A 68,210-nucleotide genomic window follows, 5' to 3' on the forward strand; every position below is an offset into this window, starting at 1 on the left:
GCCGAGATGGTCGGCCGAGATGGTCGGCCGAGGTGCCGAGCAGGCGGCCGAGATGGTCGGCCGAGGTGCCGAGCCGGACGGCCGAGATGGTCGGCCGAGGTGCCGAGCAGGCGGCCGAGGTGGTCGGCCGAGGTGCCGAGCCGGACGGCCGAGATGGTCGGCCGAGGTGCCGAACAGGCGGCCGAGACCGAGCCGGACGGCCGAGATGGTCGGCCGAGGTGCCGAGCCGGACGGCCGAGACGGTCGGCCGAGGTGCCGAGCAGGCGGCCGAGATGGTCGGCCGAGGTGCCGAGACACAGGCGGCCGAGACAGCCGGCCGAGGTACCGAGCCAGGCCAAGACGCCGAGCCTTTTTCCCGAACCTGTTCCGAGCCAGGTGAGCCGTTTGTGCAGTGTGGGTGTTCCGGGAGTTTGAGTGTTGTGGTTGTGTCGTGTGCGCGTCTTGGGTACGTGGTATGCGTGTCGGGTGCGTGCGTGGTGTGTTTCGGACGTGTTTTTTTTGTGTGTTTGTTATAACATGTTGTTAAGTGTGTATACGTGTAACGTGCTAGATGTTGAAGTCGTCCAAGTAGGAATCATGCATTGTCGTTAAACATCGTCTACCCTGACTCTAATTATGATATTTATTTATCTTTCAAAAGGGTGATCTTTTACGAGGAAAGTGTGGTTGAAGGGAACTATTTTAAAGGCTAAGCAATCGAGGTGGGCTTTTCTACCCTACTTTTATGTGGGCATTTTTTTTTAATACGGACTTTGTTCCGGAAATGTTTATGGAGGTGAACTGTTTGTCTTGCCAATTGTTTTGATTTGAAACCTATCTGAAGTGGTTTACCACATATGTTTAATCGAATTCGGGTCTGTTGGGCTGCGAACCCTCAGGCTAGTGTACACGAGACCGGGAGCCATCTGAGAGCAAGTTGGCCGGTCTAGTTGACCTGGGGTGTGGCCACGCCCCTTGTCAGTGTTGGATCAGATAGTGTATGATGGTGGGAATAAGGGTGGCAATATCTGAAAATGACTGCGCAGTCGAATTTATGAAATATATTTTGTGTACTTGGGTTATTTTTCTTACACTTAAAACCCCAAGGTTACACTGATGTGGCATGACAAACTATGATTTTGGCGTGTGTCCACTGAGTGCAATAAGTACTCAGCCCTGCATGTTGTTTTCTTAATGTGCAGGTTGAGCGGCGATGGGGATGACGGATGTTGAGCAGTGAAAGCCAAATGAGTGTTTTACTTGGTCTTTTGGATGGTGTCGTGTCGTCATACCCGGCATCATCTGTCTTTTGGTCTTTTCCGCTGCTTTGTAATCCGATACATTGTTTTTATTTAACTCTGTTTACATTAACTTTAGTAATGTCTTCTTAGTACAATGTTTGAAGTGAACTCCCTCTTATTAAATGTTTTTGGGTCTAATATTCCTGTTCTCCCCTTTCTTCCCCGCTTCTTTATTCCTCCCCTAGTCGCGGTCCACCGTACTTCCTATCCTTAGGAAATGCGGGCGTGACAATAATTGATCAAATCAATGCGTATTATGTTGATATTAAATGTAAATAATCAAGATACTTTGTGTTTATATATGTTATTGAGTGCTGAATAACAGTATGATGAAATTGAAATCACATGAATCAAGTGTTTTTCACAAGTGGAAGAATTTCCATATAAAGACGCGGCTTTTTCGAAATGTCTACATTTGCAATAATAATGGCTTTATTTTTTTCTTTAATGATGCTTCTTTCACAAGTGATTATGATTTAATGATGTTGCAGGGAGACATCCTTTTCTCCACACCTTAATTAAATCATTTACTCTATTTCTTATTACACTTATTGAATTCATAATTAAGAAGAGTTCAAACCTTCTGGCATAGTACTTTATAAGCTCGTAGTATTGGAAGTGTAAGGAACTATCACATTAAAACTAAAATTGAAAACTTCAGTTCCTTATTTTTCCTTTTTGCTAAAAAAGTTTGGTTTTTAAACAGTCCATATTTAATTTCTGAAATAGTTTAGACCAAATTTAATATATTTTGTTGGTTAATCACGACAATTGATGGGTCCGGGCACTTAAAAAGACTTGTTTTGGCATCATCTAATGGGATTAATTTGATGATTTTCCCTAATGTTTATAGTATAATACAGTCTTTAGCATATAACGGGTTGTGATCAATGCATAACTAAATTCTAGTGTAATACATAATCAGATAATCAATCACAAAAGTTTTTTTAGATCGTTTTAGTTCATATGATGAGTAAAACACTGATGCCCGAGTACTATATGGGAGTACTATAGGTTTGAGTTTTACCTATTTGTAAGTAATCTACTCACATAAGTCAATTAACAAATTATGAAATTACTACTAAACATTATTTGGGGAGATACCAAACCATTGATTGCTTAGGTTCGTCGATTGCTATTTAATACTCATAATTAATAGTATAATATTATTGAAATGGATGGAAAGAAAATAAGCATGATGACATGAGGATTTATGGGGTTTTCTCCTTTATTGCGTTGTGATGTCTTCGGTGGTGGTGGTCGGCTTCAAGGCACTCAATTCCAACTGACCTATAATAAGTGCAATTCACGTGACACGTCTCAAATATTTTAAATATGTACATAAAATATAGGGCTAGTACAAATCAATTTGATACTACTTGATTTAATAGATTGTCATAACGTTAATCATGGTTAACGTTATTTGGCGTTGCACGAGTCGATTTCTCTGCCTGAACTTTTATATTATGAAAAAATAAAGAGTTGGCATCAACGCATATTGTTTCCCATGTAAGGAGTTAATAAGTTTTTATTTTGTAGTATTAGATAATTACGTTGTACCTATGTTGTATATAATTTTTTTGGTGAACAAGTTATGAGTCATAGATCACAATTCATAAAATATCAACTTTGGGGGTCCCCTACCAAAACTAAGAAAATGGAAAGAGAATTAAATGTAATTCAAAGTATATGTTCAATTATTCAGTGTATTTATGTAGAACTTTTTTAGGTAATTGTACTCCAACTTTAAGAAATTTGATAATTTGATGAATAAGCCAGTCATGCCAATGCCAGACTTTGATTACTCTTAAAATTCAATTTAAATCGACCACCACTTTCAAAGATAGTTGATCCATAGTATAGAAATATATATATTTATATTCTACTCCATGATAAAACATGATTCACACGTTTATTTATTTTGAGGTATTCTAAAATTCACTAATATCCTATTTTTCTGAAACCAAAAATTTTACTGATGAGAAGTAATGAAATGTGCGAAGCAATCCGAAATTGAAAAAAAAAATTAAAGACCACATTTTGACATGTTACATGATGAACCTCATTAATATTTCGCCAACTTAGCACAGTGAGATTTGAGATTGAGTAGGTTAGGTGTGTGTTTCGTGTATAATAATTCATGGTGTGCTAGAGTTATCATTTTAATTTTATCATTCCGATTCAATCCACTACAACCTTTGCATCCATTCTCATAGTAATATAGTATGCAAGTGCAACCAACCTCTTAATACACATACACATATTCATTGAATTTCAGGATCTAAATAGCTAGGATTTAAACAAACACGTTGTATTATAAGTATAACTATAGGAAATAAGGCAAGATGCAAAATAAGGTAAACATAGTCCATTTTACTTTTAGGTTCTGTTTGGTTGGAAACTACTAGATTTTAGGCATGAAATATTGCTACATCATATCAAGATGTTAATGGAGGCACACCCATCAAACAAAATTCAAGAAAAGTTAAAAAGTTGGTTGAGAGATTAATAATATGTCGGCAATTCTCTATTTCAAAGAAAAGCAATAAAATTTCAGTATTTTAAGAAGTGGCGATTCTATGTTTCATTCTATAGAACATTACGAACTTACAAAATAATAGCAGTATTCATTATCGTTTAGTAGGAGTTGACATGATTGAGTTTTACAAATATTATCTTAGTGAATAAATACTATACGTATAATTAATTTTAGGGCCGACCTTTTCCTTGTGAACACTCATTTTCAATTGGCAAAGCCCAAAATACCTCAAAAAATAAGCAAAGCCCAAAATCCACAGTCCTGCAGTCCATAATACAAAAATCCATTACAATCCACCACGCGTTCCATCAATGCGCTTGAGCTTCATCTCCTCCACAAATGCCTAAATTTCACTGCAGCATCACTTTCGAAATATCCCAATTACCCATCGTGTCTTCATTAAACGAACCAGCTGTTCTCCCTTTGCGTGGATAATAGTAACTCGAATTGATTCGAGCAAAGCAAATTTGTGAAAAAGAGGGAATTTCACAAATAATGATGCACAGTCTCAACTTTAAGGCGGCTATGGATCTCAACTCACTCTCGTTTCCGAGTAGGCTCAGTAGTTATAGCATTGTCAAAAATTGCAATTTGCGGCTGATTCGTACCGTGGCTTGCTGTACCTCCGGTCAGAGTTCAGGTTCAGGCTCGGCTCAGGACTCCAATCAGAGCTCGATTTTCTCTCGAACCGAAACGTACGCCTTGCTGAAGCAGCAGTTGGAAGTAGCTGCCAAATCTGAGGTCGAACCAATATTTCATATTCGCGCATTTCTCTGTTTATTTCTGTTATTTTCAATCCAATGCTTAAGTAGCACACTCGTGGTAAATTTATTGATATTATAATGTTTTGAATTGATGAAATCATTTCTCCGTTGGCTTTGTCCAATGGCGGATTTGGTGTGTGAGGTTGCTGCCCCTCAGAAAGTGTAACATCAGTTATACATATTTGCATGTACTATATGTATGCTTTTTTATGTGTATATATTTGTCTTTGATACTGAAAACTAGTAGATACTTTGGACACTAAATTGAAGTTTAAATGTATAATTGCCGTGAATGCGTGAGTGTCTTCACTCTATGTTTAATTTGTAAACTTGATTTATTATCATGTTTTGTTGCCTGAAAAAATTATGCATCTCCCTTTGCCTATGTCTATTAATTGTTAATATTGGCTATGTCTATTCATCATTCCATTGTGAATATGTTTGAGCCATGGATGGATGCTAATAGGTTTAGGTAAACTATTTGCTCTAGAACGAGGCATATATTATTAATATGGTATGCTGAAGGGGATATAAGCGATTAATGTGGACAACATGAAGTATGAAGTGACCAATATGTACACAAAGTAGGCAATACTGCCTGCTTGTTGATCTATTCGAAAGCTTTTTCTCTGTTGACATCAACGGAATACTTTAGTCGTGGCTAGAATAATGGTGGAGTATGACAATTCCTTAAGTTAGTGACTAAAGATGAGCACAATTATTTCACCAATCTGTGCATCTGTTGATAGCGTCTTTCAGTCTTGTTGGATTGTGTAGTCCTTTAAATACCCATTCCTATGTTTTGCAAATCCAAGTTATTACCCAAAGTAAACCCCCCTTAATAGTGTCTTGGAGTCTTGTTGGATTGTGTAGTCCTTTAAATACCCATTCGTAAGTATTGTAAATCCAAGTTATTACCCAAAGTAAACCCCCCTTAATAGTTTTATTAAGTTTCAATTGGATAGTTTCCCAAGTAATGAATGCTCTGGTGTAATATCTGATAGGGGCTGGTCTTGTACTGTTAGTGTTTTATCTTTTCTTTTTAATATAGGATTACAAAGAAGCTGCTAGAATTCGTGATTCCTTGAAATTATTTGAGGATGAAGAGCCAGTTTTGCGTCTCCGGAGATTGTTAAAAGAGGCCACTGCAGAGGAAAGATTCGAGGTACACACCCACTCTTGCAGCTACAACATTTTCGTTCTGTGTTACAATTAGACACACATTAGCTTCTTTTTATTTATCTCCAGGATGCAGCTAATTATCGTGATGAGCTTAAGGAAATTGAACCTCATTTTCTCTTGAAGTGCTCAAGTGATGCAACAACCCTGGTATGACAGTATCGCTCATCTATTTTATTTTGTCAGTTTGTATCTGGAGTGATATATTAATAAAATAGGCTTCTAGCTTTCATGCTGGCATGTAATTTCTTTGATCTGCAACCTAAGCTGAATTCTTTTCTCAACTGGGGATCTATCACTGTAGTCACTAGTGCTTTTCTAACTACTGATCAGATCTAATATACTCTGTCATATCATCATATGAGCTCATTGCTTTGCTTCTCTTGAAGCTGCACTTTTTTGCATCATTAAATAATTCAAGTCATATAATCACACTTTTTAAGCTAGTGTATAGCTCGATCTATTTTTTGGTCCCCTAATATTCAATTGATAAAGCCACGTTTGAGTGCGCCATGTGCATTTGAAAAAAATCACATGAGGTATTAGATTCTTAGGGAGTATAACGTATAACTTGATTCATCAGATAAACCTGATCATCTTATGGGGGATTTTGGTCATAGAATTTTACTTTTTCTTTAGTTGAATGGATGAATTTTGTGGAGCTAGATGTATTTTGGTGATCGTATTGTGTTCTGGTTCTGGTTCTGGTTCTTATTCACCCAGTGTTGTGCTATCCCAGGCATGGGTACTCATAGCATGTATACAGCTACTTAATCACATTCTTTTCCAGGGCATCAGAGTTCAAGTTAGGAGTGTTTATATTGAAGGTCGAAGCCAGCCTTCCAAAGATCTTTATTTTTTCGCTTATAGGATTAGAATAACAAATAATTCAGATCACGCTGTACAACTTCTTAGAAGGCATTGGATTATAACTGATGCCAACGGAAAAACTGAGAGTGTCCAGTAAGTTTTGATAACTTTCATGTCTTGAACCCTCACTTTGTTGGTGATTATTAATTTACTACGTGTAACTGAGCGCTCTGCTATTGCACTGCAGTGGTGTCGGAGTGATAGGTGAACAACCCGTTATACTTCCCAACACTAGTTTCGAGTATTCATCTGCTTGTCCATTGAGTACGCCCAGTGGAAGAATGGTGAGACTCTCTCACTGTCTACTATTTTTATGGTTTGAAAATAAATGTATGACATTAAACTTGCTAAATCTGATGGGTCAATATTATGTCTGTGATGATTATAGGAGGGTGACTATGAGATGAAGCATATCGATAAACTAAATGCTCGAACATTCAACGTGGTAATTGCCCCCTTTTCTCTTTCAATATTTGGAGATGGTGTTGATAATATTTGAGAGACTACCTAAGTCACACGAGACCAGTATTTATTACTGAATTTTGATATTGTTTGATTTTGTATGTGGTAGCTATCAGTGGAAATCAAATGTAGTGTATAGAGGCATGCCTATTTTATTAGTAGTTTGTAAAATAAATTATGAGCCTCTATCTCTACATAGATAAGTGTTACTAAATTCAGAAAACATAGCTTCCTATTGGGTAGCATTCGTGAAATTCTCTTCCTGAACTTGGCATTGTGCTGTTCTGCATTGTATTTAATGTATATGTTTTGCCTGTGAATTTCGACTGTCATGTTTGTTGTTGCTCGACACCGATCATGATCCATAACTATCAGGTGGTTTTACACGAGTTTTTGAGCTTTAGTTTTGTTAGCTCATATAATCTCGAAGCGCAGTTCATTGATTCCAACATTTTCCCATCTCTGCCCAAAATCAACGTAACCTTGTAACTGCAATGAAAATAAAAATACTGAGAAACCGAGGCTTGCCAGCATGAAGCTTCTGTCTAAAATATAGTCTTATTTGTAACTTGTTCACAGTCCAGGAAATTGTTAATGTGGACTTATGTCTTTAGCTCGAAGCACGTTGATTTTCTAGCATCCGTGTAGAATGGACAAGAATATCAGGGACGTAATGCTTGCTTCTCAATCTCGCCTCTCGCAGTTCTTGTAGACATGCCGCGCCTAAAGGATTGCAGTCTACTAATTCAATCTTTGTGAAAACTCCTGATTCAAATTCCCAGTGAATTTCTTGCAGATTGTAGCAATGTTTCAAGCTTAGGCAGCAAAGCCATGGGAAGCTTCCCTTTCCCACCACCCATTCTTCCAAATTAGTGTCTTCAATTGCAAGAAATTGAAGCTTTAAGAATCCATTCTCTTGTATTTCCCATCTCAGGCCTTGAAAAGCATAGCTTCGCAACTTGAGCACCTGAAGATTTGGCAACGAAGCGATTGCTTCCATGCATTCCCATTCATATCCGAATCCACTTAGACTCAGCTTGACAAGGCTCAATGGGAGCTTCAAGAAATCAGGAAGAGGTGATCGAACACAACCAAACGCCAACTCAGGATTCATGACAACACATTTAATTGTCTGCAGTTTATGCAGATGGGAAACATGGTTAAAGCAGCTTGCAGTATTTGGTGCCAATATTTGGACTCCTAATTTCTTCGTATTAGGAATTGCTTCAAGAATTCCCTCAGCAAGACTATCAAAACTAACTTTTAAAACTGGTGTCAAGGTGGTACAAGAATGCACCATTAGGATGTGGTAGGTCACACCCCATGATCTCAAGATGCTTCAATCCTTTCATATCCCATATCTCCATAGGCAAATATGAAGGATCTTCACACCATTTGATGCCCAAGTGTCGACGAATAATCAAGAAGTGAAGATTCAACAGTTTAGATATAGAACCAGAGAGCTCGCCATCACAAGTGAGGGCAAGGTACCTCAAGTGAACCAGTTCCAATACATCATTTGGGAACTCGTACATCCGGATTGAAAGAGCATCAAGCACCCTCAACAACTTCAAATACGAGCATATTGGCACTTGATATTGATGATACACACCAAAACACAGCAGAGAACGCACAGTGGAACCACAATTTTCAACCATTAATTGTGCACATCTTTAATACCAAGTAGCACGCTATTGTGAATGCCCAATCTACGCTGCCTCTCAATCCCATCTGCTCGGGCATCAGCAAGGTATCTTAAGACATGGAAAAACTTGTTCTCCATAGCTTCTCTGTAGCACAGATACCACACACAAGAATGAAGCTTACAATTCTTGACTCCTTTAGTTTGCTCCAAAACAGAAATGGAGCTTTGTTGGGTGAACATAACAAGATTATTTGAAACAAGCTCATTCAGACACGCCTTGCTGTGATGCTCCAAATCTTGGATGTTATAAGATTCGAGAAATCCCTCTGCAATCCACATCTTGATAAGCTTGGATTGGGGAATCTCATAATTTTGACGAAAAACTCCCATATAAAGAAAGCACGCCTTTAAATGCCATTGCAAGTTGTCATAGCTTGGAAAAACTACCTCACATGTTTCCTTGTATGCATCAATGTATACTTTGTGATTCTTCCTTGACATTACCTCACTCCAACACTGGACTGTTTTTACTCCATACTTTGATAGGAAGCCAGCAACCTTGACGATCATAAGAGGAAGACCCTCACAATTCTCGGCCACTTTCCTCCCAACTTTCTCAAGTTGATACGAGCATGATTCTTCCCCAAACACCTTCTCACGAAGAAGATCCCAACTTTCTTCTATATTCAGCAAACGCATATGCAAGTCTGCTACGCCTCGTCCCCCAACATGTTGTAGCCTACTCGTGAGCAAGATTCGACTTCCTTCTTTGTCGTAATGACACAACTTTGCAATCTCTACTAAGAGATTAGTTTCCCATACATCATCCCACACAATGAGAAACCTCTTTCCCTTCAAACTCTCTCTGAAGGAGTTAGCTAAAATTTCTTCACCCTTATCACACATTTCAAATCTATCAGAATCCAATTGTGCTAGAATGTGCCCTAGGATTTTTTCCAATCGACATTTTCTCCCTACTTTCACCCACGCGCGGCATTCAAAGTAATCTAAAATCAAAGGATCTTCGAAAAGTTTCCGAGCAAGAGTAGTCTTACCGATGCCAGCCATTCCAACGAGCGCCACAGCTTTGAATCTGAGCAACTGTTCGATTACAGTGAGTTGATCTCTGAGTTCATTGTACACGTCCGATAATCCGAAGATCGCCGACTTCTCTCCACCAAAATCAGTTGTGGATGAATCATCGTTATCTTCTTCTTCATCATCAGGCAATAATGTTTTTCCAGCTCTATGATGCATTCTTCCTCCATCTTCTTCAAAGCGGCGATGAAGAAATCAATCTCTGGTTTCAGATTGTGCAGATCTAGGGAGAGTTTAACTTCGTCTCCAAAGATTTGTAGCTGCGAAGCTACAAATCTGAGATGTATGATTCGAATACGTCTTCGAATCTCGATACTGACATCTCGGATTCGTTCATCGATGGCATCCATTGTTATTGAAATTTACTAAAACATGAACAACTGGATATACTGAAAGGCGTGAACAACACTTTCAGATCAAATCAATTTGGTGGTTCTACCAATATTTGATCGGATACAATTCAAATTTTTTAGAAGTTTCGTATGTTGATTCTGCGATAACACTTTGAACCGAAAAGATCAATAAGGAGAGGCTTGAAACGAAACATCGCGTCTCTTCACGAAGCATTGCGCCTCTTCCATTTCTTAATTGATTTTAATCAGCCAGGGGCTCTGCCCCTTAGACCCCGCAACTCGGGGGCGCTGCCCCCGAACACCCGTCTAATCATAATGAATTCAAACAAATGTGCACTCCGCACTTCCAAACTTATATGATGTCTCATTATGATAATATTGATCAATCAAGTTAATCGAATTACACTAAAATAACCAGCATCCATCAACGTGGTGTTGCTGGCTCTCGGTCTTTTGAGATTTTGCTGCAGCGAATGCACTTTCTTGTATAAAGGAGTAATGATTTCTGGAGAAGAATATGCAAGGCGTTCCATGGTGTGCCTAAGAGAAATCACAGTAGCATAAGCCATCTCTTCCTATACTTCTTTGAATTCTTCAAAATGCACAGCTTATGGAGTCCAGACTTGCTCACCTGCTATTCAATGATACAACATAGGTCAATCTCAGACTTTTTTATATAATTTATGCATGTGTAAATAATTTTGAGCATTCCTAAAAGGGGAGATGAGTATATTATTTGGATCCAAGGCATGAGAGTGTTTGGCAGGAATTCATAAGAATTTTTAAAGATATGATTTTGAAGTGGGGATAAAAAATCAATTTTGATATTCATGAATCATGTGCCACTCCACTACATTGGCAAAACCATTCCATTTCAATAATTGCCAGCCATCTTTGAAAAGCAAGGAAAGTGTGGAGTTTCAGTTCAGGTTAGATCTGTCATCTGAGATTGAGAGACAGCGAAATGGGGCTTTGGATGCATTCATATCACTCAAGCTCACCATCGACGACCTCATAAACAATCCTTTTTCTAGTAAGTCGCTTGCTCCACAAACTCATCAAATTTTGGAATTTGCATACCACCAACTCCACTCCTCTCAACAAATCGCCAGAAAATTGCTCTTGCGCACCACCACCAGTTTGGATCTCCAAATCAAAGTCGCAGTATCCAAATTACTACACACAATTCAATCATTGAAGACCAAGCACACGCCATCTGGAAGCAGCGTGCGCTACATCGAATTCTCCGCAGAGGAGGTGAAACATCTCACCCAAGATATTCACTCATTTGCAAAGTTGTTTAACACATTGCACGCCGCTGCCAACGTCAAAGAAGATGAAGATGAAGAAGATGTTTCATCGAATATCGTTTCTTCTGAGCGCAAATCGACGATGATTGGTTTCTTCGACCATTACAAACAACTCAAATACCATCTCACTCGTCGAGTATCTCACATTTCACCCATCGTTTTGGTCCTCGTTGGGATGGCAGGCATCGGCAAGACAACACTTGCTTCACAAATTTTCGAAGATTCAGATATCGTGAAACACTACGATCTTCACGTGTGGCTGAAAATTGGGGGAAAATGTCAATTAAAAGAGATCCCGCGGCGCATTCTAGCTAAGCCGAATCCCGATCTAAGCGATCGATTCCTCGCGGAAGGTGAAGATCACGAAATTGCTCGGTGCCTGCGTGAGAATTTGAAGGGAAAGAGATATCTCTTTGTTGTGGATGATGTATGGAACAAATACACAGCATGTCACTTCAACTGGTCGAGCAAATACAAAATATTTAAATCGGAGCCTTTTCCATACGAGGGGAAATGGAAGTCGAGTGTTGCTCATAACCAGGGTGCAGCAAGCAGATGAACATGATGGTAAATTTCCTGATTATGTCTCGAAATTGTGCTTCTTAGATAAGGAGGAAAGCTGGGAGCTTCTGCGTGAGAACGTGTTTGGTGAAGAGCTGTGCAATTATCAATTTGAGAAAGCTGGAAGGAAGATTGCGGAGAATTGTGAAGGTCTTCCTCTTATGATTGTTGAGGTTGCAGAGCTCTTGTTTTCGAAGGAGAGGACGTTGCACTATTGGAACGAAGTTGCAGCAAAGAAAAATCACCAGCTTTTCATGGATGCTTATGATGGAATATCAAAGGTACTGTATTCAAGCTATGACAATTTTACTGAGTTGCTAAAACTATGTTTTCTGTATATGGGAGCTTTTCCTCAAAATTACGAGATTCCTCGAACTAAGCTGATCAATATGTGGAGTGTAAATGGATTTCTTGAACAAAATGCACATGAATCCCAATCTTTTAGTGCAACAGAATGTTTAAATGAGCTTGTTGCAAATACTTTGGTTATGATATATCAAAGCAGTCTATCTCCCAATTCAATTGGTGAAGAGCAAATAAAAACTTGTGGCCTTCATTCTTCGTTGTGGCACTTGAGTACCAGAGAAGGTAGTGAGACGAAATTGTGTCGCGTTTTAAACGTTCTTGGTGACGGTGTAGGAGGAGAAACAGAGGGGCAGAGTAGATAATGTTTTGTTTGGCATCAAAGATGTATGTGAGTCAGTGGAGGTTCGTTGTGCATCAACTGTGCGTTCTCTTCTTTGTTATGGTCCTTATCATCAATATCTAGTTCCCATATGCTCTGGTTTGAAGTTGCTGAGAGAGTTGGATGCTCTTACAATCCGTTTCTATGAGTTCCCGTTGGAGGTTTTGAATTTGTTGAGTTGAGGTACCTAGTCCTCACTTTGAGTAGAGAACTCCCTGCTTCCATATCCCGACTCACAAACCTTCAGTTCTTGATTGTGGGTCGCCATTTGAGCATCAAATCGTGCAGGGGTTGTCGTATTTGCCAGTGGAGATATGGAACATGAAGGAGATGAAGCTTATTAATGTCATGGATAGTGACATACCCAATCCTTGTGGGGCTTCATTGGAAAGTTTACTCACACTTTCAAATGTGAGTGTTCATAACTGTAGTGAGGAAGTTTTTAGTGCAGTTCCAAAGTTGGAGAAACTCGGGATTCGAATTGAATTAGCATATGATGATGATGATGTTAAACTCTTGAGCTCCCTTGAGCGAGTCTCCATTCTCAAAGAACTGAGATCGCTCAAATGTGTGATAGTGAGTTCTGAGATAGTGCCTCCTCCTCCGGCTGCTCCATTTGCCAGTGGAGATATGGAACATGAAGGAGATGAAGCTTAGAGCATCTTCAGTGGGCGGACATCCCACTAGGACATCCACTAGGACATCCCAAAAACACCTCCTGCCACGTCACTAGGACTTCCCATCCCACTGCCACGTCACTAGGACATCCCCTCCTATGTCCGCCCTTCCCACTAGGACATCCCGCAATAAAAAAAAATCATACATTCACAAATAAAACAATTTACATTTACGGAAATAAAATTTGACCGAGAATACGAACGGGAAAAATTAACAACTTCATCGGAAAAGTTTACTCGCACTTTCAAATATAAGTGTTCATAGCTGCAGTGAGCAAGTTTTTAGTGCAGTTCCTAAGTTGGAGAAACTCACATTATACTAATTTATTCATTTCAAACTAATATATATATACAAGTGAGATTCATATACCATTAGCTTTTTTCTAATCATTTTCTAAACATTTCTTAAAACTCATGCTAAGAAAAAATGAGACTTTTATTCGCAGATAAAGGGAAGATAAAGGGAAGAAAAAATGAGACTTCTATATTCGCAGATAGAGGGAGTAATTATCGTATTACTTACAAGAAATAACGAAGAGTAAAAAACAAAAAGTAGTACACAATACTATAAAATGCATATTTGAGGTATTTGGTGAAAATAAATTGTATATGAAGTATCTGGATAATATTTAAATTCTTTTGAGATACTCTTCCATAGCTTACTATTTGTTTTTTCTATTTTACCCTTTCTAGGCTAAGGGCACCATTGACATTTTATTTTTATCACATTCTCTCCATTATTCCTACTTCTTTTTTATTCTAATTTCTATTCATTTATAGAAAATTTTAATCTTCTTTCTATAATTTCTCTAATTTTTTTTCTTATTGATTTAATATAACTCTCTTAAATTTACTAAGTTATACTTCACATATACAACTGAATAAAAAATATACAATTGATAAAAAATTAATTTAAATTTAAATTATTATTTATATTCAAATTTAATTATTTTCAGGAGGTACCTTAAATATGCATCCTATTTCAATCTATCTATATAATAATAGTAACAATTGTATGAAGAACTCGGAGTATAAACTGTTACGATAGTTCATAATTCAACACAGTAGTACTATATAATTAAAAAATATATTTACATATAATTTTTAGGTTGAAATAAAAATATATTGTGAGATAATAATAATAATAATAATAATAATGTACGTAAAATTAAATAAAATAATAATAATAATAATAATGTACGTAAAATTAAATAAACACTAATTCAAAACATTAAAGCAAACGAAAGAAAAGAAAGATGAAAAAATCAAAATATTTCTGAAAGATTAATTGTACTATTAAATTTTATAGACATCGATAAAAATCCTTTATTTCTTCTTAAACCCTAACCCCTAAAACCACTGCGCCTCCGACATCGCCATTACCAACGGCAACATGGCCTCAGTCGCTAACGGTGGAGAAAATCCGGCTGGTTTGGAGGCTCTTCACCGCCTTGCATCCACAGAGCCGGCGCTCTACTTAACACAATCGCCTGAGCTGTCGAAGTCAGCTCGTTTAGCCTCGGAGAGCTTGTTCGCTTTCCTCAATCCTTATGTTCCTAAACCTCTATTGAGTCGTCTCTCGACGGAAGGCTTTGATGCAGAACAGATATGGCAGCAAATTGACCTCCAAGCCCAGCCCCTGCTCTCCTCCCTCCGCCGCCAAGTTAGAAATTTCGAGAAGAATCCATCGGAAATCGAAAAGCAATTCAATTTGGATAGAGATGACGTAAAAGATGTTGATTTGCGTGTAGATGGAAAAATTAAAGAAAACGATAGCATAGAAAGTGAGAGTGAGGATTTTGATGATGATGGAGAAGAAGAAGGGAATGAAGATGAGGAAGATGAGGATGAAGAGGGAGAAAATGTGAAGGGAGTAGAGGATAAGTTTCTGAAGATAAAGGAATTGGAGGAGTATTTGGTAGACGACGAGGAAAGGGAATATGGTCTAAAGAAGGAGAAGAAAATTAAGAGGAAGAGAGGTAAAATTGCAGATGAGGACGATGAAGATGAAAATGAAGAAGATGATGAAGACGAGGATGATGAGGTATGATATGCAAAAAAATAGGTTTGAGATAGCCGAAGCCTTGGTTTTGCTACATGAGCTGTTGTATTTTTCGATTATATGTATATTCTTATCTAATGTCTTCAAGCTAATGTTCACTTTTGTGATGGCTATTACAGCTTGGACTTATGGGGCTTGGAGATGATGGTGATGATGGGAGTGACATGGAGAATGCGAGGTCTGGTTGCTACTATTTTTCGTTTTACTCCCTTATGGAGATTATTGTATAAGGTTTTCACACAAGGATATCCAATGTTACTTGGTTTTCAGACAAGGATATCCCGTGTTACTTTTCCATCTAACTTTTCTATGGAGATTAGTAAAGTTAGGGCTCTTTGTCATTAACAAACTGATTCTGCTTGCATTGTGACTTGATGGACTATTTTTCGACATTTTGTTGTTTCATACAACTTGGATGCAACTTAATGAAAGTTGAGAGTTTTCTAATTTAAGCTATTAGATACACTGTTGGCTAGATGTGCTATAATCACGCACTGTTGTTTAGACACAGATAGAGTGCTTTGAGGTTTGAACTTTTCGTGTTCAAGAAAGGTTGTTCCTTGTTATTTATTCAGTGTTTTACACTAGATAAATAACTAATCAATCTATTTTATATGGTTAATAATGCATAATCATCTGCTGTGGGTTTAGGTATGATGACTTTTTTACTTCTCAAAAGAAAACCAGTCAGAAGAAAAGGCGTAAGTATGATGATGAATCGGATGACATGGATACGGATGAACATGAAATTGATGATCACGATCAGGTTATCTATATTATCCCTGCAACCTCTTTTTTCCTTCTTGGATTGCTCCACATGTGTGAAGGAGTGAGGACAAGAAATCTCTTATCTAACTGAAGCTGTTTGTTCCGCTCATCCCTTTTAATTGTACCCGTTGATATTCTTGCTCTTTAATATTCTTGTTTCTTGTAATGACAGAATGAACAAAGTCATCCGACCCAAGGAAAAGAGCTAGGGCAACTCCGTGCTAAGGTTGAAGAGCTGGAAAAGGAAAATTTGCAGGGCAAGGTGAGTCTATGAGTTTGAAATATTTCTTTACTTAGATGTATCATGTATATCCAATACCCGTTTCTCAGTAATTCAAGCTTCACCTCTTCCTTTTTTCGGATTGCTTCTCATCTTTGTAGTAGAAACAGGAGAAATAATATGTTTTCCATGCTCTCCCTAATTCTAAATCAATTCATATTCTCAATCTTTCTTTTTCTTGCTTCTCGAATCTAATCTTACAGACAAAACAAAGTCTTTCTACCCATGAAAAAGAGCTAGAGAAACTTCGTGCTGAGATAGAAGAAATGGAGAGAGCGAACATGGAACCAAAGACATGGACAATGCAGGGCGAGGTAATGTATTTCAACTTTTGAATATTTCTCTTTTCATTGTCGTTTACCTGGTGCCCCCTTTCCCAGTTCTTGCTGTGATTTAGGAGGCTTTATGGCAAGATCATATATTTACAAGTTGGTTTTCCTGTATCTTCATTGCTTTGTGTAATGGCAGGTCAGTGCTGCTAAAAGACCAAAAAATAGTGCTTTAGAGGTCGATATGGATTTTGACCAAAATGTGAGACCTCCTCCAGTTACAACAGTGGAGGACACTGCATCTCTTGAAGAATTAATTATGAAACGTATAACTGAGGTATGTCGGCTTCCATGCTGCATCTTGTTTTCATTCGTTCTCATGCATTAGAGACTGCTTTTATTTACTATTTAAACAGCATCAGCCGTATCTGTTGTACAGTATTATATTGTATGAATTCATTTGACTGGCTAGTGAGTAGTGAGGACAGACAAAGGAGAGCACCCAGTGTCTCACTCCCAGCATGCTACTAATCATGAAAACCATTGATCTAAGGGAGGATAGTGAAGTCCTTAACTCCTAATATTCCTTAGTCAAAAGGGGAAGACTGATAGCATATTTTCTGGCTTAATCTTTAAAATAACTTTTAGCTCCCCCCTCCCTATTGCAAGGTTTGGTGGTTATGCATTATCCTCTTCTTTAGTATTCAACTTTCCTGAAGGGGGAGAGGCATCTGGAAAGATGTTGTCTGTGTGCTTGTAGTAGCTCTTTTAATTTTGTTAATATATATTTCTCCTGTTATCAGTGTTATAAGATAAATTGTGTTTCTATCATCAGCCTTTTAAAGTCTGTTTCATTGTTATGGATGTGGCTCAATTATGCTTGGTACCATGTTTAGGGCCAATTCGACGATGTCCAGAGGCCACCTACTTTATTAAACAAGGCACCAAAAGAGAGAAAAGAGATGGTAATTATCTATCTGAATCTCTACCCTCTGTTCCCTTGTTGAGTTGTGCCAAATTAATCAACTTCAAATTTCAAAATTTTCAGGATGAAAATAAGAGCAAAAAGGGTCTTGCTGAACTTTATGAGGTGAGTCTTTCGAGTGGAATATGTTCTGAATTTTATGTGTTTTGTTATTTGTTGGTTTGCAATCTATGACAAGTCCTGGCCTGTTGAACTGGGAGCTTTTTCTTACCATACTAAGCAACCTCCCTCCCCCTTTAAATGCAGGATGAGTATGCTCAGAAGGCTGGCCTTGTCTCTACTGCATTGTCTTTCTCAGATGAACAAAAGAAAGAAGTGTGTAAACTACATTTCCTTATTCTCTGTTGTCATTTGTTGTTCTGTTAATCTGACTTTCTATTCAGTTATGTTCTTCCACTCACACACCTACCTATCGTAATTGTTTTTGTCATCCACGTGAGATGATTTTTTCAATAGTTGCACTAGAACTAGGTTGACCTAATCTGATAGTCAGCTTTCTTTGCACTCTCAGGCAAGTATGCTATTCAAGACTCTCTGTCTGAAGTTGGATGCTCTATCTCATTTCCATTTCTGTCCGAAACCGGTAATTTTCTTTTATTTATGTCCAAATTTTCTTCCAAGCTTCTTTTCGATTATTAATGGTATTGTATCATTCTGAACAGGTTATTGAAGACATGTCCATACAAGCAAATGTCCCTGCTCTGGCTATGGAAGAGGTACATTTGGGGCTTAGCCACTTAGATCGTCAATTGCATTAATTATTTTATGAAGCAAATTTATTCATACTGTTTTCTGTCTGTAGGTTGCACCACTAGCTGTGTCTGATGCAGCTATGCTAGCTCCTGAAGAAGTATTTTCTGGTAAAGGTGACATTAAAGAAGAAACTGAGCTAACAAAGGCAGATAGAAAGAGGAGAAGGGCAAAAAAGAAAAGACAGTTTAAAGGTGAAATATTGATTTGAGTGTGATTAAACTTGCTATTCTCGCATCTTTACAAAAACCACAGGACATAGTTTTCTGTCATGTAGTTTTCTGGAAGGGTAATGATGCATGTTAAATAGTTTCAAAATAAATTGCAAGTTGTTTATTCTTCTGTACATATCTTGATGATCTGGTTCTTGTTGTGGAAACTAGTCCATGAGGAGCATCCTTTCCACATCAATTTATCTCTATATTTTCTCCTAAGTTATATTTTAGTGCAGCACTCTGCACTTTATGTCATCTTTAACATGCTTTTTCATCTGAATTGTTGAATCCATTACAGCTGAGTCTGTCAAACGGATGGCAGTAAAGGCAGAGCTGAACACATTGAAGAAACCCGAGAATGGTAATTTTGTCACATCCATTTCATCCCCCCCCCCAAAAAAAGACTTGTACATTTTGTTTCTGCAACATAAGCTTGAAAAAAACTGAACTTTCCTTGTTTTGCTATTGTGAACGAAATCTAATTGCTACTTCTGCTGCTTGAAGTCGCAGGGAACGGGGAATCGTGAAACAGTTCGAATGAAACGTTTCCTGCCTTTAACAGCTGTGACCGCCTTCTTCTATTCCTGACACCTCAATTATTATGCAAGTGGAAGAAGAAAAAAACTACCAGGGAAGCTGAGGAAGAGACAGGGGAGAATATATACACGCTGAATCTCGATTGCTGGTGCGTTGATCTCTGCTTGGAAAATATGAGTTTTCTTAAATACACTCCGACCATTGTAATCGCAATCCTCCATTTTTGTCAATTTATATGCAAGAAATAGGCTTTGTTGTTACCTGAATCGATTATTATTACTAATGTCAGCTATTGCTAATCTTCATTCAGCTTTCTTAGCTTCAGCTCAATTATGGAAATGTTGTTTCATTCACAGTTCAAAGGCCTCTTGGTTGCTAGATCTTTACATATCCCTTCTAATAATGTCATGCTTTGGTATTATACAATCGAGCAGTCTATTTGCTTAACTAACTAGGTTACCCATAAAGCATTCTGCAGAATCACACTTTCTTTTAAAATCTAATAAAGCAAACCGAAAACAAGACACAAAGTTCAACCAAATCTTGGCAAACTAACTACATTTAACACCCAAAACGCCTAAACAATTCATTCAAGATTCCTCCAACACAAGAAGCAAAGAATCATCACCTCAAACCCTTTTTCAAGAACCATCACTCTCATCTCTCATTCACTAAACTCCCACTTTCAACAATGACTCTTCCCTTACCCATCCTATTCCTCTCTCTCCATCTACTCCCCCTCTTAGCCCACACCTCCAACCACACCAACCCCTGCAGATCCTTCTGCGGCAACCTCACCATCGACTACCCTTTCGCGGTCCAGCCAGGCTGCGGTCACCCCGGCTTCCGGGACCTCCTCTTCTGCATAAACGACGTCGCCATGCTCCACATCACCTCAGGCTCGTACCGCGTCCTCGACATCGACTACGCCTACGGGTCCCTCGTCCTGCACGACCCCCACATGTCGACGTGCGACTCGATCGTGCTGGGCCGCCGCGGCAACGGCTTCGCGGTCGAGCCCTGGCGGGCCCCGCACCTCAGCCCGAGCCCGGACAACGTGTTCATGCTGCTCGGCTGCTCATCCGAATCGCCCCTCTTCCAAGGCTTCCCGGGAAAGCACATGCCATGCAGAAATGTTTCGGGCCTTGGATGCGACGAGTACTACAACTGCCCGGCCTGGGACATAATTAGTCCGAGACGAGACGGGCCGGTATACGGGTCCGGGCCTCCCGACTGCTGCTCGATACCGTATGAGAGTGTGAAGAGTGTGAACCTTTCCAGGCTGGACTGCCAGGGATACAGCAGTGCTTACAGCGTGGCGCCTTTGAAAGTGAGCGGGCCGGGCCAGTGGGCTTACGGGATTCAAGTTCGGTATTCTGTTCAAGGGAGTGAGGTGCTGTGCCGGGCCTGTGAAGCTACTGGTGGATCGTGTGGTTATGATGTTGATAAACACATTGATTTGTGCATGTGTGGGAGCTGGAATTCTACCTCCACTTGTGATTCAGGTAATCAAATGATGTTTACTGCTTTTGTTAAACTTGAAAATTTGTTGTTCTATTGCTTAGTTGGTGAGTTTTATTTCTTGTATATTTATAGATGCAGGGCAGTCTGATGGTGCAGCTTTTAGAAGAAAATGGAGTTTGTGGGTTGGAATAGCAGGTATGATATAAATATTTAATGTTTTTAAGTCATAGCAAAAAAATAGATTGATTAAAGCCACCTACAGGAAAATAAAGGGTAACGGTGGGGGACATCTTTATTTATGTGGTATGACTGTTTATGAAATTCGCTTTTTCTAATAAAGGGTAATATATTCCTGCCTTGAGTAAAATGGAAGTAAATGAATTAATAGTATGATTTTCAATTATTGTCGAAATAGAAAGATTTAGAGCATCAACCAACATTTTAGTTCTGTTTTTCTTATACTAGTACTAGTAGTATAAAATTTGGATTGATGCAGAAGAGCTGACTGGTGCTTGGGAATTGATTTTGCAGGACTATTTATCAGCAATTATTTGGTGGAATCCCAACTAATATCGATGAAATGAAGCAAATAACTTTGTTCCTCTCTGTTTTTGGTCTGTGAGAAAGGATAAAAGTAAAAATGTGAGCGTTGAAAATTGTAAAAGGATATTTGAGAGTCGAGAATTTGAAATAGAAAATACTACTACTACTCAATTTATTTGTAAATGTCATCCTTTGTTAGATCTTATACAACTATCGTCCGTGCTTCAAATAGGCATGTCACATATATCAGAAAATATGTTACTAACATTTTACAATAATCTTTCAACTGATATTAATACAAACCAACTGAAATAAATTTCTACAAGAAAAGAAAAACCTAATCCATCCGTTTTCATATTCCCTTAAGTTCTAGTAAAATAAATTTGCACGATAAACAGAAGCCAAAAAAAAACACAAATTCCAGAGCGAGTACAACAGCATTTGAATTGAATCTCAAAAAATTACAAAGACACGGCTCCACAGTTCGAAACATCTTAAACAACAAAAGATGCAAAATTTTATGAGTAATAAGACACAGCAAACAGTTCTAGGCTCAGTAACACAGTCGAATTATCGAAAAGGGACCAAAATTTAAATTATGAGATGACAATTGGCAAGGGTACTCAGGCTAAACAACTTCTTCGATTTGCACCTAAGTTCTAACCCCTCTGTTCAGATTAACCATTCTTGTAGATCCATCAGACTGCCCACCCCTTGCACCAGACCCGGTGTGGTATGCACGACCCGAACCATATCCGCCTGAACGAGCTTGGCCATCCCGAGAGTAACCACTGCTCACAAGCCCCGGAGCTGATGCCCTACCGCTGATGGTATAGCCTCCTCTGCCACCACTGCTCCCTTGCCTGTTCTGATTGAATGAAAACTCTTGCCACCAACCACCACCTCCACCTCCAGAAGCTGCTGCTCCAGCATAATCTTGGCCATCTTTCCTCCTAAGAGGAAGACCCTCCAGCCCACCACCACCAAAGCGAGCCTCAATGGCCCTCTCATTAGTTTCTGCAAGAACACTGAGCTTCTCTGTCAAGTGGAAAGCAAGAGCTTGCAATCTAGTGTGCTCGACATCACGGAAGACAATGCAGCCAGTTGGCTGGTCCCAACTGGCGTGTAGCTCCTCATTGATCATCATCTTGCTGACGATGCTACGCGTCTGTGCATCTGAAAGATCAAACATCTTGGACAAGTGGTCGAGACTTAGGGAATCATAAGCTAAGGAGTATGTAAAGAGGTAGGTCCTCAGCGCCTCTTCCTTGATCTTGGCCTTGAGCATTTCAAGAACCGAATCTTTGTTGCGCAGCAACTTCCACACATCAAGGGATTTGATTACGGCAAAGGCCTTGTCAAAATCTCCTTGCCTGAGAGCCCTAGTAGCAGCCATCACATGGTCCCTGACATTTTCAGGAGGGCCCGTGAAGGTTTGTCGCTCGCTCATCTCAAGCAACCTCCTGAAATTCTTGCTTATGACCTTACGTTTGGCATCATGCACATTGGCTGCCATGTTGGGGACCTCCAGCAGCATTGCACAAATCAGATGTACAGATTCGAGAAGCTCGAGATTTATATGCATGTGGTAAGGCATTTGGCGCCTTCTCTCCAGCCGCTCCTGCAAATTTTAGACTATTAGACGCCATAATGGGAGCTTGCAGAACATTCTAGAGGGCTCTATGAATACAAAAACAGCAAAAATGACAAGAGTTTGCCACAAAAATTATTTAAAATTCAAACTTCAAAGAAAAAAAAATATTGTAGATTAACAGCAAAAATAATAACAGTAACAGTAAGGGGGAAACTGATATTTAATTCATTTCCAAATCAAATAGATTTTAAACATGTACGTTCAAAATGAGCAAGCATTAAAGGTCTTCAGAGAACGAAATAAAGTTAAAAAATGGACGTTCAACATGAAAAATGGGCATTCCAAATTAGCAAGCATTAAACATGGACATTCAACATGAAAAAAGTTCCAATAAAGTAATCAGAAAACGGCACCTGCTCTGGTGTCTTCTCATGATATCTGCTCTGAGATACCCCTTGTGCTAGCAATTCCTTCACTCTTCCAGCAGAATACAGTTCTGAGAGGCAACCGTGGGCCTCAGGAACAAGACTCGCCCTAAAGGAGCATAGACCAAGCTGTGACATGGCTCTATTGAAAAGTATTTGTGTTGATATGTCCATGTGCTGAACATTATCCTGGAGGTGACTCATGAGCAACAAGTCACGGGATGTTGAGAATTCGTCAAAGATAGCATGATGATATATATCACAAAGCATAGCACGGGCTTTGGTACGTTCATCGCCATACTTGTAAATGAGTGAAACAAGTATGTCCATCAGAGCACGGCTATTCTCCGGAAAAGTAGGCTTGCGAGGAACCAGCTCAGGAGTAGCAACAAAAGCAGTTGGCCCCCTAATTTCATTAACAACTTTTTCCTCTCCAGACTCGCTTTCTCCATTGTCCTGCTCAGCCAATTTCCTCATAGCATCATACACCTCCTGAGGTTTATAATAAACAAGTTCAACTCGTTTAAGAGCAACCTTTGAAGCACCCTTGTGATCCCCAACCTTTTCCAAATACTCCTGCACATTTTGAGCTAGGACTAAAAACATAGGCTCATCCTTAAGCCTCTCAACATACTCACGGGTGTGTGGATCAATAACCTGAAGGCTCTTAAAGTATTCAACATCCACCTTTTCCAGGAAAGCTACCAAATTGCCCCAGATCCTAATTGTACCATTGAAGTCAGCTCCCTTTTGGGTTTCATTTTCATCAGGCTCTACCATATCATCCACCACAATATTAGGGTACTGGGTTAAAACATCCAGTATTGCAAGCATATTCTGCACGCACTGTTTCCACACATTGATGGGCATGTGACCGCTAAGACTTGGATTGACATCAAACTGTGCAGAGACAACACTGAAGAATATCTCAAGCTTCTGAGCAGGAGTCTTGGCAACCCTTGTCAAGAAAGTGAGCTGTTCAACCAACTCCATTCTCCCAGTCCCCTTCTTACCCCTGGCAGCAACAATCTCCTTAAACTTCTTATTGACTGTGTCCCAAGTAATTTGGCTGGGATCTTTGAACTGCTTGTCCATCATTTTATCTTTCTTGCTCAACATCTTTTCCCATCCAGAGCCAGCCTCTGCATCATTTCCAGTTTCCTCTTCATCATCAGTCTCCTCAGCATCCAGATCGTCAGACACATCGTCATCAGTCACATTGTCATCAGTCACATCATCCTCAGATTCTTGCTCCTCCTCAACTTTCTCTTCAAAAAGTTCAGGCTTCTCCCTACACTGATTGATCATATCCTCATAAAGCTTATTGTTCTTCTTTAACTTCTGCTTCATTGAATTCAATGCCTTTGCATTACTACTACTCATTTTCTTCTTCGCCTCCTTATTGGCCAAAGCCTGGTTCAAGAAGTCCTCCAGCATCACAAGAGCCTTAATGTATAGATTTGGTGGCTTATCGGACTCAGTGACCCTCATGACCTTCCCCAATTGCTTATTGATCTTCTCAAAGCTTTCTTGGAGACTCACCCAGTCATTGATTTTCATGGCATTTTTCATCTGATCAACAGTAGCAGACAGCTCATCAAACCTTTTATCTTTGACACGGCGAACAACACGCTTCTGCCCATCAGAATCATCACTATCACTAGCATTGCCAGAGTAATATCTGCTAGCAGCTGTTGCAGTGGCCGTTTCCACGGGGGCATCATCTTCCTGCTCATCATAGTCACTCTCCTCTTCCTCGGTATCACTATCACCCTACAAATCCCAAAAAAAGAAAAGCTTTCAATCAAATATGAACTACTCATGCAAAACAAAGTATTTTTAAATATAAAGATAAACTTCTTTTACATAAAACCAAATTGTCTATCTCCAAGTTAAAGCAATCACTTAACAAAATTCGGAGTCACAATGAAAATGAACAATGTTGATTCATGTCTTAAATAATCAGTCTAGAGAGGAACTAAAATAAGAATCATGGATTTCTACCACAGGCCCAGATTAGAAACAAATAATTCGCAAACAACATTCAATCAAACTAAAGCAAAATTGAAACAGGGGCCCTTGGCTAAAGAGAACGATGCTTCGCAAACAAAAAAAAAAAGAAAACATCAATTGGATTGATCGGCAACCTGAGTCCAAAATCTCGACGCCATTGTCTCAAAAATCCGACAGCAAACTACTCAGAAACTTCTAAACCTGCAGCCAAATTATAAACATCAGACACGATTAAACGCATGAGATGGAATCGGAGAAGCCCAAAAAACGCTCTACTCTACCAAAAACGTGCAAGGGTTTCGGAGATGAGTAGATGCGCCGTTCTCAGCCGTTCTAACCCTAGATGAGAGGAATAGGTTTCGTATTTATATCCTATGCCATAATCAAATTGTGTAGTCGATTAGAGCGTTTTGTTTTAAAATTGGAAAATTTGTTTTCTACTTGTACTACTAATTTTAATACTAGTATAAACTACTTATGATATTTTGTTTCAAAACTGGAAAATTTGTTTTATATAAATTAGTACTACTATTAATTTTATAAACTAATTCATGTATTCTCGATTATGGCATTTTGTTTCAAATTTGGAAACTTTGTTTTCTATGAATTAGTACTACTAATTTTAATAGTATAAACTAATTCATGTATTGGACACGTAATGTTAATTTTTCACCTAAGTTCTCTAATTATAAGTAATACTAGTATAGATTTATTCTTTGATAGTTTATACACATATTACTCCAATATTATTGAAATGGTGATCACTTCAATCCACTTAAATTAAAAACTTTCGATTTTTCATTTGCATCGTTTTGCCCTATATGGACTGAAATGTCCCCTGATAGTTAGGCAGCGGATCTAAGTGAGGACAAAGGGGTACGAGTGTACCCAAAACCAAAATGCTAGTAGTGATGCAGTGGTAAGCATATTACCTTACAATTCCATGGGATGTCACCTTAACCTCTTATTTTATTTAGTGTTCTTTTCCTCTCTTTTATCATATGATATTTTTGCTAATGAATTAAAATTTTCATCTTTTGCCTTGTAATGTATTTTAATGTTTTGAATGCATTTAATTTTGTTTATCTTTTTATTATTATACATTCAAAAACTTCTAATTAATTTATTTAATTTTCTCTTATAAACATGGTTTGATTCTCTTATCATACATTTATTTTATCTTTATTATTTTTCGATTCTTTGTAAAATAATTTAATATATTTTACTCTTGCCAATGTTTTTAAACTTTTATTTTTTCTATTTTGAAAAATGACTAAATTTTACTTAGATAATTGAAAATATGATTTCTTCATAAAAATAATATATATTTTTGCTAAACTTCAAATAAATAATTCATATAATACTATAAATATTCTCATTTTAATATATAATGAAATTTATTATCGAAAAAAGATATAAAATGATTAAAACATCGGTCAAATTTTAAAATTCTAAATTGTTATAACTATTTATTACACCCCAGATTGGAAATACTAGATCCGCCACTGGGCCATCTTATTTCGAAAAAGTAAGAAATACTAGTAGCATCATAAGAGCAAAGTCCAAATTTAATAGATATCCCATGATTTTTTTTTTCATGGATCGCAAATGTGCAAATTTGAAACCTCAAAGACTATTTATGCAATTCTCTTTTTAAAAAATTAAACAATGGTGAATATATTTATAAAAATTTGATTTTTCGATTTAAGTTAAGCTGTTCTCTACACCACACACACCACCTAGTCAGCAATTATCATACAGCAATAATTTAATACTTAACCTGTTTTTTTCCCTTTTCTGTTTATGTACACCAATGACAGCCAAGAATATAGGTAAGCTTCTTTGTTTATACAACAAAGAATTGAAAAACTAGTAGAGTTGGTCATCAATAACCGCTATTTCAAACAGTTTCCAGCAAACAACAATAATTTAGACCCAAGAAAGAAAAAAAAAATAAAACAAAAGATTGCAACACTGAAACAGTTGGGTAACAAGATCCCTCCGAAACACTAGCCCGTATAAGAGGAAGCTTGTTCTAGACCTGAGCAGTTCCTTCAGTAAATTTAGGGTCCTCACATCTGTACTTGCCATCAGGTCCGATCCCAAATCCCCTCGGATCAGCAAACACGTTCTCCAGCAGCTGATTGCGCGCAGGAACTGGGCTCGCGTCAGCAAACTCAACAGAGTCTTCGATGATTTCATCAATCTTCTTGTCGACGGCTTTCAGCTCTGCTTCGTTTGCCAAGTTGTTTTCGAACAGATACTTCTTCAAAGCAGTGATGGGATCTCTTGTGGCATAACGAGCCTTCTCAGCTGCCAAGACACACATATATTAGTTATAGCATGGATGCTTGATGATGCAATAGGTCTGAACTACATGAAGTTCATGACTGTTATGGTGTTCGACTAGGATGCAAAGAAAGTAGTTACAGAATCTACTGATGGTCATTTATCATCTCATATAGTTATCACTTATCAGGGATGAGCAACTTGAAGAAGATATAACTATTTCAATATCAAGATCACATATTTCATCAAGTAAAGTTTTTCTTTAAATCAATTGGACAGAAGTAAGAACTAGTGATATAATCGTATGAACGCATCAATATTTTCATCACATTTGGAAACACACTCACACCTTACACTATCTCAAGAGAAAGAGGCTTATTCTACCAAAATTAGTAAAATTGCTTTTCATCTAATCAGATAGTTCATTTTCTTGCAGATAACATGTTTCTAAATATTTCTTATACACCAAATGTGGAACAAATTAAATTCTTTCCGTTAGATGCACACACTCAATTGTGTTCCTAAAGCACACCAATCTTGAAACAAATAAATGGGAGGAATAATACAATTAGGAGTAGAGTTGAAAGTGTTCCGAAAATGCTCACCAGGGTCACGTAGCTCATCGGGATCAGCCAAAGAGTGTCCTCTGAACCTGTAGGTCTCGCACTCAACCAAAGTAGGACCTTCACCTCTTCTAGCTCTACCAATAGCCTCCTGTGCAACCTCCCTCACCTTCAAAACATCCATACCATCAACATGAACACCAGGCATCCCAAATGCCGGACCTTTCTTCCAAATCTGAGGATCCGAAGTGGACCTCAAATGGGACATCCCAATAGCCCACAAGTTGTTCTCAACAACAAACACAATTGGAAGCTTCCACAATGCAGCCATGTTCAAGCACTCAAAGAACTGGCCGTTGTTGCAAGTCCCATCCCCAAAAAATGCCAAAGTCACCTCATCACAATCTTCCTTCAGGACTTCTCTCTTGTACTTGCTAGTAAAGGCAGCCCCTGTTGCAACAGGAATTCCTTCACCGATGAAAGCAAATCCACCGAGAACGTTGTGCTCCTTGGAGAACATGTGCATTGATCCACCCTGCCCCCTGCAGCAACCAGTGGTCTTGCCAAAGAGCTCGCTCATGACCTGGCGGGCGGGCACACCTTTGCTCAATGAATGAACGTGGTCACGGTAAGTACTGACCACACAATCTTCCTGCTTCAAGAGCTTGATAAAGCCAGTCGACACAGCCTCCTGACCGTTGTACAAGTGGACAAAACCAAACATTTTGCCTCTGTAGTACATCTGGGCACACATATCTTCGAACGCTCTTCCCAGGTACATGTCCTCATACAGTACTAATCCTTCTTCCTTTGTGATTAGCTGCATCAACACACAATTACATTATCCCTTTGCAGAGCAAGAAAATATTTTTTCTTAAAACGCACATTATTGTACTTCGCGTCAGGTAAAATGCAGTGATTTATAAATAAATAAATAATTCCAGACATAATAAAATAAAAAGTAAACAGAAATTCATTCATTCACAGGCTCTAATTGTAAGAGCAGAAGCACAAACAATGGCAATTACATAATTTACATTAGGTTAACCAATCAATTATCAAACAAAAAAAGGTACTAACATAACAAATCAAATTAGCAAGGATCACAAGCACTTAGCGCTGAAATTATGCATGGCGCACCGTTTAGATTCACTACATTTTCATTTTAAAAAATCCCCATACATTGGAGAAATACTGATTCTATTGCAAAATACACACAATTTAACACACACACACGCAGCCATATTATGTGCAAATCGACGATGTGCGAAAGGAATTACCAGATTCGAGGCAGCGGATGAGCCGGACTTGACCTTCTTCTCCTTAACAATATCGGAGGAAACAGCCACGACGGCGCCAGATCGACGGCTAGCAGGCGAAATCGCGGATTTAGCAGAGAGCAACTTCTTCCCGAGAAATTTGGAGCCGAGAGACGAGCGTCCAGATATTTTGCAGCAAGATTCATACTTTTCAGCAGATCTGGAGGAGCTGAACACCAGAGGATTGTGAATGATTTTGGCCGTAGCTGAACACGCCATTTTTTTTCCCGCAAGAGCGCAATGCAACGGGGAGAAACCTCAAAAGGGCTGAAATCTCGATGGGGGCGGAGTTTGAGGAGAAGCGGAGAAGGAAATGAATGAATTGAGAGAAAAGGAGAAAGTAATATAGGATGGAGGTGGAGAGGGGCGGAGAGCACGAGAGTTTGTTTTCGTGGGAATAATCGTCACCAAGAGTGTGTGTTTCTTCGATCTCTTGCCTTGTCAATTTTTTTATTCTAAAATACAAAAACAAATTATCTTGGTTAAAATAAAATTGAAACTATAAAAAGAAATGGTCTTAGTTAGATCAAATTAAAACAAAAAAAGATAGTACTACTAGATAACATCATGAATGAAAGAATAAAGTGAAACAAGCATTTATTATTTCTAAATTAATTTTGGAGAAAGATGGAGGGAAAAAACATTTTTGGGTCTGATAATGTAGGAGGTGTTTGGATTCTTATTTATTATTATAATTTGTTTGAAAATTTTTATAAATTTACAAAAATCTACTATAATACAAATTGAAAATTTTTATAAATTTACAAAAATCTACTATAATACAAATTGATTTTTGGTGAATGTAACAAGAAAAATCTTCCTTTAAACCAATGTTTTAAAAACCGGACCGGCTGGTTCGACCGGTCGGACCGCGAACCGGTAGGTAGTCCGATCCGGTTCACCCCTTTAAACCACCACTGCATTGAACCGATGTGAACCGGTGGAATCGGCTGGTCGGACCGTGAACCGGAAACCGGTTTTCTATTTTTTTTTTCAAAATTTTTTAAAATTTGTTGTTGGTAAAGGTTGAACTTATGACATCTCTTCTAGTTAAGAAGACCTCTACCACTCCACCACATGGGCTCATTGAACAATTTGAACATTAAATATTTTTATACATTAACCATTAATTTTATCTACAAAAACTAATAATTCATTTTAATTTTATTATTCTTTAATATAATTGTTAATTATAATATATATAATTATCATCCTTTATATTTTAATGATGCTCTACTTACCACCTATATTATTATTAGTACCATATAAGATTCATTATTTACTATAAATAAATTTTTTATATTACATACTTAATTTATATACCCTAGCTATTGACATTAATGAATAATCTTATCTAAACTAATTAATAAGTACTTAATTCGTATTTAAATATATATTATTTTACGAAATAAATTTTCTTAAATTAATATAAACATTATCTATTTTAATACATGAAATATTAAATTTTTTTATCTAGACTAACTAATATTAAATATATATATCTGAATATATTTACTAAATTTTAATATTATTTATGTTTATACATCACTAATTATCTATAAGGTTCAATGTTTTGTGATATATTATTAATTGTAAATCATTTACTAAATTTAATATATTTTTATATATATTTGCAACAGTAAAACGGTTAGACCGGTGGTTGGACCGGTGGTTAGACCGGTTGAACCGAACCAGTAACGTCGTCGGTTCGCTTGCCGGTCCGGTTTTTAAAACATTGCTTTAAACCATCTATATAAATGTGGGAGAGGTGAGCATGACATATCTCTCGTAATTAAACAACTCTTTCATTATCAATCATAAAAAAATTATGACTTTTTAAAAACTTAGTATAGTAGTATATGCATAACTGTTTAATTATTTGAAAGATTAAATTTATGGATGACAAGTAAGGCTAGCCCCAGTCCCCCACTCTACATGTATTTTGGTAGTGCAAATGATACTTACAGTACTCTGTTTCAATAGAAAATAAATTAAAAAAGGGGAAATTATTACTGAATCATGTTCTTTTATGAAAGCGTATTTTTTGGCTTCTTTCCTGTCTTACATATAGTACACTACATACTGTTAATGTTCTTTAAATATTATCGAGTTTTAAAGAAATGTTTTTGAATAATTGATTCGAATAAGTGTTCTTAAACAATACAAATTTCCTTTCACGCAGTACTCCTTTCTTTCTTCCTCCGTCCGCCATTAAATGTCTCATTTTTCTTTTTTTTATCTGTCCACCAATAAATGTCCCATTTTTCTTTTTCTGTCCGCCCGCCAATAAATGTCCTATTTCACTTTTACTATATTTGATAAGTGAACCTTACATTACACTAACTCAATCTACTCCCATTTTATTATAAAATCAATATATAAAAGTAGGTTCCACATTCCACTCACTTTTCTACCCACTTTACTACGTAAAGTCAAACAATTTCTTAAAATCCATGCCGGTCAAATACCGGATATTTAATCATGGACGAAGGCAGTATTAAAAAAAAGGCTAAATTACAACTACATTTTCGCCCACATTAACTATATCGAATAGATGGGGGTAGAGAGAGATTTGGCCATTTTCTTTAGCTACTTGACGGCTGGAAGTGGAAGAGTATTAAAGCAACAATATTGTGTAGCAATATAGGCAGCAAATTAATAAAACATCTCCTACAAAAAGTCAAGAACGATATCTGTAACACAAGATCTCGTATGAATATTCAATTCCTTAATGTTACCTCATTAGTACAACACAAGCCAACACTATTTCTCTTACAAATTATCTAAAAAGTTTCCCAAAACTAGATGCATTATGCAAACATATTTAGTTATCCATATATTGTGACATTCTAGTCTCCACACATCACAAACGACAAGCGCATGGGTATGAATGTGTACAGATATAGGCATATAGCAATCCTACATACCTCAAACGCTTCAGTTTCTCTCAAAATGCTCGAGAGAAGAACCCCGAGTACAGAAAGGAGTTTCAGCAAATATGTCTGTCTGAATATCTCACTCAAAGAAAAGAACAAATGAGGCCAGGAACAGGGAAAAGAATCTGGAGGGAATACTCAACACTACTTTACCAGATGTGTCCTCTTTAGAAACCTAATTGTTCTGCAATACCATGGCCACACTAATTCAACGAGATCCAGCTGTCTGTCAACCAGCCACCCTTGCAAATCCTTCATTTTCCTGCTAGTTACTTCCCTGTAGTTCATATTTTTTATGTCTGCTAGAGGTAGGAATATATGCATTCTCATAGCTTCTTTTAGCTTTCCATGAACAATGTGATCATGCACCAACGAGTAATACACAGGCAGTTTCTTGATTACATTGGCCGTCTGTTTGAAGCTGAATGCATAGAGCCCGCATAATGCTTGGAACGTTTTTACATAAACAGTAACAACGATTGGTCCAAGAATCCACAAGGGAGTCAATTCTTTTGATACTTCCATACCATATACAAGGTTAACAGCAACGTATAGTGGAGTGCTGCATACACAACAAAAAAACAAAAACCATATTTACCAAGACAAAAAGGGGTATCCTGATTAGAATTAGAAAATTTGAACACTGTGTGCTGTATGTGTGTGTGTGAGAGAGGGAGAGAGTGTAACCACCATACTTACAAAAGGAAAAAAGGTATCCTGATTGCCGTATCCAGGCTAAGAATACGACACCAAACTGCCTTCAGAATTTCACCTTTTTGCTTTACTGAAGTATTTGGCCTTTCTGATGTTTTTGCCACTGAAGATTCTTCAAGAACTTTATCTGCTTCTAAGGTTTGAGATGGTGCACGCAGTAACACCAACCAACTCTTGAATAAATTCTGAATAGCCAGTGATCTGGTTGTTGCTTGAACAGCAGGAACATCACTTTGTGCCTTTGAAGATTCCACAGAGGATTCTTCACTCTTATGTTTCAAATAGGAAACTTCAACAGCATCCTTAAGATACTTAGAGCTATTAGCACTGCCATTGTTAGAATCATCAAACTGGTAGTCTTTGAATGCTGATACTTTAAATGGTTTTGACTTTGGTCCACGGGCAAGAGAAGCTCCTATACTGGAAACAAGCAATTGATTAGTTTAAGTTGCAAAGAGATATGAAGGGATCTAATACAGATCATGAGTACACAATATAGTGTGGTAGTTTACAAGTAGCATTTTGAGAAATTTGATTTGCTACAATTCCATGAAGAAATATCTGGTTAAACTTACACAAGGATCTATAAAACTTAACAAAGTCAGACAATAGACAGGCATGTACAAAGAAAGCTACCACCAGACCAACAACTTTCAAACAAAAGAAGAGAAGTTATAAGATAGTACGTTAGACAGACTCGTACTAAAACACTCTAAGGTAAACCTCACCATGGTGGTTTAATATGGACACACAATAGAGACTATCATATATTCCAGAAAGTACCTTGAACATGACCTGCATTTCAACAATATAAACCTATCTTTTCTCTCAACAGCACCGAGTGCTGGTACACAATGCTTTAACTTGCTCCCTCTGTTCCACGATGAAGGCACGGAGGCAAAAGTGCCACAAGATCCCCGAACAAATTCACTGGGAAGATTGCCTTGGCACTAAAATAATATTTAAAATATACTCGAGAACTGGTGACTCAAGAAATACAGATATATGATGACAGCTTTAGTAAACAGAATGATGCATGCTATAAATTTTCAGAAAGTATGAGATCCTAGGGATCAATTTGACATTCTGTGAAATAATGACAGTTCAATTGGAATTAAAATCTTCTACTATTAGTTTTGGGAATACCATTAGAAAATTCAATTTCATGGGGTTGGAAATAGTAACATGTACACTGAGTCTCATCAATATATATAACCTGGCTCAATGGAAACCGTATAGCCCCATAACTCATAAGTTTCCCAGACTACATACTCTCCGACTCCGTGTGAAGCATATGAGCTTCTTATAAATGTAGACAAATCACAATTACCTTCATTGGATGAGTTGCCAATGCCATAGTCTACAGTCTACACTCTACATCCAAGCTCAATTATTCCTTGGCGGTTTCAAGGCTTTTGTAAGCTGATATAAAACCAAACATGCGACAGCTCAAACTCTATGAATCTAATCTCAAGGCTAAGAGTTGAATGAAACAAAACCAAATAATAAAGGTAATGGAATTTTCGATATACAAACGAAAAGAAAAGATATGCCCAAGACTTGAAATTCCGGATAGAATCCATAAATAAAGAAGTATAGAGCGCATACGAACTTACAAACATATATGGCATTTATGCAAGAGAGAGCTAACAATAAACAACAAGCAATCCGAAGGTTGGAGATCGATACATCAGTTTATCATGAAACCCTTTTAATCCTCGAGATAGAATCTGAAGAAAGAGGGATATTCGGATCTGGATATGGTGAAAGAAATAGGATAAAATTTGGACTAATTAGGGTTAGAAAGAGGTGCCTTGATTTCACATAAAATAATGTACATGTAATCATGAAAGCGAGAAAATCGGGTTTATAGGGTAGTTTACCTTTAAAATAACGTAAATGTACTCATTTTGTTATCTATTCCACATATGGGAAAAACGCCACCCTCATTGGCGTGTTTATAAGTGAAGACGCCACCCACATTGGCGTTTTTCAATTTCGAACCGTATGTCGTCGTATTGTATTGAAATACAGTAGTTGTTAAAACACGCCAAGCAGGTTGGTGTGTTTTGAATAAAAACGCCTTCACCACTGGCGTGTTTCAATTCTTCATATCAATTCTCCACTGACGCGGTTCATGTTAAACAGGCCTTCCGTGATGGCGTTTTTCATTAGACACTCCAACGGAACTGGCGTGTTTCATTAGACACGCCAACGCAATTGGCTTGTTTATTCAGAAACCGTATATCAATATTTCCCCCTCAAACGCAAAACACACAGCACACACATCAAATTATCGTCGCCCTTTTCATATTCTCCTCCCCAAATCGCGATTCTCTCAACCTCTCCTCCCCGAAATCGGTGATTTGGCCTTCCCTCCATCAATCGGTGCTATTCTTCCCCGTATTTGATAAATTTCCCGGTTAGTATGCTTATTTTTTACAATATTAGAGTAATTGAATACCGTTGTTATTTAGGTTTATTTGGTTTGTAAATTAATGTTGTATTGTTTGGGTTTAAGTGAATTTGTGTATTGTTGAGATAGTTGAGATATTGGTGTTTAGCTAGAGTATATATTTGATTATAAACCTAAACCCTAGGGTTGTTGTAGCTTAAAAATTGGACAAATTGATTTGGTTTATGTGGGTTTTGGTTTATTTGGGTTTTATTTGGGTTCAATATTTGGTTTATTGAAATTGTTAGGTTGATGTATATTGTTTAGTTTGAATTGTTAATTTTGTGTAGGTGAATTGTGTTATGATTTCGTGCAATGTTGTGTAGGTGGATTTGTGTATTGTGAATTAATTGATATTGGTGTTCCATTTTATGATATTGGATTAAATTGTATCTAATTATTGAAATTGTTTAGGTTTGTTTATTGTTTAATTAGAATTGTGAATGTTGTGTAGGTAAATTGTGGCATCATCTTCAACTTCTCGTCGGCTCTTATGTGGTCCTGCGGATCCTTCTGTATTGTATTTTCAGAGACAACACGTCTCTAATAATATATGGCCAGGAGTTCCATCAGAAGACGTACGCTGCCGAAGATTTGAAGGAATCATTTGGGATGTTCCCATACATCCCGTGTTTTGGCAGTAGTGGACCAGATGGGGTTCGGCGGTATATTGAGGTGTGGTCAACCAAAGGACATTGACCACCATCTTATCACCGCATTGATTGAACGTTGGAGGCCAGAGACTCACACGTTTCACTTTCCAGTAGGTGAAGCAAGTGACTGTGACATTGGAAGACGTGGAGGTCTTATGGGGCCTCAAAGTTGACGGAGAGGCTGTGACGGGTTACTTCCCCTCGAAGGATGTGGGATATTGGAAGGACGTGTGTTTGGATTTTCTAGGATTTATACCAGACGCAATGGAGTTGAAAGAAATGGTTTGGAAGCAGACAAGCTTATCAAACAATTGAGGATTGAGCTGAATGATGAGCACGATGACTACATATATATTCGGCTGGCTCGTATCTATTGTCTGCTATTACTTGGTGGTGTGATGATCCCGAACGCCACCGGAAATAAAATTCCGTTCTTCTACGTGCAATTTTTTATGGGTGTAGAACAGTGTTCTACCTATAGCTGGGGTGGTGCGACGCTTGCTTGGTTGTACCACCATTTATGTGAAGCTGCCGTTGGTAGGAGGACCGATGTCGGGGGAGCTTTAACTTTGTTAATGCTGTGGGCTTGGGAGAGAATCCCAAATATTAGACCGAGGATGCTAAATTCCGAGCATATAGACTACGTACCATGTGCAATCGCGTAAGTTGTTCACTAATTCATTTTCTAAGCTTAATTTTCATCAATTTTCGTGTTATTCGCTCATAATTTAAATTTTTTAGATGGAATGGTCCGGCGTCATATGTAAAAGCACCCGGGCATTGTATTGAAAATTTCCGAGATCAGTTCTCCGTAATGCACGCCAACCAGGTAAATTATATAACTTAAATTGTTTTTTATTTGTTGTTGATGATTGAATTTATTTTGAATAAATTTGTTTCACACGTAGTTTATTTAGTGGTCTTATGGTTCGCGCTTATGGGAGAGTTCCCACTGATATCTGGTTCAAGCCAAACACGCCTACCCCGTCGGCGTGTTTGTGGATGGAGACGCCAACTCCATTGGCGTGTCTCTTGGAAAAACGCCAGTGCGGAAGGCGGGTTTAACTTGAACCACGTTAGTATTGAATATCTCTCTATATTGAAACACGCTAGTAGTGAAGGCATTTTTATTCAAAACACGCTAACCTGCTTGGCGTGTTTTAACAACTACTGTATTTCAATACAATACGACGACATACGGTTCGAAATTGAAAAACGCCAATGTGGGTGGCGTCTTCACTTATAAACACGCCAATGAGGGTGGCGTTTTTCCCATATATGGAATAGATAACAAAATGGGTACATTTACTTTATTTTAAACGTAAAGTACCCTATAAACCTGATTTTCTCCCATGAAAGCGGTTAGTAACATTTTTTCACTAAAAAATTTATAGGAACAAAGTTCGATCCATTTTTCAAAATCCATGATATTGATACGAGATTCATATATGAATATTGGAAATGTAATTTGCTTGTTAGATGTGATATACTACTCCCTCCGTTCCATAAAAAATGAGCAATAGATATAGCACGAAAATTAAGATAAAAATTGGTAAAGAAAGATGAAGAAAATGATATTTAAAATAATGTAGTGAATAGTAATACCTATATTATTAAATTGATATAACTTTTCAAAAATGGAATGCATATATTTTTGTGGGACTGACGAAAATGAAAAGTGCACATACTTTTGTGGGACGAAGGAAATAGTAACAATTGTTTTTAGAACGAGGGTAATAACAGTAGGACTTACATTCCATTAATTCTTTCAGCTCATTTACTTTTACAATGTTAAACAATTTCTTAGAACGAGGCCGATAAAATTTAGGACATTTATTGTCGGACTGAAGGAATAAATTTTGTACTAACAGTTTTATTAATACTCCATTCGTTTCGTTATATTTGAAGCGTTTTTTTTTCAGTAGGAAGATTGAGAAAAAATATTTATTGGGTTAAATAAAAATATAATAAAGTAAAAAATGAATAAAATAGAACGCAACAAAGTATGATAAATAACTCAACTATGATAAAAATTTTTGAAATAGAAAAACAATTCAACTATTGTGAAGTGAGAGGAAAGAAGTACATACAATCTATACTAATCTAAAGTGACAGTTTATTGAAAAGTCAAAAATGCCCTTTTTGGCGGGAAACTGTGAAGCCTAATTGTTTACCCTTTTAGTCATTTTGTGGGCATGTTATTAATTGCAGAATTTGTGTTCACACTATATATGTATATGGGTTGTGTATGTGGCAGCGTGTATCTATAATAAAAGGTAGCATCTATTGGACAAAAAAAATGGTGAAATGAATTGCTTTAATTTAATGTGTTGAAATTATTTATAAATATATATTCAAGGTGGGAGAGTAGATGTGGAGGCGTGGGTTTAGTCTATTAGGGTTTAGTATGGGCTTTTTTGTGTATTTAATAATATGGGCTTTTAATAATATAGTAGAATTTTAAATTGAACACATTTTTAAAATTACATTTGGATTGTTATTGTATATAATAGTATATATTTTTAAAATTATTTAAATATATTAATTTAATTTAATGTGTTGAAATTACTTTATAAATATATATTTACATTCAATATATATATATATATATATATATATATATGAGCGTTATTCTCCTATTCATCCCTTAGATCCTTTATTCTTCTTAATATGGGCCGTCAGATCTCATTCATCAACGGTCCAGATGATCTGCATTATTACACTATAATGGTGCATTATTAGTCGGTGTGCATTATTCAACTGAAAATTTGCATTATTACACTATAATGGTGCATTATTAGTCGGTGTGCATTATTCACCTGAAAATCTGCATTATTAAATGACACGTGGCACCAATCTAACCGTCGGATGAAAAAATCGTGGGGCTAAGATTAAAAAGAACAAAGAATAAAAGATACAAAAAGGAAATGAATACATCCCTATATATATATATAAATATATTTATATTTAAATTACTATAAGTAGTATACATAGTTATAATTGAGTTGATTTTGATTTATTCCACTAGCTAAGATATTGTTATTTATGACTGAGTTCTATTTCTTTTTTTATGATTCTCAAAATATTATGTTTATGAATATTATCATGCATTATTGAAATTAGTATTGATAAAAGTGAATTTATTATTTGTGAAAAATATTATTTTTGTATTTGTTTGCTCATGTCTTCTTAATTCTAAAAAACATGTTTTAAATCATGAACTATGTAGTATTTTTATTAATAATATATTTCTTTAGTTTGAATTGATAATAGTATATATAAGTTAAATGTACATATTCCAACAATATCTAAATTCATATCAAGAAATAATGCATTTAAATGACAATATAAGCGTAATATTAAGTTTATAATTTAAAAATAAATATCTTGATGTGGAAAAATTATAATATGATGTCATGCGAGACTAATGATTAAAAAATAATATTATTAATTAGATATTTATAAATAATTTTGGTATGAATTTGATTATAAAAATAAAAAAAATAAATTAACCTATGGGATGGGATGGGATGAGAACCTTCCACACCAAGTATCTCTATGGGACGGGACACCCGCAATGGGGTCTCGCCTGATTGTCCCGACGGGATGGGTCCGAGCTCCCATGCTGCCATTGGGTGCGCTCTAATAAGACACATTGCAAATATACAAATTTCTAATTGTATATTATTCTAAAAAATTCTATTAATTCTATATATCTCCCTAAACCATGAATTCTATTAATTTGTTGTACTTTATAATGTTGAATTTTTTGTAGTACATTTAATTTAACTTGAATGGTGGTAATAGTCTATAAATCATGCATATACCTGTTAGATTTCAATATAGATGTTAGATTTCAATTAGGGTTCAGAGAATAATTAATATAATTGAATTAGCTTTTTAAGTAAAATAAAGAAATACTTAATAAAGGAACACTTAATTAACACTAATATTTAAATTAAATATCTTAAGTTGTACTAAAAATAAAAATAGAGCAAATAGTTTGGGACGGTCCGAAAATGAAATGTGCGAATAGCATGAGTCGGAGTATTGTTCTCTCATTGTTTTATACACAAAAAACTGTAGATTTGACTATACTTTATTCAAGGTAGGAGAGTAGATGTGGAGGCGTGGGTTTAGTCTATTAGGGTTTAGTTTGAGCTTTTTTTGTGTATTTAATAATATGGGGCTTTTAATAATATAGTAGAATTTTAAATTGAACACAGTTTTAAAATTACATCTGGATTGTTATTGTATATAATAGTATATATTATTAAAATTATTTAAATATGTTAATTTAATTTAATGTGTTGAAATTACTTTATAAATATATATTTACATTCAAGATATATATATATATATATATATATATATAAATATATTTATATTTAAATTACTATAAGTAGTATACATAGTTATAATTGAGTTGATTTTGATTTATTCCACTAGCTAAGATATTGTTATTTATGACTGAGTTCTATTTCATTTTTTATGATTCTCAAAATATTATGTTTATGAATATTATCATGCATTATTGAAGTTAGTATTTATAAAAGTGAATTTATTATTTGTGAAAAATATGATTTTTGTATTTGTTTGCTCATGTCTTCTTAATTCTAAAAAACATAATTTAAATCATGAACTATGTAATCAGGTTTGATGGTACTAATAATATGGAAAAGAAAATATTTAAAAAGTTTGAACTTCATATCTTTAATTTATTTATTATTTCTAATTAGCTCTAAAATTATTTTTGGTAGTAAACCGCTCACCAAACATACTTATAATATCACTTCACCGTTGAACTTTAATATACTATTAATTAATGCCAATTTTGGAGCAGTTAAATGGATACTCACAATTTATTTTTCTTTTTAAGTATTAATAATTAAATCGTTTAAATAAAATTAAAATTAATAATGGTGTAGTATTTTTATTAAGAATATATTTCTTTAGTTTGAATTGTTAATAGTATATATAAGTTAAATGTACATATTCCAACAATATCTAAATTGATATCAAGAAATAATGCATTTAAATGACAACATAAGCGTAATATTAAGTTTATAATATTAAAATAAATATCTTGATGTGGAAAAATGATAATATGATGTCATGTGAGACTAATGATTAAAAAATATTATTATTAATGATATATTTATAAATAATTTTGGTATGAATTTGATTATAAAAAAAAAAATAAAAAATTAACCTATGGGAATGGGATGGGATGAGAACCTTCCACACCAAGTATCTCTATGGGACGGGACACCCGCAATGGGGTCTCGCCGGATTGTCCCGACGGGATGGGTCCGAGCTCCCATGCTGCCATTGGGTGCGCTCTAATAAGACACATTGCAAATATACAAATTTATAATTGTATATTATTCTAAAAAATTTTATTAATTAAAAAAAATAAAAAATAAATTAACCTATGGGATGGGATGGGATGAGAACCTTCCGCACCAAGTATCTCTATGGGACGGGACACCCGCAATGCGGTCTCGACGGATTGTCCTGACGGGATGGGTCCGATCTCCCATGCTGCCATTGGGGGTGCTCTAATAAGACACATTGCAAATATACAAATTTATAATTGTATATTATTCTAAAAAATTCTATTAATTCTATATATCTTCCTAAACCATGAATTCTATTAATTTGTTGTACTTTAAAATGTTGATTTTTTTTGCAGTACATTTAATTTAACTTGAAAGGTGGTAATAGTCTATAAATCATGCATATACCTGTTTGATTTCAATATAGATGTTAGATTTCAATTTTTGAGAGATTTCAAATTGGGTTCTCCAACAAATAAGAAATAGAAAAAAAGATATTATACTGATAATAATTCAACACACTATGGTGGAGCAATGGAAATTGTGATGATTTTTTTTCCTTTTAATAAATTGGGGTGTTAAATTAATCGAGAGGAGATAACAGAATGACATTTTAATAGCCTTCTCATTTACTTCTATTTTTTTTCTTTTTTTTTCTTTTTCTTTTGTACCACTTTTTAAAATTAGTATTTGGGTTAGCTTGGATAAAATGATGTGCGCTCGAATTAACTCACATAATTTTGTGGACGTGAGCGGCTGGCCGGCGTCGCCCGCGACGCCTCGGGCGGCCATAGAGAATGGAAAGAAGGATAGAAGAGGCAATTAAAAAAAATCAAGGGAGAGAAACATGGATTAACTTAATTTTTTTTATTTAAATAACTAGGTATAATATATTTTTTTGATTAAAACTATTGAGCTATTTATTTTTTCAAATTATATAATTTCTTCCTCTTTAATTCGTAGTCGCACATTTTCCTTTACTTGCATATCTTATTCTAACTAACATGTACTATTTGATCTTTAGTCGCACATCTTCTATTTATCGTTTATTTTATTTTATTTTATTTTGCTCCATTCATATCAAATTAAAATTGTGTAGCATCATTTGTCGAATATGAAATACAGTATTTCATTTAGAAGGGGTTTAGAGAAGTACATTTTTCTTTTTGTTATTGTTTATAGTGTTATGAATACTTAGTGTAATTAACACATATTCTTAATTATAAATATCATTATATTTTTTTATGATCTTTTTTTAATCTACTTACCTTAGAATTTATCTTTAATGTTTAAAAATTTTATGTCCCGTGTATAGCACGGGTGATAACACTAGTATTCATAATCCTGCAGTTCTGTATTGTAGCAGCCACGATGAATAGCGTCTCGTTTACCTAACTCTGATTCAGACTTTTTAAAAAAAAAAATTTGAGGTCATATTTAATTTTCTATAAAACCTATTTGGTATTTTGAAATAAAAAAAAATCAAAATTATATTCAATATATATGAATTCAATTAAAATTTCTTATTTACATAGTTTATTTAGTTATATCACGAGATATAACCTTAATAGTGAACAGAATAAATTTTATTTTCAATACAATTTTAGTAAAATACGAGAATTAGTCAAAGAAAGTGGTTAAAATATTATTAGTGAAAAATGATAAACATAACTTCTTAGAAAAAAAAACCCTACGATAAATAAATAAAAACTGATTTTGGTGGATGAATTTGGTTGAAAAAATGGGATTTTCGTATATTATTACGTATTCGTTGAGCCCAAGTTGCAAATCTGATATACAATGTTAGTAATAACTGTATTTATTTATTTTAGGAAAGCACAAAGCACAAAGCACAAAGCACAAAGCACCTCCAACTCAAAACTCAATACTACTATTGGATACCTCAGTTGCAGGATGCATAAAATGCAAAACGAGAGCCAAAGAAATATGCAATCAAAACAAATGCATTTTACATGCACCAAAAAATGCACATGTAATCAGTAGCACAAAAAAAAAAGCATCACCCACAGGAAAGAGAAGGAGACTAAGCACAACGAGAGCAAGGTTCCAACAAAAATTTGGAACATATGGTACGATCTATCTTTCTAAATCATTCTTTGGCCTGCATACAGGGCACACATTAGACTACCAGATACACAAAATGCTAAAAATAAGCCACAATGAAGTGTATCGTGCACCAATTACAATTTTCAAATGAGTTATCATGTCTCATTTCCTTCCTCAATCTAACATATCACATCCCTCAAAGGTGTGCCCTAAACCTGGCCTCTAATCCTGCTCAGTTCATGTGCCACCAGTTAACAGATAAACTACCAATCTATTATCGCGAGAACACAAAATGTAGATGCATACCCAGGATGAAGATACGTGGTCTCTTACCTAATCAAGCAAAGGCAACAAATTGGAGAATTATCTTATAAATCTCACTCCAGAATCTCCTGGACAGGTTACGTGGAATGCACCACTTTATCTCCTGTAGTAGTTTCCTCCACGTTTGAAGTTACTCTGGCCTCTTTCCCGGTATCTTTGGTCCATATTATCAGCTCCTCCATCTGCTAGCTCCTCAACTTTTTCAGGTTTGTGACCCTTGAAAGGACCAACTGGCTGGTACTCCAAGTGCACATTCTGCCTCTGCCTGTCCCAGAATGCAGGGGCATTATGTGGCCGGTTTTCATGCCCTGAAGACAACTCTGCACGGGTGTCATGGCCTCTTACAGGCCGATTGTTTTGCCTTCCAGCTCTCCTGGATCCTGATGTAACATTGTGCTCAAGCAGATCAACTGTGTTAGTAAGAGATGACTCACCAGTGCCAACTGGATCTTGATTTGGGGAGCAAGGACGCCCTTTTACTGGAGCAGGCTTCTTTTCTCCGTCATAGTCTTGATGGAGACGTGCAACTGAATCATCAGATACATTACTTTTGACATTTTCAGATTGGTCTGGCTGAAGCTGAGGTTGGCTAAAGTTGCTACTCTCCTTATCCTGTTGGGGCACTGATTGCATCTTATGTTGAGTACTCTTCCTCGGGCCCCTATTAGCTTCTAAAGTAATGGATTCGCTTCCAGCATTTCTATTTCCTTGCTGATTATTAGCAGAATTTGGACTGGACTTGGGCTGCCAATGAGAGGATGTCCGCTCCCCAAAGCTGCGATTCTCTTTTGAAATAATAGATTTATCCATCAGGTTCACATCCGGTGCTGAAGACAAACTTCCATCACCTTCACCATGTAAAGTGTTCTCAAAATCAGGATTATTTCCACCGCTTCTAGGACCCCTGGGTGGATGTCTCTTTCCTCTGCCTGTTGCATCCTGATCTTTCACTGAAGGATGTTTGCTCATTGCAGCACCAGATATTTTGAATTCAGCATTGGCTCTATTAGATTCGCTCCTCCCAGAATGCACAAGCTCCTTGGACAGCTGAATCTCCTTTGTGGGCTGAGATATTGGAGATGGCCCAGTGTGAACACCTTTCACTTGAGATGTATCGGTTGGACCAGTAGGCACACTCTTCATCTGAGATGAATCTGTCACACCACGTTGTTTCCAAGTCCCATGATCTTTTTTATTCTTACTATGGTTGCTATCTCCCACATTCATCTCCAAGTTAGACCAGACATTTGCAGTTGCAGAGATTACAGGTTGTGAGTTTGCAGAAATAGCTGACCCAGATTGTTCCGCAGCAGCACCCTCACTTAATCTTGTTGAGCTAACTGAGGATGAAAAAGGTGGAGAACTTCCTTGCTGAGCTAGCTGTGGCTTTGGGACATATCTTTCCATTTCGGCCCTCTTGCCTTTCAAACTATTCTGTGCCACATTTTCATTCTTCATCAAATTAGCAGATTCCTGAAGAGAATTTTGACTCACTTCATCCGAAGCCTTAGCCTTAGGAGCCCAAACAACGGTATCACTACTACCATGATGCTTGTCTGTAAATCTATGTCCTTGTTGATTTTTTGGAATTCTGCGACTCGGTTTCCACTGAGTAGGTACCTTGCTCTGGGATTCCTCACTGGGTAGAGAAGAGGATAGCTCCCGACTGTGCACTGCTGTGTCAGGCTCACACGCTGTTGAGACAGAGGCACCCATATTAGACACTGAATCATTAGATCCAACATTATCAATTGACTCATTTTCAGGAGTAACATTTGATGTCACTGATGGTAAAACAGAAACAATGAGTGTTTCTTCTGGTTTGGGCTTGGGTTTATTACTCCTACTAATTCTCTTTCTTTGTTGGGCCAATGGCTCAACCACAGACTTCGATGTGTTCACCACATTTGACTCGCTTGATGGACGCTCATGCATATCAGCAACAGCTGCAAAAATGCGATCTTTTTGCACCTCTAATGTAGAGCTAGAGACAGGTTTTTCATTCGGATGCTTCTGCGGCATGTTATTCTGCTTCTGCTTGTAGCCTGCTCGCTTGTGTCTGGAAATTCCTCCATCATCAGGTGGCGACACTACTCCTTTAGTATTTCCATCCGCAAAATCTTCAATTCTAGGCAAAGGAGACACATTAGATTCCACTAAACCTTTATGTTGTATCGTCAGGCGCAGGTCCCTAGACACTTCAACAGATTCTCCAGCCTGATTTGTGTTGCTATCTGTTCCCACAGCAGCAACAGCAGGGCTCAAGACTAAGTTAAAGCCAGATTCATTAGTCTTAAGTTCAGCAATCACAGTGCCTATAACCGTATGTACTTCTTGTTGTTCTACCCTGACATCACCAATGACCGGAGTTCTCTCAGCCTTCTGATTTGCACCTGCTTGTTTTCGGCGGTCCAATTCTTCTAGTTTAGCAAGAGCCTTGGCCTTCTGCTCCCTCACTCGTTCTTCCTCTTCCTTCTGTAGTTGAAGGTACCGTTGCTTGGCTAACTCTTTCATCTTGGCACGCTGATTATACATAAATATAAGGTCACAAAGAGATGGAAAAAAAAGAGTATAGAGCAGAATAAATGAATCTATAATGCCAACCTGTGCCTGAATATCAGTGGAATCACATACTTCAGCCAAATCTCCCTCGACCTTCCCTACTGGATCCACCATAGAATTCTCAGAAGACTCTCCAACATTATTAGGGACATAAGACAGAATATTTGGTGTAGATTCATTATTTGAAGCTATAACTGCACTTGAGGAATCATTACTGAGAGGCTTCCTTCGCCATCCATCAGCTTCCTGACTATTGAACTTCCCTTTACCACGATGATCAACTCTAGCATGCCCACCATGATACGATCTCCTGTAAAATCAAACACTTATCAAAAAATAAGCATAACAATATTCCCTGAACATGTGTATCATGCCTTTATACCTAGGGATGACAGCAATTGGGTGCAATGGATTATCACCAACAGGAACTGTCACTGCATCCGGGGCAGCAACATAGTTTCTGAAAACAGGAGTCCTATGAGAAGCCATAGCAGGAGTACCAACATCCCTGGTGCAATTATTAACTTTCATATCAACTATTTGAGCCCCAGTCCTTTCTTTTTCCCTGTCATCAGCATTTGTGGAATCATTCCACCCATCAGTTACACGAAATTTTGCATTTAAGCCATCAATTTTATGTATTAGTGCTGCCTTTTTGGTTGTAGCTGGTGCAGCATCTCTCTCACTAGAAACAGGTAACTGAGGCACTACAGAAGGAAAAGAAGGTGGAGCTTCAGATTGATTTGTCCTGTTATCATCAAGTCCTTTAGAATTGGGCATGCCGTCAACAGCCTTCACTTTCATGTCTGCTGAATGAATTCTATTTCCGTGACTGTTTGAAGGGTTCTGGCTTGGAGCCATCCTCTTGGCAGATACAGCTTCTTTTGCATCCTCTTCCGCACCCCACTCAGTCTTTCGAGAAGATGCAGGAAACCGAATTTTCCCAGGATGCAAGATATTAGGCGGCACATGTTGCTCCCAATGATCTCCTTCCTCCTGCTCATACTCATTATGCATGTTTAGAGGAACCCTTTTTGGTGCACGTGTTTCCTCTGAATGACCAGTCTCCATTTGTTCTGATATTGTTTTTCCAGTAGGTCCACGTGCAGTAGTTCGACCATGAGAGTTGCTTATATCGGGAGTAGGGGCTGGATAACCATTATAAACAGGGGGGCCTGTTGGCATTCCCATATATGGCATTTCACGTTCATTGTTGCAGTAACCCATAGGTGGTCCGTAATAACCCTCAAAAGGCATTGGACCTGGGGGGCCTGGATAGAAATTAGCCCTAAACTGCATACCTGGTCGAGGATAGGCCTCATGCATTTGTGGCCGGTATAAATCCCCATTTTTAGGGTGGGGTCCTCGAGGACCTGGTTGTGGAACAGGCTGTGAACCTGCCAAAGGTGGAGGAGGAATCTGAGGTAGATAATAAGGATATGGTTCCATGGGAAAACCACCAGGAGGAACGTGAGCGCCAAAAGCAGGACCTCGAGGACGTCCCCCATACCAACCACCAGATGGCCCATTCATAGGAGGACCACGCCAGCCCTCAAAACGCAGAGGGGCAGTGTTCGGATAATATTGATGGGGATCCCCTTGCCAATTCTCCATGCTAGGATGAATACCATCCTCAGCATGCTGGGTACTTTCTGCCCTCCATGTATTGACAGTTGCATGCTTGAGATCTGCACTCAAAGAAGATTACTGAGAATATTTCTTGACAGCCATAAATAGAGTGACAAATTAGAAAGCATACCAGCATGGGGTATATTGTCCTCTTTGTTGGCCTGAACTATTCTACCAGAAGCTGAGCTAGGGCGGCTATCTGTAAAGTGAACTGTCAAGTGTCAGTAAAAACATAATTTAAGTCCATCCATCAAGTGTTACTACCATTCCCGAGTGCATGTATGAACAAGACAAATGATAAACAGAAGTACAGAAAGAAAAGACCAAGTTTCTCTATAGAAGCATCAGAGCTATAAAACCAGAGCAATGAAAAAAATGAAATATACCAAAAGTAAGGTTTTTCAGCCAAAAATATAGTATAGGCAGTAGAGACAATATGCGCATAATATGGCACGTGCTGACCCAGGGAGATAATGTCTAGATTAGCATTATATTACAAACAATAGAATCAGTCAGGTCATTATGAGGTGAATATATCGAGTTGGCACTACGAAAGCACATAAGAAAAGTATATCAACAACTAGAATTTGGAGACGATACTAAATGTGGAGCATTAACATTGAACAGAGATGTCATTTTAGTTAATGTGATCACCTTTTGGTTCAACTTTTTTTAAGGAATTATCTTTCTCAGAACCAAGAGTTGGAAAGTCTCCAGAAGTTAGAGAGAAATTATCCTCCTTCATGGACTTCACCCCCTGTAGATGACATACAAACCAAAAACAAAGTCAACGACAGCTCAGACATCATGCTTATAAACATGTTAGTACAACTGAAAAGGCGTGTGGCATCACATGGACGGGCACAGCGATTTCTATTTCCATACATAAGTGTATTTGGGCATGAAGACTAAGGAAAACATACTAATCATACCAATCTTTCTGCAGTAACACTTGAATCCCATGCTGCATGAGATTTGGACACAGGCTCAGCAAATCTAGAAAGCTGTGAGCTATTAGGTCGGTTTTCCGCACTTCTAGGACGCAAAGATGATGATGATGTCTGGTTTGTGGAAAGCGTCCCAGAAGCAGATGAAGGTCTGGAGTTTGCAGACCAAGCATTTGGAACATGATCATGGGTTCTATCACTGCCTGAGGTTGATGGACGTGTACCACTTCCACCAGAAGAAGGGCGGCCACTGGGATGACTAGGTGAAACAGTGCCACCATCAGCATTTGGTGACAATGATGAAGAGTTCCATGGACTTGAACCAGATGAAGAAGGACGGCTTCCCCAGCTAACAGTACCCCTATTCAGCCAAAAAGCTCATTTAGTTTAACAGGGAAGATAGTGTGCAAAGATACAGTTCTTACAAACAAGAAGCTCTAAAGGAAACTTCTCAGATCAAAGAATTCTATGACATTGCTTCTGTATCAGACAATAAGAAGCACTTACTTGGGAACAATTTCAACATTACGATCCAAACCATGATTCTCCAGCCTTAAAATGAAGTAAAAGACACTATTAGTAAATAATTACAGAAACTAAGAAAGCCTTAGGAAGGAACACGTGGGTTGGTTGGGTGGGTGGGGGGGAATAATCAGTAAACAAATACCGTTGGCTTGGCAAGTTTATTGGTTTTGGAACAGCAACTTTCCCCAACACAGTCATGCCACCCCTTCTTGAAGAAGCCCATCTACAAAAGAATAAGTCAAAATAAGACAGTAGGTAAACCATAGGTCAAGCAAGGTCGAGTAAACTCCAATTCCTTGAAAGAGGTAAAAAAAATGTTCTTTAAAACTTCATAGACTAGAAGGACAATAGAAGCCACAAGAGTCGTCTCTGGCAGTGGAGAACAGCAGAAATGATTAAAAATGTCAATTTTGCAGGGATGATAACCCTGGCTACAGTGTTATGCTACTAGTCTACTACTCCCTCCGTTCCATAGTAATAGAGTCATTTCATTTTCTGCACTCGTTTTGAAAAAATGATAATAAATAGTTAAAGTAGAGAGAGAGTAAAGTAAGAGAAAGAATAATGTAGAGAAGAGTCTTATCTACAATATTCTGTCTCTTATTTTACTTTTTCTCCACTTTAACTATTTATAATTATTTTTTCAAAACGAGTGCGCAAAATGAAATGCCTCTATTACTATGGAATGGAGGGAGTACTAAATATACATTAGGAATCAGATCCAGCAACATTCTTTCCTTTTGTTTATACGCAAACAAAATGAAGTTATTTCTGTAACATTTTATTATATAAGATATATCCATATACATTACAAGTCTCCATACTCAGCTCAATATAAGGATACTATAAAATGCTAAAAGAAAATCCTTGACATTCAGCAGCACAACAAAGGGAACCTATATAGCAAGCAAGGCTCATTGAGTACCTCCGCTCTCCAGCCAACATATTTGAATTCATTGTTCAACCAAAGTGTCAGTGTCATCCAAGCAACTTGAGGTGGCCTAAAAGACAAGACAAAATTGTTATAAGAATAAGTTAAAAGTATGACATGGGGGATCAGAGAGAGCGTTGTTGAAAGTGTGTCCCTTGTACAATGAAATTGATTTGTAGAAAAGACAGAGACATAAAAAGGGTAAATATAAGAATGGAGGGAGAAGACTCATTCATTGTACAATAAATAATGAGAATAACAGAATCACCAACAACGACTAGTTAAAACAACATAAAAGATTGTTCATACGGGTCGTTATCATACAGTTCACCACCTGATAAAGACAGCAGCCTGCCCAATTGGACACTATTTTTACCACCAGTAACACTTAAATCAATAAACGAATTGGCATTGTTTTCTCCATTTCCATGGTCAGACAAGTATAAAAATTCAAGAGTCTCGTTAGTTATCAGTGCGGTAAACCATGTTCTATTAGATATAATAGAAACACAATTTGACCGAAGCACATCCTATGAATCCTAGTCCTAGTGCCATTGAACTTCTCCAAAACATGGTCGGTTCATTTAAAGAGTACCCACCCAAAATCAACAGCAGTACCAACTGGCGTGTGATGAATTCTGCTAGAAACTACCACATACTAAGTTGGAGAATGAAATGATAACAAATACAGAAATGATATCTGATATTAACCATGTAAGGGTTCATAAATATTCTTTAGACCAAAAAATAACACTTCTACCTGAATTATTCAAGCAGATAAAACATATCACCGATTACGTTATTAATATTCTTCTTTTACAAGACTGGCAATAAAGAGAAACAACTTTATAACAACAACTTAAATGAGTAATCAACAAACAAGGTTCCAAAATCAGAATCTCAGCAATCTGTTAAAAAATAAAACTCTACCAGAGTATGTAGTGGGTAGATTAGTAGAGGATTAAGACTCCTGCACATAATGAGCCGTATGGTAGAGAAAGGGAAATATTTTAGTCACTCCTTGTAGTAAGAATAGGATTAAGTATGTCTTCCCAACCAATTCGTAGTTTATCATAGGGTGTCCTTCCCCCAAACCTTCCAATTCTTCTAATGAATCAAAATCCAACAAAAAGCACTGAAACAAATAATTTAGCTACTGAACCAACCACATAAATGTGATATTACGTCCAAATCCTAGTATCCTCAAGCCAGTGCAAATCCTAGTTAATCCAAGCACAAAGATATTGCGAAACATCATATACAACCATATTTTCCCGTGCACTACTCGCCACAACATTAAAAAAAACCCTGGGTACCAAATATTGAAACCCTAAATTCGTATACTTTTCCAATTTTCGATCAAAATTCAATCTTTAAAGTGGCTTCTACAAATGATCGTTAAGTAGTCGCAATTCATGGATAGTACAAGAACGAACCGAGAAAGGAAGCGAAGCCAGCTGGATCTGCGAAGTATCTGTCCGATAGACTCACAGATTTGAAGGAATGCAAATAGTTGCGGAAGTCTGTATGCACGTATAGATAGATGATGGAGACGGCGGAGGGCGACGGGGAGGCTGAGGGCGACGTTGTATTGATCGCAGGGAGGGAAGGCGGAAAAGAGGCGGTGGCGAGAGGGGATCAGCGGAGAATGGAGAGAGCAAATTTGGAGGAGAGAGAAAGAGCGAGTGAAAATATAAACCTATGTACTCAGTTGCTACTACGGTTGAGTTCACTTTAATTTTTTATTTTAATATATATTAGTATTTCCTCTATCAAAATAAATTATTGGAATTTTATATGGATTTAATAATGTGGATTATTTTATTTTTCATCTTGCATAGCAAATTAATTTATTTTCCACAATTATATCTTAATCTGAAAATGCATTGATGAGATTAAATTTATATCAAAATTATGTTTTTTAAACCAACTTCTTGTTTGAACAAAACTATATTAATTTGCGTATCTAGTTTTGTTCGACAATTTATATAAACTGAATTTATCAAGAAACGCCTATAAAAAACGGTTACGGATTTCAAGCACACGAAAAAATTCATGTAATTGAGATTTAACAATTTCTAAGACTCGCTTTAAAAAATAGTTCAATATTATTTTTTATCTCTTTATTTACTTTTATTATTTATTTGAGCGTATAACATACTGCATTATTTTAATTTTACCCCATCATATATTTAAGTTTAAATAAAAGTTATCGTTGGTATTTTGCAATCAACTCGAGGATGAAGCTTTGGAAAGTAACGTTGTCTTATTGGCATATCTAATGAACATGTGAGTTTTAATTGGAGGAAAATAATTTTTTGCAAAAAAATACAGTAGAAAATTTGAAATTTTACATAATTAGAGTTAAAATTTTTTTGAGAAAAAACTAGAAAAAAGTGAATGTTTATGCATTTGAAAACAAATAATCCTTTTCTTTGCCTTTAATCCTTGATAAACTAGTAGAAAGATTTGGTGTTGGTCATTCATCAAATTTATTAAAGCCCATGGTAAATATTACTACATCCAAATCCAATAAATTTTAAATATTGCACAACTATACTAACACCATACATTCTTAATGTGGTACAACAGTTACATAGAGCAGCAATGGCTTATGTAAGTAACTACTACTATAACTGAAGGTAAAAAACACTCTTCACAAACTGCAAAAAACTTGACGAAGCTGAAGTTGCATGATCTTCACAAACACATGACACAACAAAGCACATCTATTCGTATACATCAACGATCGATATCACTGCTGTAAAACTCCAATACACCACCATAAAGCCACCAAACTTTGATTTCAAGGCAAGCAAACATCATGAAATCTTAATTGGAGCTCATCTTGCCCTCGGCGTTAAGCCTTCCACTCTTCTCTATGAGTTTTCCCAAGGTACTCATTTACAACAGATGTGAGGGATGAGCAAGGAGGTCGTATTGATAAACTACAAGAAGTTCCTATAATTCATAGAAGTTGATCAAGATCTGATTCATCTGAGGCTGATGTCTCCTCACCTTTGTAAAAAATAAATCTTTATGTCAGTTATAAGCAAGTCCAGTTCTTTCGTAGGTTAATAAAAGGTTATCGCAGTAGCAGGTTTAAAGCAATAGATTGATGATTTAACTCAGAAAAAACATGTGAGAGAGAATCTTGTCTCTAGAAGGTTGTTAATGGCATTCTTCAAGTTAAATGTGATTTTTTGCTTACTTTTATGCCTGCCATAGATAGAAGCTTGTGAGAAGCAACATAAGCAACATCCGGGTTATCCAGATGCTTTTCCACATAGTAGATAACTTCTGAAACACCTGACTGAAAACTAAAACTATTAATCACCAGCAAAAGAAAAGCAGAGAAATATACACAAAGCAGATTGGCATTAATCCATGGCAAAAAGGGGAAATGGAAGCCCGGAATTGGGAAGGAAACATGGTCACGTAATCTTTGCAAAGCAGATTGGCATTAATCTTTGCAAGTCTAATATGTGCAACTTGAGATATTAATTGAGAATCTGAGATAGAGATGCTTTTAAACACCTGAATAATAATCTTTGCACATTCGTTGCAAGGAAACATGGTCACGTAAAGCCTCTGTATGGTAAATCATGTACAGAAGAGTCAGAAATTGTAAACAGGAATTTAGAAATAAATGAGCAAAAGTGACAGAGAAAATAAAGTTACAGACTTGCCCCGCAGCAGATGCATGATTTCTGTTTAAGATAGCATTGACTTCAGCATGGCATACATAACTGCAAGGAAGCAAGACTAAAGACTCAGCTAAAACTTCACTATTTTGCTAGAATGTGATAGGTATAATTCTGAGAGCAAAATGAAAACAAACGGAGTAGCAGAAATTAATAGTAGCTGAGCAATCTACTCTTAGTCATGATTTTATAGTACTTACGGGTACTTCGTCTCCAGGGGATCCCCACTCTTGGATTTCTGAAATACACGGGTAGGAGTTAGAAAAATCAAGAAACTTGATTCTTCATTAGATATAGAGAACTGCTAACCTTAGACCATGGTAGCTTGTCATCTGAGCAACCACGTGGGAACCCATTGTAGCCAATACCTTGAGAGAGCAAATAATCATAAACTAGCTAAAGATATACTTCATTAACACCACAAATAGGTGAATAGGTGATAGTGCTTAATTAAGCGGTTTTACAATAAATTGGACAAAGAAGATGTAACCATAATCTAAAGGTATAAGTAGAATCAGAAAGACAAAAAATAACAGGTGGAAAGGTGGTTTGTGCTATTACACATACAGTAAAAGATTTGCACAAAAAAAAAGAGATCTTTCAATGTTCAGGCAGCTATAATCTTGGAAAAAGCAAAACATATCAAGCACTCTTACCTAGTATGATTCCCTTCTCGCTCACCAAACAAGCACCGACCTAATGGAAAGAAAAAAAACAAGTAAGACATACTAGGAAAACCACATATTGTGAGAAACTTTTACATTGTTCGAACTTAGAATACAAACGCATTTGAATGCAAAATAGTTGTGCTGATATACTAACAAAGTGCAACTAAACCTGTCTATTTGGATCCTTGGACCTCTCAGCTGATAGAAATGCAATTGCCATAAAATAGTCATCCCAAGACAGATACCTGCAACGCAAATACATAAAAAGAAGGAGAATTTTACATGTTTCCTTCTCGACAATAAAATTTGAGGCAGGGGGCGAAATTATCATAGACTGTGCTTTACTTCTTTTATCTTCTCCCATATATACATCCACAAACAAAAATTAGAATCATTTCAACTCAAGAATTGAAACTTTAGTTCCAAACCACTTATCTTCAGATCTAAGTAGGATCCTTTTCTTGCGTTCCTGATCCAAGCAAGGAATGTTTCGAGCAAAATAAAGTCAAGTGGCCATCACTTTATTTAACTCTTTAATGTTTGATTTGTGTGATTCGACTTTAAACCCTTCCATCTAAGTCACTTACTTTAGCACAAAGCAAAAAAAAAACATTAAACGGTCAGCACTATTTGTAGAAACGGCCGTGATTTTTACTTTGAAGCCATCACAACTAGCTAACCTCAATACATTATTTCTCAGGAAACAAGAAATGATCCAACATTTTTAGAATTTCAATGAAATACTGCTATTTGCATTTGGCGCTGTCATAGAATTTTGGTAATTTCGAAATCATTCATTTATTAGGTCAAATTTGTAGCGTTTAGGACTCCAAACAAGTCTCACAAATGAAGATCTAGCAAGCAAAAATCAAATATGAAGCCCAAACCCCCTGGAACTCTTTCTAAATCAAATCATTCGAAATGCAACCTTAATAAAATCAACTCACATAATCACACACAATAATCAGTCATGTTTTTGCAACTTCTACATAGATTGAGTGAAGAAGCTTCACAAAGTTTCAAAAAAACGACTGACCCGTTTCGTTTTGCGGGGTCAAAGGGGTTCTGCCTAGAGGGTTTCTTCTTTACGACATCGTTTTGGGGGGAGCAGCTGTTTTTGGGCTCTCTGGAGTTGAAGAAGTGGGTGAAGGCGACGGCGGAGGACACCGCACCTAACACTGCTGCGGCGGAAAACAGAACTATATCTCTCGAGTTCATCACCTCCTATCTCACTCAAACAACACGCAAAACTGTTTAGCCGCGAAAATTGAGTGGGAAAAAAATTGCAGAAGAAAACTAGCGGGAAAAGATGTGCTAATGCAGAGCGATTAATTGGGCCGTCTGCTTTGTATTAAAGCCCAATCCAGTTTCAATTGGGCCCTCTTTTCTTTTTCTATGAAATATAGAAGAAAGGCTCAAAAGAGAATATAATGGGAGGCAAGTGAAAAGTATAGGGGTGTGAAATGAGATCCACAGAAAATAATGTGGGGTAAAGTGATAATTATATATACAAATACAACTGAAAAATAAAATCCCAAAACCGGTCGTCCCCCTATCTGTGCAAGGATCACTACAGCTAACAGCACCTCTCGAGAGAGAAAACAATCCTCGGATTTCTACTTTCGGAAATCATGGCTGATTCATACTCTTTTGCACTAACCGCCGATTTGTAAGTCTTCTTTTCAGTTTGATGGATCCGCGAATTTCTGATGTTAGTAAATGCTGGTAGAGAATGAAAACTACGACACAAAGAATTTACGTGGTTCGATTTACTGAAGTAAATCTACGTCCACGGGAAGAAGGGAGGATGATGGGGTACGAACTAAACCCTAATGGCAAGCCCAATAACAGTGACGGCCCATCAGCCCAGAGCCCAAGAAAGAGTACCTGTTCGGCACCAAAGAGTTCGGCACGACCAAAGAGTTCGGACTCAGCCTACAGCTCGGTAAAAGCCGACCAGTCAAGCTCTCCTCTCAGATCGGCAAGAGCTGATCGGTAAAGTCCAGCAGTTCGGTCTCAGCATTCGACCGAACTAGGAGTTAGTGGACTCATGAAAGGCCTCCACGACCTCCGCTATACCCACGATCTATTTAGTGGTACGAAGCAGTTATTGAGCAGTTATTGCTCACCCACGATCTTGTTAGTGGGGCTGCAAACCACGATCTTAGTTCAATGTATAAATAGAACTTAGATCAGATAGAAAAGGGTTAAGCTCTCTAGAGATAAAATCATATAGCAAGGCTGTGTTGTAAGCTGTAATCCCAGATCAAGCAATACAATCTTGCCCTCCCTTCTTCCCGTGGACGTAGATTTACTTCAGTAAATCGAACCACGTAAATTCACCGTGTCGTAATTTATTTTTACGAGCATTTATCATCATCAGAAATTCGCGGAATCATCACTGGCGCCGTCTGTGGGAAACAGAGAACAAAATTTGTGATAAAGCGAATTTTTGATCCATTTTTTCCACCCAAAAAATGCATACCAGATCGCAGAGTGCCCGTATTCCTGCCCGTGAGAACCAGGAGGAAGCCAATCCATCCCACAGGTCTGGAAAACAGCCTAGGGATAAATCCACCACCAGTTCTCATGGCGAAGGAACAAGCCGCTCCAAAAATCGTCCCACTGAGTCTTCCCAGCAGCCCGATTTGAATGAGGCTGTCAAGCAGTTTTTGGAGGCGAAGCAGGAGGAATTCTTAACCTTCCTGCGGAAAAGCCAAAAACAGTCGGAGACGAAAACGGCGGATTCTCCTTCTCCCTCCGCACAAGAAAGTCACTACCGCAGTAGTGCCGTGGCTTCCAGGAAGAAGAGTCCTCAGCCCCGACATATTCCTGTTCCTCCTCGGTACCGGAATCACAGGAGAACTCAATCTCCTCCATACCGACGAGATATCGGATTCGCCGTGTACGGAGCACTGAAGACTCCGTTCTCGGACGACATCACCCGAACTCCCCTACCACAGAACTACCGAACTCCGTCGATGACTTACGACGGGCTCGTGGACCCTCACGATTTCTTGGGGCGCTATCAATATAACATGGCGAACCAGGGTCTCAACGAGGTCCACATGTGCAAGCTGTTTCCCGAGCTGCTCATCGGGAACGCGAGAAGGTGGTTCGATAGCCTCCCCCAAGGCAGCATCAGATCTTACCGAGATCTAATGGATGCCTTCCACAGGAGGTTTTTTCAGAAAGCGGAAGCCCGAATCACTTCGGCTCAGCTGCTTTCCATTCGTCAAGGTCGCGACGAAAAAATCAGCGACTTTATGACAAGATTCCACAAGGAATGCCTGCAAGTAGACGATCTCAACGATCTGCTTGTCATTTCGGCATTCCAAAATGGAATCCTGCCCGGAGCTCTCTACAGGAAGCTCGTTGAGTGCGGTCCGCAGACAGCTCAGGAAATGTGGGACATTGCGGACCAGTACTCCCGGGCCGATGAGGCAGACCGTCGCAAACGGTCGTTAGACAGCTCATCGTCCCGAGGAGACAGAAGGAAGCCCGATCATAGCGATCAGGGGCATCCTCGCCGGACTCCATTTGAAAGAATTCAAAGGGCTCCGGTGCAAGACAGATTGGGACCTCGTCTCAATCCCGAGAAGCCGCCCGCTCAGTTCGTCCCGCTGAACAAGCCGAGAGCGGAAATTTTCGAATTGCACTCTGACCTATTCGAAAAGCCAAAGCGGATGACGAAATCAGCCGCGCGCCGACCACAGGATAGCTACTGCTCCTACCATCAAGACCACGGTCACGATACTGAGGAGTGCAGAAACTTGGCTGCAGGTATCGATGTTCTTGTGAAGGCAGGGACATTGAAAAAATACCGAAGTAAGCAGCCAAAGAAGAATAAAAAGCAGAGTGGTGCGAACTGCGCTCCTCAGGATCCGAAAAGGCAGCCGGATCCCGAAGACGATGACGAGCCGCAATATGATGGAGTAATCCAGACTATTGACGCGCTCCCTGCCGGGAAGACCAAGTCGTCCCTAAAGTCAGAACGCAGAGGCTCCAATCGAGAGGAGCCAACGCATAAAAGGCTGAAGCAGGACGAAGTGATTACGTTCTCGGCTGCTGATCCCGTCCCGGCCATCTCTCCTCACCAAGACGCCATTGTCATCCAAGCCGGAGTGGCAAACAAACTGATCCACAGGGTGTTTGTGGATACAGGAGCGTCGGTTAGCATTCTTTTTAAAGAGTGCTTCGACAAACTAGAAGTGGACCCAGCTCGGCTCAGTCCGGCTCCGCTTCCCCTGAAGAGCTTCACCCAGGAGGACACCCGCCCTGAAGGTATTATCAGCCTTCCGATCACGGTGGGGAAAGCGCCTACTAGCTCCAGTACGATGATTGAGTTTTTCGTGGTGAAAGCTCGGTCCCCGTACAACGTCATCCTGGGAAGAGACTGGCTCAACACAGTTCGGGCCGTTTGCTCCACCTATCACCTCACCATCAAGATCCCTACTAAAGGAGGGATAGCGGTCATCCGAGGTGACCAAAAGAGAGCAAAGGAATGTCTGCAAATTGCGCTTAGAAGTGCCGAGCAGTCAGATCGGCACCACCAAGCATAGCAATCACAGCAGCCGGAGTCAGAGGCGATGACCGAAGTCATACCGGAGCCGAACTCGATGACAGTTCAGCTGTACGAAGACGATCCATCCAGAACGGTTAAGATCGGTTTCGCGGGAACGCCCCTACTTCGGGAAAAAACCATCCAGCTCCTCAAGGAGTATAAAGACGTCTTTGCATGGTCTCCGTTGGACATGACCGGAGTGCCCCCCGAGGTAATCACTCATCGGTTAAATATTGATCCTTCAGTCCGGCCGATAAAACAGAAGCAAAGACTCTTTGCGGCAGAACGAAGTCAAGTCATCCATGACGAAGTCCGTCAATTATTGAAGGCGGATGTGTTATTCGAAGTGAAGTATCCTTCGTGGGTGGCCAATCCTGTCATGATCAAGAAAAAGGAAGGAGGATGGCGGATGTGCATAGATTTCACCGATCTAAATAAGCACTGTCCCAAAGATTGCTATCCCCTTCCGAACATAGATAAAAAAGTAGAAGCTTTGATAGGCTTTGAAATTTTTTGTTTTCTTGATCTGTACAAAGGATACCATCAAGTTTTAATGGATGAGATTGACGCTTCAAAAACGGCCTTCATTACTGATTTCGGCATTTTCGCTTATAAAAAGATGCCATTCGGTTTAAAGAATGCCGGAGCCACTTATCAAAGGATGGTAGACAAGCTTTTTCGGCACCTGATTGGAAAGGAGGTCGAAGTGTATGTTGACGATATAGTCGTCAAAAGCAAAAGCACTTCGGAGTACGAGCACAACCTCAAGTCCACTCTCAACGTGCTCAAGAAAACCAACCTCAAACTTAATCCCCAAAAGTGTACCTTTTTGGTAGATTCGGGAAAGTTTCTGGGTTGTTGGGTTTCAAAGGACGGACTCAAGGCAAACCCCTCAAAAGTTCAAATCGTTCAGAACATGGCAATGCCGAAGTCCATACATGACGTGCAAAGGCTAACCGGATGTCTAGCCGCACTGAATCGATTCCTTTCCCAAGCAGCCGAAAAGCAACTGCCGTTCTTCAAGGTGTTGAAAAAGGCACCAAAGTTCGAGTGGGGAGCCGAGCAGAAAAAGGCCTTTGACGAGCTCAAAAGTTATCTAGCCGAGCTTCCTATTCTCTCTGCTCCAACAGAAGCCGAAGTAATATTCTTATACTTAGCGGCATCGGATCAAACCATCAGTGCGGTGCTTGTACGAGAAGAAGGCCTAAAGCAGCTTCCCATCTATTTTACAAGCCGAGCATTACGAGGACCAGAAACCAGGTATCAACCTCTGGAAAAGATTGCTCTGGCATTAGTAAATGCAGCAAGGAGACTGCGGCCATACTTCTATGCTCACAAGGTATGCGTCTTAACGGATCTGCCACTTCGGCAAGTGTTGACCAAACCAGAAGCATCAGGCAGAATCGCCAAGTGGGCTATAGAGTTGGGAGAGCACACAATTGAATATCTACCTCGGAAAGCCATCAAGGGACAAGCCTTGGCAGATTTTCTTGCAGAAGCGAAGTTCGATCAAGCAATTCCTGTTATTGCCGAACAGAAGAATTCTGCCAGTGCCGAACTAGCACAGCCCTTGGAATCCGAAGTAGAGCCGCCGGACTGCTGGAGCGGGTTCGTAGATGGAGCTTCGAACAAGATGGGAAGTGGAGCTGGTATTTTACTTGTCGCTCCCGACGGACATGAGGTAGCCTACTCACTTCGGTTCCTATTCCCCACTACTAATAATGAAGCCGAGTACGAAGCCCTCCTGGCCGGACTCCAGTTAGCGCAAAGTCTGCTCGTCAAATCTCTCAAAGTCCATTGTGATTCACAAGTCATAGTAAATCACATGTTGGGTACAAGTGAAGCCCGTGACGAGAGAATGAAGAAGTATTTGGACAAAGCGCAAAGCATCAGCCGAAGTTTCTCCTATTTTCGGATAATCCGTATTCCCAGAGCGGAAAATAGCCGAGCAGATACCTTAAGTAAGTTGGCCTCAGATCCGAGCTCAAAGGCGGAAGAATTAATGCATCGAAGCATTGATGAAGCCGAGGTACATTCAGTATCCAGCTCGCCGAACTGGATGACGCCGATCTTGCAGTATCTGGATCAAGGACAATTGCCTGAGGATAAGAGAGAAGCTCGGAAGATTACGTGCCGAGCACTTCGGTACGAACTTCATGAAGGAGTCCTCTTTAGAAAGTCTTACCTCCAGCCGTTATTGCGGTGCGTAGGACCAGAAGAGACGGACTACATCCTCAGAGAAGTTCATGAAGGATCGTGCGGTAGCCACATCGGAGCCAGAGCTTTAGCTAAAAAAGTTCTGAGATGGGGATATTATTGGCCAACCATGGTACAAGAAGCAGTGCAGCTCGTCAAGAAGTGTACGAAGTGCCAAATTCATGCAAATGTCCCAAGGATGCCGCAGACCGATCTATACACTATGCAAAGCCCTTGGCCTTTCATGCAATGGGGCATAGACATAGTGGGACCACTTCCTCAAGCTCCTCGGCAAATGAAATTCCTTATCGTTGCCGTGGACTACTTCACGAAGTGGGTGGAGGCTGAACCATTAGCTACGATAACGAGCTCAAAGGCATTGGACTTCGTCTGGAAGAACATAGTGTGCCGATTTGGCATACCCCACATCCTCATCTCGGATAATGGGACTCAGTTCACCGACAAGACGTTCAAGAATTGGTGCCAAGAGCTGAACATTCAACAGCGGTTCACTTCGGTCTCCCATCCCCAAGCAAACGGACAAACGGAAGTAACGAACCGGATTCTGGTGAAAGGGTTAAAAGCCCGGTTAGAACAAGCCAAAGGACAATGGGTAGAAAATCTCCCTCAAGTCCTGTGGTCCTACCGAACTACACCCAAAACCTCCAACGGTGAAACCCCGTATAGTCTGGTGTACGGCACTGAAGCCGTAATTCCGGTGGAGATCGGCGTACCCAGTCCCCGAACTCTAAATTTCTCCTCAGAAATGAATGACGACGGACTGAGAGCCGAACTAGATCTCGCCGAAGAAAGAAGAGAATTGGCGTGCATAAAAGCAGCCAAGTATAAGGAGCAAGTAGCCCGGTATTATAACCAAAGGGTGAAAAAGCTTCAATTTCAAGTGGGAGATCTCGTCTTGAGAAACAACGAAGTAAGCCGAGCAGAAAAGCTGGGCAAACTCGAACCCACATGGGAGGGTCCGTATCGGGTGTCAGAAGTCCTCGGCAAAGGGTCTTATAAATTGACTCACATGTCAGGAGAACAAGTACCCCGAACATGGCACGTCTCCAACCTCAAGAAGTTCCACTTGTAAGAGACAAAGTCCGGTCAGTCTGTCTTGTGTCTAGTTCGGTCATAGGGGTACATGTTTTTATTTGTTTGTTTTTACTTGTACCTTTTACTTGTCGTTTTATAAAAAGTTTAAAGTTTTTTCTTTCGTCTTTTTCATTTTTTCTCTATGTGTTTTGTCTCTATGTGCTTGTCGTCTCTTACAAATGGTACCAAGGTATATCGTTCTTTGAAGACTGATCCCCTTTTTAGATCGATTATTAAAGACTATTGTGAGTCCAAGCTTCTAAGGAGGATATAAGACCACAATTCAGCTTAACAAGCAGTCCGTCTGAAACGAACTGCAATAAGCCAACGATTGTGCGTCCAAGCTTCCAAGGAGGATACAAGACCGCAATTCAGCTTAATAAGCACTTCGTCTGAAACGAACTGCAATAAGGGAAAGTCCGATCCACGCGATAAACCTCGCCGAATTAGGACGACCGAGTTCGGTCAAAGAAGTTTACCTCATAAGACCGAGGACGACCATGTCTAGTCAAAGAGGTTTACTGCATAAGACCACTTCGGTTAACTGGGAAAGTCCGATCCACGCGATAAAACTCGCCGAATTAGGACAAGGGAAAGTTCGATCCCGGCGACAAAAATCGCCAAATTAGAACACAAACCAAGTCCGGTCAAAGATGTTTATTTCATCAGACCAAAGACGAGTCCGGTCAAAGATGTTTATTTCATCAGACCAAAGACGAGTCCGGTCAAAGATGTTTATTTCATCAGATCAAAGACGAGTCCGGTCAAAGATGTTTATTTCATCAGACCAAAGACGAGTCCGGTCAAAGATGTTTATTTCATCAGACCAAAGACGAGTCCGGTCAAAGAAGTTTACTTCATAAGACCAAGGACCAAGTCCGGTCAAAGAAGTCTACTTCATAAGACCGAGGACAAGTACGATGAAATTTTTTCGCTAAGCTGTAAATACAGTGTTAGAAGCGAAAACAAAATTTCATTTTTCAAATCTTGTTCGGCATACAACTCCGCTACCCTACAAAATGGCGCTACGCTATTACAAAGGACTATTCTACTGTCCAGGGTTGCTGAAGTTAAGCCACCTATCTGCAAAACCCTCTGGAAGCCGAGTTCGGTTGTTCCGAGCAGATGAAGAATAAGCAGGTCGACGAGATGCTATCCTCGACCCAACGCCTCTTCCCCGAGCCCGAGAAGCCCTAACACCTCGGCGATGAAGAGTCTCTGCAATAATCATCTGCTGATCTTGCTCGCTCATAGTCACAACTCCTCGGCGAATTTCAGTCCGTCCCTGTCTTGACGATTCCGGTTGCTCCTGAGCCCGTTCTCGTCTTGACGTTTCCGGCTGTGCCGGAGTTCGTTGTTGACTGGGAGTAGGATTTTGAACAAGGGAACCAGAGGTTTGATCTGGAGTGCGAGCATCTGTTGCCACGATATGCCGAAGGAATCTTTCTATGGAGGGGCGCCGAGAAAGAACAATGTCGTACCGAGAAGCCCAGCGCCGTAATGATTTCACAACTTGTTGGCAAGCCGAGCTCTCCAGCGCATTGTTCCTCCGGAGTACATGATATTCCTCCCACAGTTCGTCAACTCGACTCTGAACATCTGATATGGTCAAGCCCCCGTGCACACGGATGTAATCCTCGTACGCAGTCCTCTCAGCAATGGTCGTATTCAGCTCGGCCTCCAGACCCTTCTTATCGGACTCTAAGTCCTTATTATCGGCCTCCAGCTTCACTAAACGAGCCAGAAGCTCGTCATTCTTCGTCTGATCGGCTATAGCTCTTTTCTCAGCTTCGTCTAAAGCCGAAGAGTACAGCCGTTTCCAGTGAAGTATCTCCATCTCCTTGAGTACAAAGCAGCTATATTAGTTCGGCAGCTGTACCGAGCAGATAGTAAAATACAACAGAAATAAAGGCGAGTACGAAAAGCTATACGAAGACAAGTGTAGAGAATTTTTCATTCGCAAGGAAAATTTTTACACTAGGAGGGCTTCAAGGCCATTTTACAAGGAAGAAACTAGACTAAGAGAAGGGAGACGAAATCATACTCCACCAGCTTCGTCTCCGGCTCCTCGCTCTGGTTCAGCTTCTTTCTCCTGAGCTACCTCGGCCTCGGCCTCGCATCCTGCCGGCCTCGCCTCCGCCTCCTGATCGGCTTCCTCCTCTGGATGCCCGGCCCGCTCGACTTCGGCCTCCGGCTCCAGCGGCTCGGCCTCACCCTCTCCGTTGTAAGTCGAAGCGGGTGAAACAGGTCCCACGGAGGCAAAGATAGCCTCCAGGTTCTCGTCCCGATCAGCTCGACAACTCCGGACTCGGTCTGCAGAAAGCAGGACCGAGGATGAAGCGAGCTCCTCAAGGAGCGGCAGATTCTGAAGCCGAGCTGCTATCTCTCGGCTGTACAGAGGCAGCACGACGTCGGCCCCCTGCTCGCCCTTATCGGCAATTAGCCTTACCAGACTACCGACAAAGGCCGAAAACTGGCTGCTCAAAAAGAGTCTCTCCGTGTAGACACGGAGAGCCTCCCCTTGGGCAACCACGGCAGCAGCATCGCTCCGCTTCGTCTGCTCTCGCTGGATGACGAGCTGGTTTTTGGCAAACTGAGCTTCATCCTGGGCCGAAATCCTAGCAGCTCTGGCCTTCTCAAAGTTAGCCTCAGCCTGTTCGGCCCGATGACAAGCAGCCGCCAACTTCCTCTGCATCTCGGCATAGTCATTGGACGCTTTGGAGAGTTCGACGGCGACGAGCTTGGAGAGCATATCGTTCCTCTGAAAATGAATAAAGAAAAAAGTCAACAAAGGGGCCACAAAAATACAGGAAAAAAGCAAGGCCAGAAAATCAAGAAGAGAATTCACCTCGGCGAAGTCCGTGGGCCATAAAAACGGCTCACAGATATGTTCCGAAGGAGGCGCCAAGACCACGTCTTTCTCTGGCGCTCTCGGGGGCTTCTGGGCCTTCCCCCTCCCCTTTGCCGAAGTTGACTCCGGCTTCTTCGGATCCGAAGAGGTTTTTTGCCTTTTCGGAGTCCTCTCGGCATCAGGCGCCGAGCTGGTGGTTTTCGGCCTCTCCGGCTCCTTGGACTCCGAAGATTTTCGGGTAGCCTTACTCAGCATGTACACTGCAAAAAAGCAAGAAAGCAAAGTCAGGTTTTCTTCGTTAAAGCAGTAGAGCATAAAGATAAAGAGAAATCCTCACCCTCGGCCTCTTCGTCCGAAGACGAGATGTCGAACACGACGTCGCCCTTGACGAGCTCAGACTCCGGGTATTGTTTCCTAACTATGGGAATCTTGTTGAGCTCGCCATCGAGCTCGTCCAACGGTTCAGGCCGAGGGTGACGGATAACGGACTCCGGCCCTCTCCAGGGAAAACTAGGAGCCGCGGTCCTATCATAGTAGAAGAAGCGATTTTGCCACTTCGGCCACTTCGTTTTACAAAAGGCTCTAAAGGGCTGTAAAGGGATCAAGTAAAACCAAGACCCCTTCCTCTTAAATTGAAAGAATTTAAGGATCGCCTTCAAAGACAAATCCCTTCCTAACCTACGGAGTTCGGCAGCGAAGGCCGACAAGTGCCTCCAAGAGTTCGGAGTCACTTGGCCTAAAGGAAGCTGAAAAAATCTAGTAAATCTATAAAGGCAGAAGGGAGGGGGAAACGAAGCCCGCATTCTAAGCAGGCCTCGTACACGGTGGCGTACCCCTCCGGCGGGGAGTCAGCCCTATGATCACCGTCAGGTACCACCGCCTTCCCCCCAGGAAAAAAGTATTTTTCGGGTAGGGATATCACAGTATCCTTACTCAAAATACTAGGGAAATACTCTACGGTCTTCTCCCCGGACTCTTTCCGGCCAGAAGACCCCTTATCCCCTTTCCTACCGCTACCCGACTCCGAAGAAGAAGAAGACATTTTTCTTACTTTTTGAAGATGAAGAAAGTCTGAAGAAGCTCTTGAAAGCGGAAGAAAATTTCTCGAAAAAGAGAGAGTATAGAAGACGCAACAGCAAAAGTGTTCAAATGAGGAAAAAGGAGCATACTTATCAGATTCGGGAAAGATTTCGAGATCGTTGCGCCGTTTCGAATCCCACCTTTTCAGGATTCAACGGCCGGATTTTACTGTCGCATTTAATGCAGGCACGCGCAAGGCACGTCCCCTGACGTCAGCCTCCCCCTTACCATTATCCAGAATGCCGAAGTGACTCACCTCGCCGAAGTGATTCACTTCGCTTTTCGGGGGGGGCAGTGATGGGGTACGAACTAAACCCTAATGGCAAGCCCAATAACAGTGACGGCCCATCAGCCCAGAGCCCAAGAAAGAGTACCTGTTCGGCACCAAAGAGTTCGGCACGACCAAAGAGTTCGGACTCAGCCTACAGCTCGGTAAAAGCCGACCAGTCAAGCTCTCCTCTCAGATCGGCAAGAGCTGATCGGTAAAGTCCTAGAAGTTCGGTCTAGTCATTCGACCGAACTAGGAGGTTAGTGGATATAGGAAAGGCTTCCCGACCTCCCGCTATACCCACGATCTATTAGTGGTACGAAGCAGTTATTGAGCAGTTATTGCTCACCACGATCTTGTTAGTGGGGCTGCAAACCACGATCTTAGTTCAATGTATAAATAGAACTAGATCAGATAGAAAAGGGTAAGCTCTCAGATTTGATAAAATCATATAGCAAGGTGGGTGTAAGCTGTAATCCAAGATCAAGCAATACAATCTTGCCCTCCTTTTCCCGTGGACGTAGATTTACTCAGAAATTGAACCACGTAAATTCACATGCAATGCAAACCACTTAGTAAATGATCATGCTTCAGTATATAAGTTGGAGTACCATCCCTTTGAAGGAGAAGATTGGCCCTTCTAATAGGGATGGCATGAGAAGTGTTGAATCTAAGGTTATTGAGATTGAAACCAGTGAATACTGCAATGTTGCATCGGATACTGTGATATTTTCTGAGCGAGAATGGTCGATAAAGCATGAAAACGGGGAGGGACTGAAAGAAGTAGGGTATGATGACGTTGGTGGTGCAAACTGAGACGATGTCTCAGATCGTGAGGAACATAGAAGGTGGATATAGAGGGATGAGGAATGTGAGAATTAGTTCTAATAGTTATGCATTGAAGTGGTGATTGACAATGTTTAGAGCAGTTGAAGCTTTTTTTCGGCTTAAAATTAGGCATTATAGGATCTTATTCAACAGGAACTTAGGAATATTACTTATTTATTGTTCTTAAAAAAATATAAGAGATCATGTTCTTCATTATGCACAAAGATAGGATATTGTAGTCTGTTTTCATATTATCGTTTTCATTCTTTATGCTCACATACTGGCAGGATATCGAGAGAGATAATAGGAGGAGGCAAAAACCGGAGGCTATGAAAGAAGACACTGTGGATGAAGTTAGTGAGAATGAGATCAAGG

At 39.0% G+C, this 68,210-nt stretch overlaps 9 protein-coding genes across 12 annotated transcripts; 3 read left to right on the forward strand and 6 right to left on the reverse strand.

Annotated features, from left to right (window-relative positions):
• The first annotated feature begins 4,122 nt into the window (after positions 1 to 4,122).
• LOC121746569 (polymerase delta-interacting protein 2-like) lies at positions 4,123 to 7,361 on the forward strand. The gene is made up of 6 exons (XM_042140459.1): positions 4,123 to 4,560; positions 5,635 to 5,748; positions 5,832 to 5,912; positions 6,553 to 6,725; positions 6,820 to 6,916; positions 7,021 to 7,361. The coding sequence occupies exons 1-6, from the start codon at positions 4,315 to 4,317 to the stop codon at positions 7,129 to 7,131; spliced, it is 822 nt and encodes a 273-aa protein (XP_041996393.1). The 5' UTR covers positions 4,123 to 4,314; the 3' UTR covers positions 7,132 to 7,361.
• A 1,390-nt stretch (positions 7,362 to 8,751) lies between these two features.
• Positions 8,752 to 9,996, reverse strand: LOC121749190 (putative late blight resistance protein homolog R1B-16). Its single transcript, XM_042143781.1, has one exon. The coding sequence runs from the start codon at positions 9,994 to 9,996 to the stop codon at positions 8,752 to 8,754; it is 1,245 nt and encodes a 414-aa protein (XP_041999715.1).
• Positions 9,997 to 14,749: 4,753 nt separating this feature from the next.
• LOC121748454 (U3 small nucleolar ribonucleoprotein protein MPP10-like) lies at positions 14,750 to 19,594 on the forward strand. 2 transcript variants are annotated; one of them, XM_042142823.1, is made up of 14 exons: positions 14,750 to 15,467; positions 15,605 to 15,663; positions 16,137 to 16,251; positions 16,426 to 16,515; positions 16,737 to 16,847; positions 17,002 to 17,139; positions 17,699 to 17,767; positions 17,851 to 17,892; positions 18,034 to 18,102; positions 18,299 to 18,370; positions 18,450 to 18,503; positions 18,590 to 18,731; positions 19,051 to 19,113; positions 19,257 to 19,594. In XM_042142823.1, the coding sequence occupies exons 1-14, from the start codon at positions 14,817 to 14,819 to the stop codon at positions 19,277 to 19,279; spliced, it is 1,698 nt and encodes a 565-aa protein (XP_041998757.1). In that variant the 5' UTR covers positions 14,750 to 14,816; the 3' UTR covers positions 19,280 to 19,594. The 2 variants fall into 2 exon arrangements, with proteins under 2 accessions (XP_041998757.1, XP_041998758.1); XM_042142824.1 differs by having other exon boundaries at positions 19,263 to 19,594.
• Positions 19,595 to 19,731: 137 nt separating this feature from the next.
• LOC121748455 lies at positions 19,732 to 21,471 on the forward strand. The gene is made up of 3 exons (XM_042142826.1): positions 19,732 to 20,794; positions 20,886 to 20,948; positions 21,285 to 21,471. Exons 1-3 carry the CDS (start codon positions 19,981 to 19,983, stop codon positions 21,335 to 21,337), a joined length of 930 nt encoding a protein of 309 aa, XP_041998760.1. The 5' UTR covers positions 19,732 to 19,980; the 3' UTR covers positions 21,338 to 21,471.
• A 243-nt stretch (positions 21,472 to 21,714) lies between these two features.
• LOC121748453 (eukaryotic translation initiation factor 3 subunit C-like) lies at positions 21,715 to 25,743 on the reverse strand. Its single transcript, XM_042142822.1, has 4 exons — positions 25,610 to 25,743; positions 25,463 to 25,529; positions 23,304 to 25,088; positions 21,715 to 22,917 (listed from the first exon to the last, which is right to left on the reverse strand). The coding sequence occupies exons 2-4, from the start codon at positions 25,484 to 25,486 to the stop codon at positions 21,949 to 21,951; spliced, it is 2,778 nt and encodes a 925-aa protein (XP_041998756.1). The 5' UTR covers positions 25,487 to 25,529; positions 25,610 to 25,743; the 3' UTR covers positions 21,715 to 21,948.
• Positions 25,744 to 27,095: 1,352 nt separating this feature from the next.
• Positions 27,096 to 29,925, reverse strand: LOC121746807 (pyruvate dehydrogenase E1 component subunit alpha-3, chloroplastic-like). Its single transcript, XM_042140738.1, has 3 exons — positions 29,461 to 29,925; positions 28,223 to 29,000; positions 27,096 to 27,641 (listed from the first exon to the last, which is right to left on the reverse strand). Exons 1-3 carry the CDS (start codon positions 29,716 to 29,718, stop codon positions 27,364 to 27,366), a joined length of 1,314 nt encoding a protein of 437 aa, XP_041996672.1. The 5' UTR covers positions 29,719 to 29,925; the 3' UTR covers positions 27,096 to 27,363.
• A 2,268-nt stretch (positions 29,926 to 32,193) lies between these two features.
• On the reverse strand, positions 32,194 to 34,973 carry LOC121748854. Of its 2 annotated transcripts, XM_042143401.1 has the most exons (5): positions 34,766 to 34,973; positions 34,480 to 34,571; positions 33,933 to 34,099; positions 33,135 to 33,569; positions 32,194 to 32,997 (listed from the first exon to the last, which is right to left on the reverse strand). In XM_042143401.1, exons 2-5 carry the CDS (start codon positions 34,504 to 34,506, stop codon positions 32,580 to 32,582), a joined length of 1,047 nt encoding a protein of 348 aa, XP_041999335.1. In that variant the 5' UTR covers positions 34,507 to 34,571; positions 34,766 to 34,973; the 3' UTR covers positions 32,194 to 32,579. The 2 variants fall into 2 exon arrangements, with proteins under 2 accessions (XP_041999335.1, XP_041999336.1); XM_042143402.1 differs by lacking the exon at positions 34,480 to 34,571.
• An 8,668-nt stretch (positions 34,974 to 43,641) lies between these two features.
• Positions 43,642 to 52,289, reverse strand: LOC121746698 (protein MODIFIER OF SNC1 1-like). Its single transcript, XM_042140611.1, has 10 exons — positions 52,018 to 52,289; positions 50,576 to 50,651; positions 49,793 to 49,873; positions 49,633 to 49,677; positions 49,111 to 49,486; positions 48,833 to 48,935; positions 48,309 to 48,377; positions 46,932 to 48,237; positions 46,592 to 46,859; positions 43,642 to 46,510 (listed from the first exon to the last, which is right to left on the reverse strand). The coding sequence occupies exons 2-10, from the start codon at positions 50,605 to 50,607 to the stop codon at positions 44,084 to 44,086; spliced, it is 4,707 nt and encodes a 1,568-aa protein (XP_041996545.1). The 5' UTR covers positions 50,608 to 50,651; positions 52,018 to 52,289; the 3' UTR covers positions 43,642 to 44,083.
• Positions 52,290 to 53,038: 749 nt separating this feature from the next.
• On the reverse strand, positions 53,039 to 56,233 carry LOC121746544 (deoxycytidylate deaminase). 2 transcript variants are annotated; one of them, XM_042140426.1, is made up of 9 exons: positions 55,990 to 56,229; positions 55,123 to 55,198; positions 54,942 to 54,981; positions 54,595 to 54,653; positions 54,486 to 54,523; positions 54,267 to 54,330; positions 54,119 to 54,172; positions 53,793 to 53,894; positions 53,039 to 53,599 (listed from the first exon to the last, which is right to left on the reverse strand). In XM_042140426.1, the coding sequence occupies exons 1-9, from the start codon at positions 56,169 to 56,171 to the stop codon at positions 53,543 to 53,545; spliced, it is 672 nt and encodes a 223-aa protein (XP_041996360.1). In that variant the 5' UTR covers positions 56,172 to 56,229; the 3' UTR covers positions 53,039 to 53,542. The 2 variants fall into 2 exon arrangements, with proteins under 2 accessions (XP_041996360.1, XP_041996362.1); XM_042140428.1 differs by having other exon boundaries at positions 53,547 to 53,616; positions 55,990 to 56,233.
• Positions 56,234 to 68,210: the final 11,977 nt, after the last annotated feature.

This window comes from Salvia splendens, chromosome 9 (assembly GCF_004379255.2).
Source record: "Salvia splendens isolate huo1 chromosome 9, SspV2, whole genome shotgun sequence".
NCBI lineage: Eukaryota > Viridiplantae > Streptophyta > Magnoliopsida > Lamiales > Lamiaceae > Salvia > Salvia splendens.

Excerpts from the sequence above, each read along its gene's own strand:
- LOC121746698 (XM_042140611.1), bottom strand. The coding sequence starts at position 50,607 with ATGAATTCAAATATGTTGGCTGGAGAGCGGAG. Across the intron at positions 48,378-48,832 it reads AAAAAAAGTTGAACCAAAAG|ATAGCCGCCCTAGCTCAGCT; the intron begins GTGATCACATTA and ends TTCACTTTACAG. Across the intron at positions 48,238-48,308 it reads GGACAATATACCCCATGCTG|ATCTCAAGCATGCAACTGTC; the intron begins GTATGCTTTCTA and ends CTTTGAGTGCAG.
- LOC121749190 (XM_042143781.1), bottom strand. The coding sequence starts at position 9,996 with ATGCATCATAGAGCTGGAAAAACATTATTGCCTGATGATGAAGAAGAA.
- LOC121748453 (XM_042142822.1), bottom strand. The coding sequence starts at position 25,486 with ATGGCGTCGAGATTTTGGACTCAG. Across the intron at positions 25,089-25,462 it reads CGTCGAGATTTTGGACTCAG|GGTGATAGTGATACCGAGGA; the intron begins GTTGCCGATCAA and ends TGGGATTTGTAG. Across the intron at positions 22,918-23,303 it reads ATGAGAAGACACCAGAGCAG|GAGCGGCTGGAGAGAAGGCG; the intron begins GTGCCGTTTTCT and ends TAAAATTTGCAG.
- LOC121746569 (XM_042140459.1), top strand. The coding sequence starts at position 4,315 with ATGATGCACAGTCTCAACTTTAAGGCGGCTATGGATCTCAACTCACTC. Across the intron at positions 4,561-5,634 it reads AAGTAGCTGCCAAATCTGAG|GATTACAAAGAAGCTGCTAG; the intron begins GTCGAACCAATA and ends TTTTTAATATAG. Across the intron at positions 6,726-6,819 it reads GGAAAAACTGAGAGTGTCCA|TGGTGTCGGAGTGATAGGTG; the intron begins GTAAGTTTTGAT and ends ATTGCACTGCAG.
- LOC121746544 (XM_042140426.1), bottom strand. The coding sequence starts at position 56,171 with ATGAACTCGAGAGATATAGTTCTGTTTTCCGCCGCAGCAGTGTTAGGT. Across the intron at positions 54,982-55,122 it reads CCAAGGATCCAAATAGACAG|GTCGGTGCTTGTTTGGTGAG; the intron begins GTTTAGTTGCAC and ends TCTTTCCATTAG. Across the intron at positions 54,331-54,485 it reads CCCCTGGAGACGAAGTACCC|TTATGTATGCCATGCTGAAG; the intron begins GTAAGTACTATA and ends GCTTCCTTGCAG.
- LOC121748854 (XM_042143401.1), bottom strand. The coding sequence starts at position 34,506 with ATGGCATTGGCAACTCATCCAATGAAG. Across the intron at positions 33,570-33,932 it reads AAATGCAGGTCATGTTCAAG|TATAGGAGCTTCTCTTGCCC; the intron begins GTACTTTCTGGA and ends GCTTGTTTCCAG. Across the intron at positions 32,998-33,134 it reads AGGATACCTTTTTTCCTTTT|CACTCCACTATACGTTGCTG; the intron begins GTAAGTATGGTG and ends TTGTGTATGCAG.
- LOC121748455 (XM_042142826.1), top strand. The coding sequence starts at position 19,981 with ATGACTCTTCCCTTACCCATCCTATTCCTCTCTCTCCATCTACTCCCC. Across the intron at positions 20,795-20,885 it reads TACCTCCACTTGTGATTCAG|ATGCAGGGCAGTCTGATGGT; the intron begins GTAATCAAATGA and ends GTATATTTATAG. Across the intron at positions 20,949-21,284 it reads TTTGTGGGTTGGAATAGCAG|GACTATTTATCAGCAATTAT; the intron begins GTATGATATAAA and ends TTGATTTTGCAG.
- LOC121746807 (XM_042140738.1), bottom strand. The coding sequence starts at position 29,718 with ATGGCGTGTTCAGCTACGGCCAAAATCATTCACAATCCTCTGGTGTTC. Across the intron at positions 29,001-29,460 it reads CATCCGCTGCCTCGAATCTG|CTAATCACAAAGGAAGAAGG; the intron begins GTAATTCCTTTC and ends GTGTTGATGCAG. Across the intron at positions 27,642-28,222 it reads CGATGAGCTACGTGACCCTG|CTGAGAAGGCTCGTTATGCC; the intron begins GTGAGCATTTTC and ends GTGTCTTGGCAG.
- LOC121748454 (XM_042142823.1), top strand. The coding sequence starts at position 14,817 with ATGGCCTCAGTCGCTAACGGTGGAGAAAATCCGGCTGGTTTGGAGGCT. Across the intron at positions 16,252-16,425 it reads AAATTGATGATCACGATCAG|AATGAACAAAGTCATCCGAC; the intron begins GTTATCTATATT and ends TTGTAATGACAG. Across the intron at positions 16,848-17,001 it reads CATGGACAATGCAGGGCGAG|GTCAGTGCTGCTAAAAGACC; the intron begins GTAATGTATTTC and ends GTGTAATGGCAG.